Source organism: Acanthochromis polyacanthus, chromosome 7 (genome assembly GCF_021347895.1).
Source record: "Acanthochromis polyacanthus isolate Apoly-LR-REF ecotype Palm Island chromosome 7, KAUST_Apoly_ChrSc, whole genome shotgun sequence".
NCBI classification, from domain to species: Eukaryota; Metazoa; Chordata; class Actinopteri; family Pomacentridae; genus Acanthochromis; species Acanthochromis polyacanthus.
Genome location: NC_067119.1, coordinates 32,446,289 through 32,518,377, shown reverse-complemented (window position 1 = coordinate 32,518,377; position 72,089 = coordinate 32,446,289). Strand labels below are relative to the sequence as shown.

The 72,089-nt window shown below is 39.9% G+C and overlaps 2 protein-coding genes across 2 annotated transcripts; one reads left to right on the top strand and one right to left on the bottom strand.

The window, feature by feature from the left end:
- Nucleotides 1-912: 912 nt before the first annotated feature.
- figla (folliculogenesis specific bHLH transcription factor) lies at nucleotides 913-3,333 on the bottom strand. Its single transcript, XM_051951140.1, has 3 exons — nucleotides 2,541-3,333; nucleotides 1,164-1,310; nucleotides 913-1,050 (listed from the first exon to the last, which is right to left on the bottom strand). The coding sequence occupies exons 1-3, from the start codon at nucleotides 2,724-2,726 to the stop codon at nucleotides 913-915; spliced, it is 471 nt and encodes a 156-aa protein (XP_051807100.1). The 5' UTR covers nucleotides 2,727-3,333.
- Nucleotides 3,334-12,960: 9,627 nt separating this feature from the next.
- Nucleotides 12,961-54,548, top strand: hk2 (hexokinase 2). Its single transcript, XM_022218950.2, has 18 exons — nucleotides 12,961-13,254; nucleotides 20,236-20,398; nucleotides 21,266-21,414; nucleotides 24,820-24,939; nucleotides 27,806-27,901; nucleotides 29,401-29,500; nucleotides 30,826-31,009; nucleotides 32,661-32,822; nucleotides 36,089-36,322; nucleotides 37,307-37,611; nucleotides 37,716-37,864; nucleotides 38,945-39,064; nucleotides 40,585-40,680; nucleotides 41,491-41,590; nucleotides 41,754-41,937; nucleotides 44,921-45,076; nucleotides 49,384-49,620; nucleotides 53,683-54,548. The coding sequence occupies exons 1-18, from the start codon at nucleotides 13,192-13,194 to the stop codon at nucleotides 53,825-53,827; spliced, it is 2,763 nt and encodes a 920-aa protein (XP_022074642.1). The 5' UTR covers nucleotides 12,961-13,191; the 3' UTR covers nucleotides 53,828-54,548.
- The last annotated feature ends 17,541 nt before the right edge of the window (nucleotides 54,549-72,089 follow it).

Below are 72,089 nucleotides of genomic sequence, written 5' to 3'. Positions count from 1 at the left end.
CTAGACAACCCACGGCAATGAATTTTATTCTCTGCCAGGGTCGACAACAAACACGACAACAGTCGTTGAGCTCCATTCGCACCGACTCTGAATAATCTTTCTGTTAACATGTCTGCAATATACTTGAGCTTCACCCATTGACTGTATAAATAAGGCTTCACCGAACTCCCGCATCCTCTGATCCTCTGATCCGGCACTCTAGGAACTACGTCAGCCTATTCGTTGCGCGGATTGGTTGTATACCTACCCAATTGCTGCAGAGTGATTTGAAAGACAACCTTTTAGCCCGCCTCCCTCCCTGTCGAGAGTTCCTAGACCCTTGCGTCTTCCAGAACTGGGTCTAGCGCGGCTAGGCTAAAACTACACAGCAATATAAAAGGGTAAAATTGATTTAGTGGAACTAAATGAGCGTCATCATCATAGTAGAAACATTAAAAGACTTAATTTTCCAGGGGTAAAAGTATTTGCATAACCTCTTAAGAAGAACTATCAACATGAGATTCGGCACAGTTCATTATCAAAAACAGTGCCCAAATACTGTTAGCTCTGCACTTGGCGAAGTTCAGTGTCAGCACCTTTAGTAACAGCTGGCATTGGGCTTTGCGGTAACTTGCTGAAATCGATAATCAAGTCTTTCATTTTTTACATATTTATATGGAGAAAAGATTAATCACACCCAGCCACAATGTCATTCACCACTGGCTCATAATCTAGTCCCACTCCTTAGCGGAGACTGACAATAATAGAATCATCAGTAAACTTTAGGATATCCGTTTCCCACAGCTGCTGCAACACTCATTAGTGTATATGATGTAAAGAAGTGGTTTAAGTGCTCCACATGAGATCCCTGTCAGCACACTTGAATTGGGTCAATGTATCAGTACATTTCAAGCTTACATAACCAAACCTGTCTCAATCTACCTGCCCTAACTGCACAATGGAAACAAACAAAACACTCACATCATCCACTCTCCACAAGTCATGACCCAGGCCTTCAGTCTGACCATAAGTGATTGCATTCTTTAGGAAATCAGTGCCGCTGCCATCATCCTAAGATGAAGAAAATAACACTAATCAGCATTTCAAAACAAGCGGCAGTGTTACCTTTGGAAAACAACGGAGGACACATCATTTGATGGAGCCCCTCTGAATGCAGCACTTACACTGTCAGCGTCCCGCAAAACTGCCACAAGCAATCGAATGTATTCCGTCGCAGCTTTAAGTGTGTCCACTTTACTGGGCTTACGGTCTGGTCGCATTAGTGGCACCATGCGTTTCAAGCGTGAAAACATGGCATTCAGGTTCCTGATCTGCACAGAAAAGAGGCTGAAGTTAAAGATCAACTATGTGGCATTCATAGCATCATGAAATCTTTCTGACATTAGTCTATGTAACCATAATTCATGCCAAAATAATTAAAAGAAAACAACTGCCACAACAGTGAAGGGATCCTGTGGCTCTGCAGGCTGTGGGGGGAATTTTGTTGCATGATTTGGTTCCACTTGACTCATTGCAGGTAAGGGTCACTGCACATAAATACCATGCTGTTCAAAGTGATCAGCTTTGGCCCATGATGAAGCATTTCTATCCCAATGGGAGTGCTCTCTTCCAGGACGACAACGCCTCGATCCATAGGTCATGAGGGGTCGCTGACAGCTATGTTGATTATGAAAATGATATCAAACCGAACACTTACGAGAGACTTTGGACTGATGTGTTAAGATGATGCTCTCCCCCATCATTATCAAAACACCAAATGCAACAAATATCTTTTGAAGAATGGCGTTCATTCCTCCAAGAGAGACTTGTAAAACCAATGCCAAGGTGCTCTAAAGCTGGACATGTTGGTGCAACGCATTACCAAGACATTTCATGTTGTTTTTTTTGTTTGTTTGTTTTTGCCACCTGTCTATAGATTATGCTGATGATTTCTACTGGGCTGGACAGCAACACATGTCATCATTTCATAATTGCTGGCAGCAATTTAAGCTGTGTTTATTTTTTAAAAAAACAGTACATAATACAAGCAGAACAAATGGAGTGCTGGCATTTCCATGTTAACACTCTTTGATTAGAATGAACACCGTGTAGTTTTTAGCTCTGTAGATTGTAGCCTTTGCAATTCCAATGGACCAAATATCCTAGTGAATGTTGCATCAACTCTTACCCCAGTATTTACATATCATTTGCTGCAACAATAATTCATTCCATAGTCAGGCTTACTGCAGTGTGTGGCTACCACGTTGATTAAGAAAACATGACAACAATCCAAAGCTGTCCTACATATACATATATAATGTAGGATTTTATTTATTTTATTTTACTGCAGCTGGTGGAGATGCTGGGTGAAATGCCAAACACAACAAAGCTCTAAGTTTTACAGGGTTTACAGAAGGCTCCATTTTAAGACAGTTAGTGAAGCTACACGCTAGCTAATGTTAGCTGAAGAGTTTCGCTTCTCAGGTGAGCCGAGAAGGAGGAAACATGTCAGCAAACATTTATTAGTGGTTTGTATAATGTCATTTCCAATAAACACTCACTCTCAGTCGCTCCTTGGCGTTGACCAGTTCTCTTTTTTTCACAGTTTCGCTGAATTCCTCGGCAACGAAGTACAAGCCGTCTTTCCCTCGCTTGAACTTCTCGATGTTGCTGTAAACAGGCAGCGCGGACTCACCAGTTAACCTTTTCAGAATATCACTCATCGATTCCTCCTCTGGTACCTTCATTTTTAACGAGGAACTTATGCTAACAGCCCAGCCTGCTGTCTTCGGATTGTTTGTGTTTCTCTATTCCATCACCTCCTGACAGTAAAGGTGTTGGAAGAGCAGCTATGGAGGCGGACACGCACCTAAGACGTGTTTCTAATTAACGAGGAAGCCGGAAACAGTGGGAGCTTCTCCAGATAAACGCATAATTATTCATATACAGACCAAAATCTGATTTATTGCAAATTAGTATTTCACCAACGGATTTCTTCTGCCGGGAAATTATATAAATAAATGACTATAAGCAATGATTACTTTTGAAGCTTTCACTTTTTTGTGCTTGTTTTCCATTTTTATCAACCATGATATGTCCAAAAATCTGCATACCATTCTCAGTAATCAGTGTCAAAGCCTCTATTTCCCCCACATCAAAACAGGTCTTGTAATTGTTTGAGTAATATATAATTGAGGGACTTTTGAAGTCCATGGGATATATCTTGCATGCATTTCTATTAAAGTAAAAAAAAAAAAAAAAAAAAAAAGCAAATAGTGTTTTTATGTTCATTATGATCATGTCTTTACAAATTCCTTAATAATTTATTTTGGAAACAATCCTTTATTTATAAAAAATGACTGGACATCACTAAAATGTCAACTAAATTACCATTCGAATTTAATAACAACTACCTTCTAATTAGCTAAACAATAATACAAGGACTTTATTCAAAAATTTCTTTGATCATGTTCTTTTTACTAAGTTGAGATGATCATGACAGATGTTGCTTTTTGGCAATATATCAAATTTTACATAGAAAATAACAAATTTTATCTGTCCTGGGAATGACTTTCAAACCAGGGGCGGATTGAATGTTATTTCATTCGGTCGTTTGACCGAAGGCCCGGTCCACATCTGGGCCGGTGCGCTGGTATTTATTAAATCATTTTGTTTATTTATCCATGTGCCGCCGAATGGGATGAGTATGGAGTTAGAACAGTCTCATAATCCACAAATGCACACAGAAGAATTCACACATGTGAACTGGGGTTCACAAATGTAAACTGCAATCCACAAATAAATTAAGAAAGTTCACAAATGTATTTCTGCATTCACAAACTGCTTTTGCGTGTGAATCTTTTTTGAGACTGCTCTGCCGTCAGCTCGATCCACAAATGCCTTTTTTTCAACACGGAAGTTTCTGTAGCCAATCAGATGTCTCCCTCCTTTCAGCCAATCACAAAAACTCACCCCACGTGGGGGTGGGTGTACTGTTCAGCCAATCATATGAACGCGTCCGCACAGCGTTATACTTGACCGTGTCATTGGGCTGAAGAGTGAAGCTGCCCGTCGGAGAGACCATGGCGTCTGATGGGGACAATAGACCCTTTATTTGTTTACAAACATTGTGACATTTTTTGTGGCCGGGGCTTATGCTGGAGGCAAAAGCTGAGCGAGAAGTCAAGCGGGACTGGGAGTATATAGTTTGCGCTGGGAGTTTGCAGCGCAAACTCGAGCTTTTTTAACCCGTTAAACTTCAGTGTACCGCCGGCGGTACACTTACTAATTTGCATAGGAATTTAAAGAATGTCCGAAGGCTGCAAACGTGATTATATAAACATTATACGCCGATGGAAAGCTTAGATTCTCATGAATCCGCCGGTATAAACCACTTTCAGATGTGATTACCACAGCGGATAATATAAACACATTTGTCCGACAAACAATGAATATTCATCCATCCTTTCTCTGTACACGGCTTTAACGTACACAGCGCGACTCACATTTCCGGGTTCATTATTACACACAGATGAAAATATTCCACAAAAAACGGCCATAATCTAACCTTGGACATCCAGACGACACAAGCCAGTAAACTATTTTGTCCAAAACATGTCTTGAAGTCGGTATATAATCCACGAATCGGTCGTTTTCAAGGAAATACACCTCGCGATGCGCGTCCAATATGCTCTGTATTTCTCGTCATATTTAACGGGTTGTTTTTGATTGTATTTTTTTGTGTGTCTTGTTGTGTCCTTATGGTGTGTGTATTTGGACCCAGTGTCTGGAATAAAGCTGAACTGAATTGAATTGAATTTAATATTTTTTATTTAGAAATGCCACATCAGATTGGCCCCAAATTGAGTGGGGGTCTTCCTGGGGTGGTCTACTACAAGACTGAGGTGGAATGAGTCTGTGGAAACTAGGAGTTTTCCCGCAGTTCTATATTACCGTAATGTCAAGTATACACAGGCTCCCCTAAATGCGAGCGATTGCTCACTTCACACCTTTCTCGGCGGATGCCTGGAGCTTTTCTTCTCTTTTCTCTGAGCGCATCTTTGCAATGTGTTTCTTCTTGCGTGTATGTGTGCTGTATCGTGACGTGATGACTTTGACGAGGCCTTTGCTACCTCAACACGATTACTTTGGTGACTTCTTTGTGTAGTTAGTAATTAGCGTTGCAGTGATTACACTTCAGCAGTACACTGTATGTAATTATTAAATACAGTGTACAAGTTCAAAGGTTTGTTGTGTTATGTCATAATTTTTAGTGCCAACCAAGACTCTGTTGAAGAGGTCGGGGGGCCGAATTTGACTCCCAATCCGGCCCTGCTTTCAACTAAGTTACCCATTACAAAAACACCTCTCAAGAAAGTGTGTTAATTCCAGATCACATGACCTGCTCCAAATGATGTCATTTCCTCCTGAAGAAAATACTTAAAAGACTTCAAGGCTTTCTGTCTGGCCTGGAGCCTATCTCAGCTGACTTGGGCGAAGACAGGGATCACCTGGACAATCACACTTGCATTCATGCATTCACACCTAGGGGCAATTTAGAGTAATCACTTAACCTCAGCATATTTTTGGACTGTGGGAGGAAGCCGGAGTACCCGGAGAAAACCCACACATGCACAGGGAGAACATGCAGACTCCATGCAGAAAGATCCCGGGCCCAGGCTGGGATTTAAACCAGCGATCTTCTTGCTGCAAGGCGAAAGTGCTAACCGCTACGGCACTGTGCAGCCCTGATTTTGTCATGTTGATCAAAAAATATTATAATGGGTCTCTGTTGAATCGTCTCACCGACCACAACATTTAGCCATTAGTTCATCGTATACGTATTCACATGCAAAATGACTGAACAAGTTGTCCTAATATGTCAAGGATGTTTCTATACATTTTCATTAGACTTTTATTTATAAATCTGTCCTGAATTGATGAATTGCTCCCAGGTGAATCTTGACTTTCTCTAATGAAAGGAAATGTGTGAGAGTACAGTTTTTCTCAGTTGCTTTGGTACATTTCTCGAATCATCCTTGATATTTGCAAAACAGTAAGTGCATTTCTCAAAACAAATAGCAAAACACCATGGATTAACTGCATAAACCAGTCTCTTGCTCAAAATCCTTAATTCATCTTTCAAAAGTAAATATCTGTGTCAATGAACATGTCAGTGGCATCAAAATGACAAGTCCTATGGAAAACACAGTCAAATTGCTTGGTCATGTTGTCATTATAACAGTGTACTCTGGAGGGATGTTCTGATGTGAACTATGGCTAAAGTTTGGATAACAGCTATTGTAATTTACACCTTCGTGTATGTGGGAGATTGATTCCAAGAGACTGTATGAGAATCGCATTTACACTTTTACTGTTTGTACTGTTGACAGACCACATCATTGTGATACAGAAAGGAAAAGACAGCAATACGTATCACAAAGAAAAAAAGTAGATATGTAAACACAGGACAATCTCCTTAGCATCTACCTCCTCCTCAGTTTTGCCTCCCAATTCCTCCACCACGCAGCCTCTCTCCTCTTCTATTTCTTCTTCTCTCTGGCCGTTGGCCCCTTTCAATTCCTTGTCCTTCCACTGTCAGACATTATAACATTGTGTTGTGCTCCGGCTATATGTATATACTTGCCAGTTGATGGGTTATGAAATGCACCTTTGAGCGATTTCAGAAAACTCTAACCTTTCACACATTTTCCTTTGTTAGAGAAAGTCAAGGTTCACCTGGGAGCAATTTACCAATTCAGAACAAATTTAGAAAAATCCTTGACATATGACAACTTCTTCAACCATTTTGCATGTAAAGACTTGAAGAGTTCATTTGCAAAAACAGATAACTCCGTTTTGATAAATTTTAAGAAAACTTTTTTTATTGTTAACTTTACTTGATAATATCAATCAAACCGAAGTTGAGTGTATTTGACTCAGTAGTAAAATACATGACAAAATGGAGAAAAAATAAATTATTAGTGTTATTACTATTATCGCAAGTAAACAATAAAAAATGAGTTTTCTGAAAATGGAGTTACCTGTTTTTGCAAATGAACTCTTCACTTGTTGTTTGCAGTGAGACTATTCAACAGAGACCCATTATAATATTTTTTGATCAACATGATATAAGCAGTTGATAATGTAGGAAACAGCAGAGAATTGTACATAATCATTTGCATGGATGTACCAAAGCATTTACAACTCTTTTCAAGAAATGAGAAACTGCTTTTTTTGATGTGCACAAGTGGCACAATGATGTGAAGATTGAACAAGTCTTCTTCTTTCTTCTTTTCCTTTCGGCTTTTCCCTTCAGGGGTCGCCAGAGCGAATCAATTGCCTCCATCTAACCCTGTCTGCTGCATCCTCTTCTCTCACACCAACTACCATCATGTCCTCTTTAACCACATCCATAAACCTCCTCTTTGGTCTTCCTCTAGGCCTCCTGCCTGGCAGTGGGAAACTCAGCATCCTTCTACCAATATATTCACTATCTCTCCTCTGGACGTGTCCGAACCATCTCAGTCTGGCCTCTCTGACTTTATCTCCAAAGCCTCTAACATGTGCTGTCCCTCTGATGAACTCATTCCTGATCCTATCCATCCTGGTCACTCCCAAAGAGAACCTCAGCATCTTCAGTTCTGCTACCTCCAGCTCTGCCTCCTGTCTTTTCCTCGAGGACACTGTCTCCAGACCAAACAACATGGCTGGTCTCACCACAGTTTTGTAAACCTTTCCTTTCATTTTAGCTGAAACTCTTCTATCACACATCACACCCGACACTTTTCTCCAGCCGTTCCAGCCTGCCTGTGCACGCTTCTTCACCTCTTTTCCACACTCTCCATTGCTCTGTACTGTTGACCCTAAGTACTTTGAGAATTTCAATTCTGATCTGAGAAATGAACTAAAATGACTGAGAAAAACTGTAAAAAAAAAAAAAAAGATTAGGACAATACAATACAAAATAAAATTATACAGGTTAAGCTGTTTTTAATCCCAGAAGGAAAATTTGGTGTTGCAGCTGCACAAGAACAGACAAACCAGCCCATCTATTATCTATACACCGCTTAATCCTCACTAGGGTTGCAGGGGGCTGGAGTCTATCCCAGCTGACTCAAGGCGAAGGCAGGGGACACCCTGGACAGGTCACCAGTCTATCACAGGGCTACATATACAGACAAACAATCACACTCACATCCACACCTATGAACAATTTAGACTTACCAATTAACCTCAGCATGTTTTTGGACTGTGGGAGGAAGCCTGAGTACCCGGAGGAAACCCATGCATGCACATAAAGAACATGCAAACTCCATGCAGAAAGATCCTGGGATGGCGGGGACTGGAAGGCGAAAGTGCTAACCAATTCAATTCAATTCAATTCAGTTTTATTTATATAGCGTCAATTACAGTCAAATCGTCTCAAGACGCTTTACAGAACCCATATGCCTGACCCCCAGAGCAAGCCCAAAGGCGACAGTGGCAAGGAAAAACACCCTTTTAACAGGGAAGAAACCTCGAGCAGAACCCGGCTCTATATAGGGGGGACCCATCTGCCTGCTGGCCGGGCGGGTTGAGAAGGACAGAGGAGGGCAAGGGGGAGGGATGGGAGAAGAGGGAGGGGTGGGAAAGCAAGGAAAACACAACACACATTTGGATACATGCATGACAGGATATGTGACGCAGACAAAGTATAAGCTAACATTGAAAACTGACTCATAGTTTACTCTTATGATGTACGGCTCTTACATTAAACATACTCCATATATAGCTAGCAGTAAAATTCAAACAGTATGTAAGTTGGCATAACAAGTATAGTGAAGGCAATGCAGAGTTGACTGGTGGAAAAGGGGAGCTGGAAGCAGAGGCCTGGAGGAAGGTCAGCGGCAGCATCCCACAGTGGACATGATGGAGACTGGACCAGCTGGTGGAACATCGACCGCAGATCTGAAGCATCCAGCTCTGAGACCAGGGACACTCGGAGAAATAGCACAGGGGGAAACAGAGTGAATGTACTGCAATAACGGTATACATATTAAATGTAAAGGTAGATAGAGAAGGGCTCAGTGCGTCAAGAGAAGTCCCCCAGCAGCCTAGGCCTATAGCAGCATGACTAGAGGCAGAACGAAGGGACGTCCAAGAGGGAGTCAGCTGTGCAATGAAGACACAAGCCGAACCCCTGTGGGTCACCCAGTCAGCCCCAACTATAAGATTTGTCAAAAAGGAACGTTTTAAGCCTGGTCTTAAAAATAGAGAGGGTGTCTGCCTCCCGAACCCAAACTGGGAGCAGGTTCCACAGGAGAGGCGCCTGATAACTGAAGGCTCTGCCTCCCATTCTACTTTTAGAAATTCTAGGAACAACAAGTAAGCCTGCAGTTTGAGAGCGAAGAGTTCTACTAGGATAATAAGGTACTATCAGATCTTTAAGATATGATGGAGATTGGTTATTAAGAGCTTTATATGTCAGAAGAAGGATTTTAAATTCTATTCTGGATTTAACAGGAAGCCAGTGAAGAGAAGCAAGTATAGGGGAAATATGATCTCTTTTGCTAACTCCTGTCAGTACTCTCGCAGCAGCGTTTTGGATCAACTGTAGATGTTTGAGAGAGCTATTTGGACAACCCGATAATAAGGAATTGCAATAGTCAAGCCTGGAAGTAACAAAAGCATGAACTAATTTTTCTGCATCATTCTGAGACAGAATGTTCCTGATTTTTACAATATTACGCAGGTGAATAAAGGAAGTCCTACAGACTTGCTTTATGTGCGAGTTAAAGGACATGTCCTGGTCAAAAATAACTCCAAGATTCCTCACAGTAGTACTGGAGGCCAATGTGATGCCATTCAGAATAACTATTTGCTTTGAAAGTGAGTGTCTAAGATGTTTGGGGCCAAATGCAATGACTTCAGTTTTGTCTGAATTTAGCAGTAGGAAGTTAAAAGTCATCCAGGTTTTAATGTCCTTAAGACAATCTTGCAGTCTAGCTAACTGATCAGTTTCATCTGGCTTCATAGATAAATACAATTGTGTGTCATCTGCATAACAATGGAAGTTAATACAATGCTTCCTAATAATATTGCCTAAAGGAAGCATGTATAATGTGAAAAGTATAGGTCCTAAGACAGAACCCTGAGGAACTCCATGATTAACTTTAGTATGCTCAGAAGAGTTATTGTTGACATGCACAAACTGGAACCTATCTGATAAGTAGGATTTAAACCAGTCCAGTGCTGTCCCTTTAATGCCAATTGAATGTTCTAGACGCTGTAATAAGATTTTGTGGTCGATTGTGTCAAACGCTGCACTAAGATCTAACAAAACAAGTATAGAGACTAGTCCATTATCTGATGCTATGAGAAGGTCATTAGTAACTTTCACTAGAGCTGTTTCTGTGCTATGATGCACTCTGAAGCCTGACTGAAACATTTCAAACAAATTATTCCTTTGTAAGTGTTCACATAATTGATTTGCAACTGTTCTTTCCAGAATTTTAGAGAGAAATGGTAGGTTGGATATTGGTCTATAGTTAGCTAACACATCTGGATCTAAAGTGGGCTTTTTAAGCAAAGGTTTGATGACAGCAACCTTAAAAGCCTGTGGTACATAGCCTGTTACTAGAGAGAGATTAATTAGATCTAACATTGAAGAATTAATTAAAGGTAAAGGTAAAATCTCCTTAAAGAGTCTAGTTGGGACCACCAAGTCACTGTGCAGCCAGGCAAACAAATGTAAAGTGAAAATGGAATAGAAGTAAAAGGCAGGTAAAAACATAAAGAACCAATGGCCTTTGAGTTCATCTGAACAATGGATTATACTAGATATGCAATACAAGGGCTGCAGTTTGAGCCAGTGTGATATTCAGTCTGCTGAGACTTCAACAGCACAGCCAGAGCCACTAATACACGGAATGAACATATCAGAAAGCCTGGCTCGGTTCTGAGGATTAACTGAGGACCCCCGAAGGCCGAAGCTAGTTGCACCAAAGAGGAAGCTGAACATCTTGAACATAATAAGACATCTCCTTCCTGATGTGCTGCTCAAATAGTAGAGCAGATTCAGTAAGAAAAAAAATCTTATAACTACTGCTACTTGTATTAAATCTACAGGGAGTTGTGTGCAATATCCATATGCAATCCTGCACCTTACTGTACAGCTTTGGCTAGAAAATCTATCTTACATGCATGACTGTACAGTGCATCATCATATATTAATAATTGTTATACAGTAGAGAATAGAATAGAATGATATATATATATATGTATATATATATATATATATATATATATATATATATATATATATATATATATATATATATATATATATATGGTAGAATACAACATGTAATAGAAAATATAAAGTGAAATTATTCTAATAGGATATTGAATATAGTACAGGAAGGTAGTTTATTGGGTATGTCATAGTTAAAACAACAAATATATGCCATTATTTTAGTAGTAGTATCAGTTTTATTAGTACGTGTAACATTTCAAGTTTTATGTTGGAAAAAATGCTTCTGTGCATGAATGGAAGACAAACTTAGAAGCCATTCAGCATAATGAGCTGAAAGATCACATCCATCTCTGACTAAGCCTTATCTAATTTGGCACATATCTGCAACAAAACTTTAACTGAAATCATACTAAATTCAGGTGTTCTTGCCTCGTGCATTTTTTAAAAAATAACAAAGCAGAGAGTTTAATTTGTTTTAGTCTTGGTAATGCAAACCTTGATATTTTTACCATTACAAATGTAACATTGAATTGCGTCTGACATCAAATCGGTGTACAAATCTTAGTGTGTAAAAGGTTTTCAAGCCAATATTCAAAATCAAGTGTAATTTAAGAACTTTAAGTGTAGAACTGGGCTCGTGTGAGATCAATTTATATGGAGATAGATTGTTCCTGTTAAAATTACTTCAAATTTTTAAAAATTATTCTTCTCATTACTTTTTAACCAGAACCAGAGTTTTGCCCTTCAGAGGCACTCTTGAAATGTTGTACTTCACAACTCCTACAGGCAGTTAATCTTTCCATCTGACCTATGCAGTTCAGTCATCCTCTGGGCATATACCTGTTTTTATTTTTTTGTGAGCTACTGCCACCTCCTGTGGCTAAGCATAACTTTAAAGCTCAATCTATAAATAGCAATTCATCTGACACCTGAATTACTGTATGTCACCACAATGGGTGGTCTGCTGTGCTTTCAGAGTTTGTACATATGAGTTTGACAATCACAGATAGCCTATATGGATACTGTGTTACCAGGAACTAGTGAACAGTGTGGTCTCAAGCTGTCCCAGGTGCATTGTGCATGTTTGAGGAAGTAAATCTCGTTTATCAAGGGCAATGTCCTGCCTGTAATGCTGCGAGACTGGTTCTTCAGATTCTAAGACAAGCAGTTTCTAAAAGTAATGCAAGGATGCTTTCAAAAACAATACCAAGAACAGTATTACCTTCATAGAAAGTGAAGTAAACAACAATAATTTAGACAAATAGACAAAATGAAGTGACATAAATATTTGGCTTTAAAACAGCACCAATTCCCCTAGACACACTTGTACAGGAAGGGGATCGAGGTTGTTCCTCCTGTCTCTGAGAACTTGCCATTGTTCTGTGGATTTAGCCTGTTTTATTTGGCTCTTCATGCAATCCCAGACTGACACAAACCTATGACAATCAGATTTTTGATAGCAGTCTTGTACTGGATACAACTGTAAGCATTTCAAGTGTCTAAAACTATCTTTTGCACAGTGCTGTTATTTGTATGAAAAACAGATGAATCTGCAAAGTTACTAAAAACAGCTGCCAAACAAATACACCAAACAACATACAGTGGAATTGTGAATGTGAGTGAAAGTGGAATTGGTTTCAAGGTTGTAATTATTTGGGCCACACTCTTGTTGGATTATTTCCGTGGACATCAGTGAGGGGGGACAAAAGAGACGCCTTCTTAGCAGCCAATCAGCGCAGTCAATACAGAATGACGACAACGACCTACCAACACCAGGAAGCTGAAGTTCTTACAGGACGGATCCGTCTTTACCAAGTTGTAGTTCACGAGTTTCAGTCAAGAAACTTATCTCCGAGCGAAAGTAGTATTTTTTGTTTGTATTTTCAAACTAGCTGTTTTTGTAGATAAACTTTCTGTAAGTCAGTATAGCCCGAGGACGGACAGCACGTACAGTCGTCACACATCATTAAATAAAAATGTTAGCGTCGGGTCTGGTGGCTAACTACTGCACTGAACTCCATGATGACCAGGCACGCAAGGTGAGTACTGCTGGGAAACACTCGGTTGGGGTTGTTGTGGGGACGTGGTGTATCACGACGTGACATTTGAATGTGCTACACCCCTGCGAGGATGTAAAAAGTGGGTGAAAAGTGGGGTCAAACAGGTCGCAGACTGCTAGCATGAAGGAAGACCGTGAGGTTCAGGCGACACTTCTCACTCATCATTTGTGAACTCAGACAAGAGCCCGAAAACGTTAGATGGAAAATAACATAAAGTCTACATGGCATTACATAAGACGCCAACATTTTCACATGTATGAGAAGTAAAGTAACTGGGGCTGAATTCCATTTTGCTGCTTTGGGCTCAGAGTGGGCACATCTTACTGATATACAAAAGAACAGCTTGCAGGTTGGTGAAATGTGGGTTCTAACTGTAGATTTTACATTGATACGGTCAAAAATGTAGATTTAAAAATTATGATCCTGCCAGATGTCAAAAGAAACCAGTAACAGGTGAGGATTTGAACACATAAGCAGTAATTTAATTTGTGGTGTGAGGAGAACAAGTTGAAAGCAGGTCAAGTATCTTGTTGGGTGACAGATATTTTTATAAAATTATAAAATTATCCAACGTAAAGTTTGCTACTAGAAGCATCAATGCTTGTCGTACCAGACACCATTGCACAGGGATCAGTTGGTATTAGTCGTGTCTTTCAAGGAAGAGGTGGGAGAGCTGACAAACTTCAGTGTTAGCAAACAATAAAAGACATGTACAGCTTCAGTGTCTTCTTGAGTTGAATCTCTTACTGATCTGTAACTGTTCCTCTTGCCGGCAGCAGTAAAAGGAGGTGCTACTAATCTTGAAACTGTCTCACACGGTCCTGATTTAGCCATGCCATCCAGAAATCCACCATATCTCTGAGAAGATAATCCTCTTGTCAAAAATCAAAGTCACACAAGACCCTGCTTTGCATTACAGATGCAGCAGTGAATTCTATGGACCTACACAAAATACACTCGCGAATGAAAGCTAGCGTTATGACATGTTAAAATGTCTGGTGTGAAAACGCTCTCTTTTTTTTGATGAGTCACTTCCATAGAAAAATACCAATGTTGCATCAGTCATTTTAACATGCAACTCTAGATTTCCTCTACATTTAAGTGGGGACAGTAACAGCAACATTGTGCATCTCTTGATATTATGTTGTCCACATTCTAGGGTTCATTGTTAACACATTTCCTGGCTATGAAACTGTTAACCACAGATATTTTTTGGGGGATGAACTAATACATGACTTTATTTCTGTGTTATTAAAAATAAATAAAAATGTTATCACATACATCTGTGCTTCGGAGGTGTCTGGTTAATGGATGAGCTGGAAAACCCACCCTTCTAATTATCCAGAACACAATGGCTAGACACACATGATAAACATAAATAAAATAGATATTGCAAAAAAATTCTAAAGGTAAAAAGTATCTAGTGGAAATAGAGCCTAATTATTTATGCAATTTTCCTGTTAGGCATGTCAGTATTTTAAAAAATTTTTTTTTTTTAGTTTTATTTGGTTGTTTTCCGTGTAAATGCATAGAACGTTTGTGTAAGTGGTGCCGGACAATGAGTCTTCATGTTGGCCCTTTAACTTTTAGCAAACAAGTGAGCTGCCTGAACAGTCCACTCACTGTTTAGTTGAAATATATCATCACATCATGCAGGCAGAGGTAATATTTTGTCAGTAATTACAAAATGAACCAATGGTCAGATCAGCGCACAGAGTCTTTTTTTTTTTTTTTTTTACAGGTTTAGCCCTCACATAAATTTGGTCTTGAGATTGGCTACGAGAAAGCCAGAGCTAGCAAACCATCCTAAAACACTTCCATTAACTGCAGCAGGTCAATAACAATCATGTTGCTGTTTACTATAGTCTAGAGTCTCATAGGGTCTATTGTAGCCGGTTGTCATCTGTGTTTTGTCTTAACTTGAAAGAGCCTTTCTTTGCAAGTTGTAATATCTCCATTTACACATACTGGGATGCTTGCATCATGTCATTTGAATTGCAAGCCAATAGAGTGTTTTATTTTGCTTAATTTTTTTAAAAATAGAGAACTATTTTATGTGTACCACTTGAGCTTTTTTCTGTGATGACAAGTGATATTTATACTATAAAAAGGGCCTTTAGACACAGTTTAATTCTCTTATATTGGACTGAATATATTTGGCCTTGCCCTTTGTTTATTTACTGTGTAACATCTTATACTTTCTGATGGAAGTCTGAGGCGATTTGCTCAATCGAATCATTTGTCCTGTGTGGCGGTACAGAAATTGTTGGATCTAACCTGCTGCATTTTTTTGAGACACGGTTGAATGGAACTTATTTACTGCTTTGTCCTGCTGTTTTGTCCTGTTGTTACTCAGTGTTCCTTGCTTTTTGTTTTCTAACAATGAATGAAGGACATGTAATTTTGTGATGTTACCATTCAACCATGTAGCCTTGACTGCTGTTCATGTGTGGCTGATTCCTTGCACTCTGAAAAATAGCCTTGAGGTGAGCATTGACAATTGTTTCAGAAATACACATTCTGTTATACAAAGCAGCTCCTTCATGTGTACCATGTAAACATGCTTTTAAAATTTTCTGCTAAATTATTTGAAAATAGGAACCAAATTTTCTCATTTTACAGAACAGTATACACCCTTTAGTCCCTTTGGTAACCATGGAAATACTGAGGCTTCTTAGACTTGGGCTTTGTAAACCAGGATTTAGGGGTTCAAGTCTGCAGTTTGGCGCTATACTAAAAAGTGTGCAAAAGGTGAAGGTGGCTAAATATTGTCTGAAATGACTATATACACATTTTACGCAACAAATTGGTACAGGGCCAGTAAAGAACTGTTGTGGACAGTATACTGGAGAAGTCACAATCCCAGAAATTTTGTAGTCCATACCATTACCATTAAAATCTGATAGTTGATCAATAAATCCATGCATTTCAATGTAAACTAAAAAACTTACTGCACATATATTGTGTTACACATGATAGCCCACTAACACTATGAGCTGTGTCCAGCTGACAAGAATTATTATACTTTCTTCATGTCCTCAAATCTCCAGCACCTAGGGTGTGTACAGTAGTACATGAAAAAAGTACTGTCATGTTTACAGAATACTGGCATTTACTTGGTGCTCATACCAACTCTACAGTTTGCCTGTGCTTTGAATTTCTGGTTTTGTAATGCTGTCTGATCTCACTATTGTTGGTAGGTTTAGAAGTCTGTAATTCGGTAATTTTTAATAAAAAACTTATAATAATAATAATAATAATAATGAAAAAATACTAACTTAATTTATATAGCACTCTTAAGAACAGTGTTCACAAAGTGCTTTGACAGTTAAAACATGCAACACAGACAACAAACAAGATATAGGAGACAAGTTAGACCAGTCAATTAAAATGAATAGTAAAAATGAGAAGTTAAATGAATAATTAGCTCGATTAGCAAGCATAACAAATAAAGGACCTAGGCAGTTTAAAAATTAAAGAATAAGATTGAGGGTTAAAGTTAGAAATAAATTTAAAAAGTCAGAGAATTAAAAACTTAGAGGGACAACATCTTTTCAGAATCGGAATCGGTTTTATTACCAAGTAGATTTTTACACTTACAAGGCATTTTCTCTGGTGCTCTTGGTGCAAGTACAGATAAAATAGTAAGTAAAGAGATGTAAGAAATATGGATAAAATAGACAAGGTATGTACAGTTACTACACAGTAGTAATTAATATAGTCAACAGAGCTGATTTGTAGTGGCACGGGCAGTGTTTATCAGCCTTGCAGCAGAGGGGAAGAAGCTGTTCTTGTGGCGAGAGGTTTTAGTCCTGAGTGACCGCAGCCTCCTGCCTGAGGGAGGGGTTCAAAAAGATTGTGTCCAGGGTGAGAGGGGTCGGCCAAGGTCTTGGTTGCACGCCTTAAAGTCCTAGAGGTGTACAGATCCTGGAGAGATGGCAGGTTACATCCGATCACCTTCTCAGCAGAGCTGATGATGCGCTGCAGCCTGCTCTTGTCCCGAGCAGTGGCTGCTTTTGTTTTTATACATAACACGTATACGTACAAAAGCAAACAATGTTGAATGGAATTCAGTTACATTTGTGTTTCCCCTTTTTTCCAGCAGCATGCTATTTTGCATGTCTCTGTAAATTAGTGATGCTGGACCGGACGTATATTTACAGTGGGTACGGAAAGTATTCAGACCCCTTAAAATGTTTCACTCTCTGTGTCATTGCAGCCATTTGCCAAAATCAAAAAAGTTCATTTTATTTCTCATTAATGTACACTCAGCACCCCATCTTGACAGAAAAAACAGAAATGTAGAATTTTTTGCAAATTTATTAAAAAAGAAAAACTGAAATATCACAAGGTCAGAAGTATTCAGACCCTTTGCAGCGACATTCATATTTAACTCGCATGCTGTCCATTTCTTCTGATCTTCCTTGAGATGGTTCTGCTTCTTTATTGGAGTCCAGCTGTGTTTAATTAAACTGATTGGACTTGATTAGGAAAGGCGCACACCTGTCTATATAAGACCTTACAGCTCACAGTGCATGTTAGAGCAAATGAGAATCATGAGGTCGAAGGAACTGCCCAAGGAGCTCAGAGACAGAATTGTGGCAAGGCACAGATGGACTGGTAAATGGACTTGCTCTTATATAGCGCTTTTCTACTCATCAGAGTACTCAAAGAGCTTTTACAACAATTGCTCCCATTCACCCAGACATTAATGTGCAGGTTGCTAATCAACCTGCAACATCAGTCAGTATACATTCATACACCAGTGGAACAGTCACTGGTAGGCAATTCGGGGTTCAGAATCTTGCCCAAGGAAATTTCGGCATGCAGCACATGACTAGGCGAGAGCGAGAATCGAACCGCCGACCCTTCGATCATTGGACGACCCGCTCTACCACCTGATCCACAGCTGCCCCAGATCTGGCCAAGGTTACGGAAGAATTTCTGCAGCAGTCAAGGTTCTTAAGAGCACAGTGGCCTCCATAATCCTCAAATGGAAGAAGTTTGGGACGACCACAACTCTTCCTAGACCTGGCCATCCAGCCAAACTGAGCAATCGTGGGAGAAGAGCCTTGGTGAGAGAGGTAAAGAAGAACCCAAAGATCACTGTGGCTGAGCTCCAGACATGCAGTCGGGAGATAGGAGAAAGTTCCACAAAGTCAACTATCACTGCAGCCCTCCACCAGTCGGGGCTTTATGGCAGAGTGGCCCGACGGAAGCCTCTCCTCAGTGCAAGATGCATGAAAGCCCGCATAGAGTTTGCCAAAAAACACATGAAGGACTCCCAGACTATGAGAAATAAGATTCTCTGGTCTGATGAGACCAAGATTGAACTTTTTGGTGTTAATTCTAAGCGGTATGTGTGGAGAAAACCAGGCACTGCTCATCACCTGCCCAGTACAATCCCTACAGTGAAACATGGTGGGAGCATCATGTTGTGGGGGTGTTTTTCAGCTGCAGGGACAGGACGACTGGTTGCAATTGAAGGAAGGATGAATGTGGCCAAGTACAGAGATATCCTGGAGGAAAACCTCTTCCGGAGTGCTCAGGACCTCAGACTGGGCCGAAGGTTCACCTTTCAACAGGACAATGACCCTAAGCACACAGCTAAAATAACAAAGGAGTTGCTTCAGAACAACTCTGTGACCGTTCTTGACTGGCCCAGCCAGAGCCCTGACCTAAACCCAATTGAGCATCTCTGGAGAGACCTCAAAATGGCTGTCCACCAATGTTCACCATCCAACCTGACAGAACTGGAGAGGATCTGCAAGGAAGAATGGCAGAGGATCCCCACATCCAGGTGTGAAAAACTTGTTGCGTCATTCCCAAGAAGACTCATGGCTGTACTAGCTGAAAAGGGTGCTTCTGCTCAATACTGCGCACAGGGTCTGAATACTTATGAGCATGTGATATTTCAGTTTTTCTTTTTTAATAAATTTGCAAAAATTTCTACATTTCTGTTTTTTTATTTTTTGTCAAGATGGGGTGCTGAGTGTACATTAATGAGAAATAAAATGAACTTTTTTGATTTCGGCAAATGGCTGCAATGACACAGAGTGAAAAATTTCAAGGGGTCTGAATACTTTCCGTACCCACTGTATATATAGTCTGTATTTAATAGGATAATGCGTATCATAAAGTCTTATTTATGTCTTTAGTTAGCAAACTTGAGATCAATATATATATTTACAGCAAAGTCACAACTGCCAGAAGAGATGAAGAGCAGTAATGAGCAGAACTTTGGCCCTCACTCCAATTTAAATTCCATCTGTTCACATTCTTTCTATGTACAGTATGTACATAAATTAAGCTGTGTCCTAATTAATGTATAATTCAAGCATTTTAATGTTACAGAAATCAGTGTTTTCTGTTGGGGGGTCTGAATACTTTCTGTACCCACTATATATAATGATCACAAATAGTCTGACTCTGATGTTCCTCCATAACAACACACAGTGAGTTGCTATTATAGCCTGGGTCATGGTACAGTATTTTCTGACAGAGTAAAACTACGAGTAACATCATGACGGCTGCTAAAGACGGACAGATTAATCATGAAGATGGATTAATCCCGCGTCAATGCGTTCATTGTAGCAGCCCTAATTTTGACGGTATTAATGTTACTAGTACGTTGTCCTGCCCATTAGCATTAATGAGAGGGGCAAAATATAAAAACATACTTTTAGATGCAACTCTGTCTGTCTGACCTACCTGTCTCATTCACCTGATTTGAACGTAAATATGATCAACTTGAAGGTGAAAATCTGCACTTAAAGCACATCTTGTTTCATTTCAAATCCACTGTGGTGGTGTACAAAGCCCAAACACTGAAAATTGCATCATGTACAAATATTTATATATCTGACTGTAGGTTCTAGTTTTCAAAGCAGAGATGCCTAATTTTAATGTAAGTAGTTGGTTTTCTGAATTGAATGACTATGTATTTCTATATCTGTTTAGGTGGACACATTCCTGCACCGTTTCCAGCTGTCAGATGAGACTTTGATGGACGTGTCATTGAGATTCCGTCGAGAGATGGACAAAGGATTGTGCAGAGACACCAACCCCACAGCTGCTGTCAAGATGCTGCCCACATTTGTGCGATCCACTCCTGATGGAACAGGTAAAACCCTTTTCATTTCCTGTCAGTCCGTATGAATAAGGAGCCTCTCAAAATACTTACCATGAGAAAGGTTAATTGGGGTTTTTACTAGGGCTGGACCCGAATATCCGAATATTCGTTCGCTACGGCACTATCCGACATTAATTTTGGTATCCGAATATTGCCCCCCCCCCCCCCTTCTGAAGGCTCTCTGATCTTTGCACGTCTCATTCTACGCCTTCTTCTTCTGTGTCTAGCATACTCAACTGCCAACTGTAACAAATCTTGGTGATGTTGCAGCACAGCAACCTCCATCTCTGAACTGCTGGTACAAACTGATACAGATTTGGAAATGTGAAACTTTATATACCCCCCATACGCTGGAAATACGAATGTAATATGCATGGGATAAGTTGGCTGTACGCTCAGAACACGTTAGGCATAAGTTGAGTACGTTAGACTGTCGTTAGAACGCGAGGTTTCCTGACCCACTCAATTTCAACGTATGAGAAGCGTACTTGATGTATGGGTAACGTACCTTCAGCATACCTCTAGCGTACCTCTAGCGTGTTCAGCGTATGAGGAACGTAAAATTCATACGCTGAAAATTTTTTTGCATGTTCAAAAATTTTTTTGCCGTCGGCGTACCCCAGCGTACTAGAAACATATTCCAGCGTACCCCTAGCGTATGTCAGCGTATGCCCAAAAAGTCCATACGTTCCTCATACACTGGCTCTATATGCTAGAGTGTGACAGCGCCATTAGCAAAAATATAATAGCAATGATAATATAAAAAAATGCTTTTCTAATATTTTATGAGGAAGGAATTCTGGTTGTTTTCAATTTTTGCCGATTTGATGTTGTGTGTAAATATGTTTTTGTTCAAAGAACAAGGTGAATTTTTGGCCCTCGACCTTGGCGGAGCCAACTTCCGAGTTCTCCTGGTCAAAGTTATGGCTGATGGCGAGCGGAAGGTGGAGATGGAAAATCAGATTTATGCCATTCCTGAACACCTCATGAGAGGCAGCGGGTCTGAGGTAGGAAGCAGTTACACTTTCCATACACCACATAAGCGTGGTACACAACTAAACACGGACCATGTCGCCCGTCACCTCTCATGTGGGAAGTCATTGTTCCATTTATTTTATATATTCATATAATAATTTGCCAAAAGAATCAGAAAACACACTTTAATATGAATTTAAAATCTAATTTAATATGATATATTTGATATGATTTTTTTAAAATATTTTTTTCATTTTTATAGATTCTTTTTTATATCGATTGCAATTGTATTGTGAATTATTTTGACCACAATAGTCGTTTTAGTGAAACACACATACCTTGACAGTCCTGCTTCACACATCCTGGCAGCTCAGAATATAGAACCTATATCAGCTAAATTGAAGAAATTCCCTCAAGGCATGGGCGTTCCTGAAATATTCTTTAGATATCGTGTTCATTAAATGGGAACAGCTGTACATACAGGTTGACTGACATCCTGCCCTGGCCTTAGCTGTCATCAGCACAGAGGCATGAAAATATGATAAAAAATTGAATTTTCTATTTAGCTTAGTGGTGGGTTGTACAGCATTTGCAAACAGGCACCCTGAGGATGAGGTGTGAATGTGAAAATCAAGCCTCAAAAACTAATAATTCCCACTTGTACAATAAGCTAAACATGTCTAACAGACAGATGTGACTGACTCTAGAAGGACTTTTATCGACACAAGGCCCTGCTGAGTCCACTGCAGCTTCACATTCACAACACTTAAAGTGTGTTCTTCTTGGCCTCAACCACCAGTGTCTCCTTTCATGGCCTCAGCAAATGGTGAGGAAAATGAGAGTGCTTCAGTAAAAAGTACAGCAGTACTTCAACAGGAGTAGCTTTTAACTGTGTTGTTCATTTCAAAGAGAGAGGGAGAGCCCATTCTTTATCTACATTAGGCTGAAGAGAGGTCAGACTCCTCTGCATACCAAAGACAACCGGAATCGCGCCACTCAGCCGTGAAATCAAAACTGTAAACTGGTCATCAAAATCAAATTGTCACTCTGTATTTCCTGTAAGACGACTTAAGAATAATAATAATAAGAAGAATTAGTACTTGAAGTACTTCAAGTAATTGAAGTACGTTCATGAAAAATACAAAACAGGGTTGGTTTGGAAGTTTTAGTAATGTTGCAGTAAACAATTAAACCCATATCATTGTTTATTAGAGGCAGACAACAAACTGCCCTTATAAATTAGGCTTTGTTTTGCAATGCTTTTAGCACACTACTGAGCTGTAAAGTAAGGCATTATTTTATAGATCACTGAAACATGTTGAAGAATGTATTGTCATTCACTGCAGGATACCGTTTTCCAACTCACACCCCTGTGCATGGATTACTGCTGTGTAACCAGGTCACTTGTATTAGGTTACTCACACACACACATTGCTGTTTGCTCCTGGAGGGAAAGCTGCTACATTCTCCCACTTGTGCACAAACTCAACAAAGTGTCTTCTTATGACCAAATGACCTGCTAAGCTACAAAATGTATTATACCTAACTGTGCATATTTAATCCTTCAAGCCCATGCAGTTACAGTTTGCTTCTGTCACACAATTTTCAGCAGCATGCTCACTCACACTAACAAAACCAACCTCCTATGCATAACCACCAAAATATTCGATCTTGTCCCACCCTCGACCTCACAGAATTAAACAAGAAAAGCACTCAGAGAGCGTAATACTCTGCCAAGGCTGCTCAGTCGCTTCATGATTTCTGACGGATAAATCCCGATAAGTCCACAGTGGTTGATCTGTAGCAGTATGGCAATCAAGTGTTCGTTAGCAGGCAGCTGATGTAGTGTTCACTTGTTATAGTTGCAGTGACGCCGTGCTACTATCTCGAAGTGGCATAGAAATTTTTAACAAACCCGTGGATCCAGACTGTAAGCCACAAAACTGCCAAAATCTAATGAGGTGGTCCTTTTGTCATTTCTGACCATCTCTGAAAATTTCGTCCAAATCTGTTCGTCCGTTTTTGAGGAATGTTGCGCACAGACAGAACAACAGATTAACAGAAGGACAAACGTACGGCGATCATCACATAACTCTGCTGCGTTCCTTGGTGGAGTAAAAACACTCACATTACTCAAATTACAGTCGTACCAGAACAGGGCAAAACACACCCTCTGAACACAAACATCACCCCCTCCCCCTACCAAGATAGATACAGAACACTGAGATGCAGACAAGCACGAATCGGCAAATGTCTGATTCGATCTATCATATCTATCACGCTTAACAAAAGGCCAAGGTGATCTAGTCAGAATGAAAACAACACTTGTGCATAGAACAGTGTTTTTGTGGAATGTGTGTTTTTGTGCAGTCCTGTCGTTGTAAACTAAGCGGAATGTTGCTGTGGAAAAATAAATTCCACAAGGACAGTACAGTGTAATTCTCAGTCCAAGTGGACTAATTTTTCACTGATTTATAAATATCTGTACCTGTATTGAAGCAAAACAACATGACAAGAAGGAGAAAGAACTCAAATAGACAAAATGTGACAAAGTTGTCATGCTGGTTCTGTGGAGCGCAAGTTTTTTTCCTATAAAATTTGGTGCAAATGGTATATTTTTGACAAATTTTTAATAAGACCAGTAGACTACAGTTATTTTGATGAAATATTATTATTTTAGGCTTAGATTTCAGGAATTGTTCTGGCACAACTGCATGTCATGGATGAGTTGTTCAAGAAAGAACGGAGGAAAGCTAGAATACAGTTGATTCTTACTGTTCTACTGTTTCTGACGCATAAATTGTGTGATTTTTTTTTTTAAATTAAAAAAAAGATGACATGCATTCAAACCTGCTGGTTGATTTTGAGGTTCAGTGGGTTAAATATTATAATAAATAAACATTAAAAAATACCTGTACGTTGTGTTACGGCAGGGCAAAATTCATAAACACTCTCTATGTACACAGTACATTAGAAACGATTTAGTACAATATAATCTTTATACAATTGCAGAGAAATATTTTTGTGAAGGGATCCATCTAGAATGAGAACCAGTTTAATGGTGCAACAAAATGTTGGTCAGTGTGTTGAGCTTTTAATGTGCAGTTTCTGTCAGAAATCCTGTTGTTGAAAGCTAAAATGTGAAGGTGTAAGACTTCGCATTCCGTGTGTGTGAACTTATCTCAGAGGCATAAAAATTGAATGGATAATTCAAGGAGTTGTCACTGACCAGTTTTAGTAGTGTGGGGGTGTTTATTCTTAACCATTCTCAGAACGTTTTTCTCTGGGACTTAAAAAGCCGCACAGCTATACTATGCTAACAATGTGATGCTAAGGAGACTACAATAACAACTTTGATATGGAAGGCATCCACACACACACACACACACACACAATCAAAATTCCGTTAATTAAAACTGACCTTTTCTCTCCTGTAGTTCTTTGACCACATAGCTGACTGTCTGGCTAATTTTATGGAGAAGATGGGCATAAAGGATAAAAAGCTTCCTCTGGGCTTCACGTTCTCATTTCCCTGTCAGCAGACCAAGCTGGATGAGGTGAGTGACTCAGGTGTTGTTATTTTATCCATTTCAAGTAACAGTTGAATGCTAAGAGCGCTCCAGAGTGCGAACATAACTCAGCTAAGCATTTTCTTTTTTTCACTGGTGCGCCTGACGTTTGTGTGTGATTGTGTGCATAGGTGTGTGTGTACTGTAGTATTTTCATTTTCCACTCACCTTCTGTGTTGCATAGCAGATCGATGATGTTCTTCTCTGTAAGTTGCTGCAGTTCATTCTTCCGCTCCTCCTTTGCTGCTCTGTTTGTTGTGAACTCCTACTGGCTGCTCTTTATAACGACACTGTTGTGCCCCACTCTCGGACTCACAGTGTTACTGTATTATGTGGCTGCCCCATAATTTTGAGTAACTGCAGTCTGGTGTTTTAGTTTAACCTTATGATGTTAGTTTATAAGCTGAGTATTTTGTATATTGGTAATATTCGTCCATGTTGTAATTGTCGCTTTTTTGGGGACAGTAGTAAATTTCAAGCGCGTTCTGTAGATTATTATTTGGTCTTACTGCCTTCTAGAAACATTGTTAAATCAGTTATTAGCTAACTTGAGTGCAGTGCTCTGACTGTTTCCTGCTGTTTCACAGTAGTACCTCATAGAGGTATTGGTAGGCCAATACCTCTATGTAATTGTGAATGCTGCTAGTTTCACACCCATTTTTAACCCTGATGTAGCAGTGCATTGTGGGTGAGGAGCTGAAATGGACATCCCCTAAAGTAGTTTTTTAAAAATAATTTTTGGGGCTTTTGTTAGCTTTTTTTTTTCGATGGGTACAGTTGAGAGGTAGATAGGAAAGTAGGGAGAAGAATGAGGGGAAGACATGCAGTAAAAGGCCGTGAGCTGGACTGGAACAGGCATGCACTGGGGACTGTAGACCCTGTTTATGGGTCGCCTGCTCTACCAGTTGAGCTGTCTGGGTGCCCCATGGTGTTTTGTTTTTTTTAAATCATCTGTTATTGTCACAATTACAGAGACCTGGCATGGCATCCTCTTTACAACGACACAATCCAGAAACCCATCAGTTAATCTTACTATTGCAGGGAAAGATTTTGGGTGCACTTAAATGAATATGTTTGACAAACAATATAAATTAAGTTATATAATCTTTTACTTTTAGTATATTGCACTTAATAAATATTACCCTACACTGTGTGTCCCATCTGCACAGTGGGGTAGTGGTTAGCACTTTTGCTTTGCAGAAAGAAAATCCCCGGTTCAAATCCCGGCCTGGGATCTTTCTACATAGAGTTTGCATGTTCTCCCTGTGCATGCGTGGGTTTTCTCCGGGCACTCCGGCTTCCTCCCACAGTCCAAAAATATGCTGAGGTTAATTGGTAACTCTAAATTGCCCGTAGGTGTGAATGTGAGTGTGCTTGTTTGTCTGTATATGTAGCCCTGCGACAGACTGGCGACCTGTCCAGGGTGTCCCCTGCCTTCGCCCGAGTCAGCTGAGTAGGCTTCAGCACCCCCCGCGACCCTAGTGAGGATAAAGCGGTGTATAGAGAATGGATGGATGGATGTGTGTCCCATTGCGGTGTCCTTGGTTGGGAATAACCTTTCAAAGTACTGGGGCCAGAAATGCTCAAGTTGCACTCATTGCTGCCAGTCATCCTCTGAAATCACTTGCAGCAGACAGTAACCATTTCACCACATGCTGCCACTCCTAAGTTTTTATCCCCCGCCTCCACGAAGTGGAAAAGGGGTATATAGGTTTGGCCTCCGTCCATCCGTCCGTCCATGTGTCCGTCTGTCCGTCCATGCGTCCGTCTGTCCGTCCGACATGAAGGGGACAGCTTTTCTCGGAAACTGTTACAGCTAGGATTACGAAATTTAATGTGTAGCTTCACACCATGGACACCTTGATCAAGTTCGAAAATGAGGCCTGTGTGATAATATTTAACAGAGTTATGGCCCTTTATCACTATTTTGGATATAGACTCATAGACATCACATGTGGCGGGGGATATTGATGACCATGTCGTCTTGTTTTATCTTACATTATCTCTAACCCTCTTTGCTGTGCAAGAAATGTATAGTGCAGTCTGTAAATATTTGAATAGCTAGACATTTTTAGTATTCAAAGTCTGTGCTTTAACAGGTTAAAATTGCTTTTGAACCCTTGCAATGTGGACACTGTGTGTTTAAAGGGCTGTGTCTCACATAGTTATTTCTATGTTGATGTATGCCATCTCATATTAAGTCGGGGACTAATTACTTAAATAACAGTCATTGTTTTACTTCTGATTTATTCTACTAACCAAAAACAAAAATGTGTAACTGGCCAAATCCAGGCAGTCTAGTACTTCCATATTCTTTCATCTGTCCTTTGTAGAAGTGCTCTGGATTGTTTAAACTCCCTCCAGAATTGGACCTTCTCTATTGGAGACTGTGGAGCTTCCAGTTTGAAGTTAACATAGTCAGAAGATTCAGAGGTTTTGCCGTTAATATATAATGTAAGAATAGTACTGTAAAATGAGCAGCTTTCCAGATTTTACCGTTTACATGGATTCTGCTTTTCACAAACACACAGTCATGTCACCCTGCAGGTTTAAACTGTTTTAATGTTTCACTGCCATTTGTGTCATTTTGGGAAAAAAGAATTTTGATTTGAGACATCTGAATTTAAGGTCAATGGTATCCCACTCAAGGAATGTTGGAACCAGGGGTGGGTTGCAGTGCCTCATTTTGAACATCCAGCAAAATATTAAGTAATCTATTATCTACCTAGATTGAGTCACTGAATCATATTATTGTTGAAGATTTGTAACTATTCTCAACAGTGTGTCTTCCAGTATTTTTATGACTCTGTGTCGAATCCTGACTCTGTGGTCTGTGTGTTTTCTTTTTTTGCAGAGTGTTTTGCTGTCTTGGACTAAAGGCTTCAGGTCAAGTGGAGTAGAGGGAAAAGATGTGGTCAGCCTCCTGAGGAAATCTATAAAGAAACGAGGGGTAAATAAACAAATATTAGTTTCATGGTACATTATGTACCATTGCAAATATTTCCAAATGTGCAAATTTATGATCACATCATAAAGGCAATGCAAATTAATGTAGCAAAGCAAACAAAACACAAATTAACTATGCTATCTATCTCTGTAGGCCAAAATTCTGAATACATTATCGTAGCAGAAAAACACTTAGTTTTGGCCACAGAGGACAAACTCAGTTTGGAGATTTGCTTCTCTCAGCCTATCTAGTTTCTGCCTGAGAAAGCTTTTTAAACTGAGCTCAAAACACTGCTGACATGCAGAGTAAACCACCAGTCACCTGTCATGAACGTGATTGGTTGTGTTTCATTGGAGAATGGCTGAAATCCCACACACCAAGGAGAAACATGCACATCATGTTATTGATCACTTTCTACTCTGCCAGTGGTATTAATAAGCTGCCTGTTGTTTTGGACATAGTAAAAGCAAAAGAAGGGGATAGAAACAGACCGGCAGCCTGACTTGTTCTAGATCTAGGAGCCTGAGGGGTGTGGTCACAGAAGATGTCTGCCACCCTTTTCTCTGGGAGTGTGCTGTCAGCAACGTACAAATCGATTCAAACATGTATCTGTGCTAGCTGAAAATGTTTAAAATTGAATATTGCTTGTGTATTGGGGGTTCATGAACATGCCTAATATATTAAACCATTTTTTGTGTATTTTGTACACAGCAGTCACAGTGTGGCTGTTGGTAACTACTTTATAGCTAAAGTATGTAGACTGAGTGCCCATAAATGGTGGTTTAATACAAATAGCACATGATGAACATTTTCTTCACTTTCTCTCTGAACATGCCTTATTATTTATGTTGGTCTGGTAAATCTAGATCATTTTTAATAATGTAAACTCTCAGTCATAATATGTAATTAATCTTAACCAAAATATTGATTTCCATCAGGTAAATTTGTATTTCATGTAATATTGTATTGTCTTAAGTGTGATATTTACATTACTTAGGTAGCTTTACATGATAAATAATACCGTGGGGTCTTAGCTCAAATATTTAAACTTGTTAGGAAATTTCAGAAGAGCAGATTTTTCTGCCAGAAAAGGATTTTGGCTCAACAACTGTTAGTTTAAATGTTTTTCACAAATAATGGTGGCTTAAGTATGCTGCAGAAAAGGCAGCAATGGTTATTCCAGCAACAGATTTGGGAGAAAATCCACAATGGCCCAACAAATGTAGCAGAACCCCATGTCAGACTCAGGAAACATCAGTTTAAGAAATCTGTTTGTAGTCCTTACAAAACAAAATGTTTTCACTTTAGTTAGGAACAATATAAGGTAAGATTCAAAACTATATTTTTTTCATCTGAAATAAATCTTTTACATCAAGAACAAGGCCAGAATTTTATAATTTATACTTTTTAGGTTTTATTTTTTTACATACTTTAATGAAAATACGAGTGAATTCAGTAAAGCCAGGTCTTGTTTTAATGTGTTGCATCGTGTCTCATCGCAGGACTTTGACATTGACATTATGGCAGTGATCAATGACACAGTGGGAACCATGATGACTTGTGGCTATGATGATCATCTCTGTGAAATAGGTCTCATTGTAGGTAAGTCAAATTTAACCAAATATAAATCAAATGATTGTGAGGGTAGGCAGGTGTACGCTCACATGACAGTAAAAGTACTTTGTAGACTGCCTGTCATTTTCCCAGCATATATGTGTACTTTTGTTGGGTCAAAAATATCATTGTTGAAGCTGTGAATGCCACGGCAGATGGTACCTTTTCTCAACACAGGTATTCAGCTTTTTTTTCATTTATGTGCAGCTAAAACACTGTTTGTTGGTTGACATAATCCCTAATGTGGGAACAGGTACAACTGCTTCAGAAATAATAAATATAAATAAAAAATAATAAAAAGTAGCCTGAATATTTATTCAGGCCACCTTGTAGATTTAATGTTGAATAGATTCTTTTGGTATTCATGATGAGAATGTAAAAACAAGTTTATAAAAATCTTTTTAATTAAGTAAAAAAATCCAGTTTTCAATCCTCTACCAAAATTGCTTTTGTTGTGGTCCTAAACATGTAGTCCTGTTTGTTCTGTTTGCTATGATTATTTCCCTATGGCAAACTGAATGGACTGGACATAGTCTAGAAAGGGACATGCGTACAAACGTTCCACAATCTCCACTGCATGTTAGGACAAAAACACTGAAATTCAAACACCAAGAACTGCGAGTAAGACATTTCACTTTTGTTTTAATTGTAAATTAATTTGTAAAAACGTCTTAGCACATGTTTTCACTTTGAAATTTCTAGTTACTGAGTGTAGACTGACTGGAAAATGCTTATTTAATTCATTTCAAATGAAAGCTACAGAGTTTTCTCTTTCTCTGGTGCGACTGCGTGAATGTGACGTACTAACAGCCCACTTGTCAACAGTGACAGTTAGTTGTCGTGGGACACCCATCCAGAAATACGTTTTGTTGGAGAAGGAGTTAACGTCTGCTTACACATTTTATGTTGCATCACACTGCACTAAAATGCCACACAGAAATCTTTTGTATAATGTGTAAAAACTAGTAATGTGCTAGTGTGGTTATAGTTTGAACTGGGGCTAATGTCAGTGTTTTTGCTGTTCTAGGCTACCTCATATATTTATAATGGATCATATCAGGGTTCATTATGTGTCATCTTGTACTCAGAAACTTGCCTGATTGTGATGTTGTACGAAGTACTTGAGTGCTGGTCATGCCACTAAGTAACATGTTACCATGAGATTAGCAAGAATTGGATGATTGAAATTTAAATTTTCATTGTGTTGAAGCAGGTTAAAACTTGTCGTTGGATGAAGTGAGCGTTGATTGGACATGGTGACCTGGGTCCTGGGGACAAGAAGTAATTTTCCTGCTATTGTTTCTTCCTTTAAGGAACGGGGACCAACGCCTGCTACATGGAGCAGATGAGGAACCTGGAGGTGCTGGATGGTGATGAGGGGCGGATGTGTGTTAATACGGAGTGGGGTGCATTTGGAGACGATGGTGCCTTGGAGGACCTACGCAACGACATCGACCGGGAAATTGATGCAGGCTCACTAAATCCTGGCAAGCAGCTGTGAGTGTCTTTAAGCATATCTGACCTGGTATTACATAAAACATTTTCCAGCAGTGATTTCTTTAACATGACTGCAGACAGGCTTGAAAGAGTTTTGACTTTATTTCGGTATATTACACGTATTTCATTAAAAGCCTCCCTTTGTCAGACCTGCTTCTGATTTAATGGGCTCTTCTGTTATTGCATAATGCATACCTTTGGTGCTGATTATTTTAGTGTAATGTACATTGCCACAAAATTCTTTTCATCAGAGACAGCATTTTCCTGTCATACAACTATTTCTCTTTACATCAGACATTGTGTTCTTATATTGGATAGTAAATAATAGCTGCTAAACTCTGTGTTGTTCTGTAGAAAAGTGGACATGGAGTGCCCAGTTGTGTTTGTATTATTCATCAAAGAGTCAGTCTGGTGTGTTTATTTTCCTTTTTCAAGATTTAAGAATTAAGGAACAATTCACCACAGTCAGTTAAATTTGTTGAAGGTTTGTCGTCGTTCTTGCTGATTTCTTATCCTCCACAGTTCTTCATAATGTGTTTATTTTTCCTGCAAACAGTTTGTGTGCTTATCTCTGTTCTTTTTGTGCTTGTAGACTTTGTAGATTATATTTGTATCAAAGTGTGAGTTAACTAAAGTAAGTGACAGTAAGAGTAGTATCTTTAATATGTATCTCTAGCATTGTATTTTGAATTGCTTTGTGAGGCCCCAGTTTATTTACATGTACACACTGAGCTGAAAAAATAGAAACATATGTGAGGTAATTCTAAGTGTCAACTCTTTACCTACTGTCTTGCCTTTGCTGTAGGACTTTGGTGGTCAAAAAGAGTGTGTTTGTATGTGCATCCACAGAGGAACTGTATTTAGCCTCATCCTTTGAGTTCAGTGGGAGTTTTCAGGGACCTTGATATCAGTGGGCTTTAAAACTACGTTCACGTGCTCCTCTGAGGTTGCAGTTTGCACAAACTTCTTTGTTTGTTGCTAGCACACATCTCTTAACAATAAAAAAATCTCTGAGAAGAAGACAAAACAAGGATGTGAAAATCCCTTTTCCAGTTGAATTTAAACCAATCTGATACCGCTCCCTTAGGACAGGTTTACTGTTTTGAAGTGTTGTCAGGTAGTTGTAGAACCTAATGACATATACTAAGGGAAATATAAACTGCTGCACTCCAGTAAATAGTGTAGAGTGCTGTAATGCAGTTGCTCAGCATCAATTACGAACTGAACAATTTTACTGACATGCATTGCTAGTTTCTTCTGTCAATACTTGGACTTCACATGAGAATTTGTTTTTGTTAGCTTTATGATAAGTGACTGAGTGCATAAGAGAGATATCAGGGTATGTTTGGGGCTGGATGTTGTAGTTCCGTTGTTGACCACTGTCAGTTGGTACAAACAGATGGGGAGAACAGGTACACCCACACCAAATAGCTTGAATAAATATTATTATATAAACTGTTACAGGTTGAGTCAGTGTATAATTCTATTCATTTTGTGCCTTTTCAAAGCCATAAATTAAGTTCTAGTGTGTTCAATTGCCTACTTGTGTTGTCCTTATGAGTGCATTAAGATACACTTGCAAATTGTGTTTAATTTTGGCTGGTGATGTTATTTGTTCCTGTTTTTTTTTTTTTTGCATGTTGACATGTAGGTTTGAAAAAATGATCAGTGGGATGTACATGGGGGAACTGGTACGTCTCATCCTGATTAAAATGGCCAAAGAGCAGCTGCTGTTCCAGGGAAAGACTACACCAGAGCTCCTCACCACTGGTCACTTCAACACCAGCTACATCTACAACATTGACACTGACAAGTGAGTCTCTGCCTCTCTCTATCTCTCTTTCTTTCTCTCTCTCTCCCCCAATATCATCAGTGTATATTTTCAAGTCAAGCTGGCTATCACTGACTAACCTAAATATTCAAAAACGTGCTCTCCTACAATTGTCTGCCCATTTACTGAACATTGGAACACAGTTTACACAGTACAAATACTGTTGTGTGTGCATTTAGACTTAGTATAACAAAAACTAGAAAAAAAAAGTCAGTAATTGTTGCCTAGAGCAGAGTGCAAGTGTATATATTTTTTGTAATTGGAAAAAAAAGACAGAAGAGAGAAGGAAGACTGGAGAAATAAAGAAAAATAGACATTTTTAATACACAGACACACAGTCTTAGCAGCAAAATTAAATCCACCTGTCTTAACATTTTGTGGGTCCCCTTCGTGCCGCTAAGCCACCCTGAGGCATGCACACACGACCTATGAGGGGTATCCCCTAAGTTTTTGTCTCTGGTATGTTACTAGTAGATGCTTTGGGTCCTGTGAGTTGAGATTTGGGGCCTCCATGGATCAGACTTGCTTCAGGACATCTAGTGAATGTTAGACTGCACTAGGGGAGTTTGTAGGCCTGGCCAACACCATGGACCTGTTGTCATGGTCCTTGATACGTTCTTGAGAAGTTTTTGCATTGCCATACTGGGGGAGGTCAGTGCGTTTAGGGAGGTCCATTGCAGTTAGGCAGGTGAATGTTTGCTCTGCAGTAATGTATAGGTAGGTGGTCAAAGTAACATCCACACAAAAGCTGGGACTGATCATTTTACAGAAAAATGCTGCATTGTGGCAAGATGATCAATGCTATTCACTTCACCTGCTGCTGGTTTGAATGTTGTGGCTGATCATATCACTGTATTCAGCTGCTGGGCCATTAGCAGTCTGAGTTATGTAAGGGATTAGATATGTGCTCTGAATGGCAAAATGCATCCAATTAGGGTTTCAATTCCAATTAGGACCCTGAGGGTCTCATACTATATCTTTGTACGTGCTATGTAGCTTAACTGTTCACAGATTGGAGCTACCTTGGTTACTGCTCTGTTGATTAACGCGAGCTGCCAAACCTGCCATCTTCCAGCCTTCACCATAGCCTGGAGCGTCGACCACCTTACCACACCACAGTGAGGTTTTTTTACATGGCTTAGTACACCAGCTAAGACCGTTTTGATCAATTAGAACACCAGCTAATTAACTTCGCCTCTTGTTCAGCAACCCAGCTAATCAAGATTGATGCCATGCTTCTCACACCAGAGGCGACACCCCAGGGTCTGACTCTGTGCCTGTGGCAACAAAATATCAAGCCACGACTCACAGCAGGTCTGCTGGGTTTGCCTTGGGCTGAAACATGCCCAACTGGCTATTGAAGCCCCTTCTTCATGCGCACACTGCTCCTACGTCACCATGAAGAGTCTTTGATAATACCTAGCACGCCAAGCTAGCTTGTCTGGCCAGAACTACTTGCTCCACCAGCGACTAAGTCCATCCATCCATCCATCCATCCATCCATCCTCTATACACCGCTTTATCCTCACTAGGGTCGCGGGGGGTGCTGGAACCTATCCCAGCTGACTCGGGCGAAGGCAGGGGACACCCTGGACAGGTCGCCAGTCTGCAGCGACTAAGTATTAAGTCTTATTCACTTCAATCTATTTCAGGTCCATCTGTTCCAGTACTTTTGCTCACCTGAAAATTTGGTGCTCTTCTGTTCTAAGTTGTGTATCAGATCCAGATGTAAATACCTGAAAATAAAAGCTGAAATGTTGATCTCTTGTCTCATATTCAAGTTTTGATGGCACACCCAAATGTTTTAAATCTACAGCAAAAAAAATATAGGAATTGGGTTCAGTGTTCCAATACTTTTGGAGGGGAGTGCATATCAGCTCCTGTCAGGACAGCCATGGCAGCTTATCCCCCGAAATGATATGATATATTGAGGAGTGCTGTGAGAGGAGAGGACACATCTGCTTTCATTGCCCTGTTGGTGTAGTTGTGTCATTTCTAGTGTTGTCCTTGTACACTCAGTTTGCTTCTGGGCACGCTAGGGTGTCGCTGAAACCCCGCCTTGCTTTCATGCCAAGGAGGTTGGTTCATGTTCTCCCATTGTTGTTACAACATTTTCTCCACCGGCATGTTCTGCTGAAGAAGCACAGCGTGTGCACATGCTGTGTCTAGTCCGTGCCCTGCGGATTTATATGAACAGGACAAAGAGATTTCAGAGGAGTGGCCAGCTCTTTGTGTTCTGGGCATATTCCCCACAGGGGCAGGCCCATCACAAAACAGCAGCTGATCTTCACCTCTCACTTTTGTCCACTTTCATGAGCTGGACATCTCTGCGCTTGTCTCATGCAATTCTGAGTGCTGAGCCCCGTTACAGTTTCTTGAGTGCTGGTGGTGGTTTTGAGACAAGCATGTCTGGCAGTGTGGTAGTTTCCATAACTCGTAGTGAGACATTGAAACGAATGCTAGAAATGGGAACTATAGGCTACTTATGTAACCCCGGTTCTTAAAGTAGCATGAGGGAGATGTCTCACCAGACAGCCCTTCTTGCTGGGCGAAGTGAGAAGAGGTGCTTATTTTGAGTGATGCTGTGTGGTAGCGCAGGCTGCTTAAGGGTAGGTGGCTACACCTGACGTAGGTGTCATGGTCACCAGCCAGTCAGGATTGGCATAATGAGATAAATGCTTCTAAGGCATACAGAGGAGGGCATATCCCATAGTGAGATGTTTCACTCATGCTACTCTGAGAAACAGGTTTATGCAAGTAACCTATAGTTTAGCCAGAGCACTAAAACTTTTTTAAAAAATTATCAAAAATAACCAAAATGTCAAGGACACTAGGCGACCACTAGTCAGTTATAAAATCTATGTCTCTGCATTTAAAAATATAAAAAAATATATTTTTGAAAAACCATTGCAAGCAATATCTTTGTAATATTTTGTTCCATCTACCTTATACATGTTCTGGAACATTAGCAGCCTTAGGTAAAAAATATAGTGATTGAATTTGACCGTGCATTTAAGGCATCACTCCTAATGCAAATTGCCAGACTGTTGGTTGTGAAAACTGTTATTTTCATTTGCCAAATTTGCTTTAAGTGTTGGCCCAACACCATGAGTCTGGGACTTCAAGAATTTTGTAAATGTAAACCACAGTTATTTTGCCTAAACCTTTCTGTATTGAGGTCATTTAAAAGTAAATTACCAAGGAGTTAGAGTTGTAGCAGATGTGTTTATTTTCTGTCTTACCTGCAGGGATGAAGAAGGTGTGGCGTTTGCTGAGAACGTACTCCGCGGCCTGGGTCTGGACCCGTCGGTGGAGGACTGCATAGCTACTCAGAGGGTGTGTCAGATAGTATCCACACGAGCCGCACACTTGTGTGCTGCTACTCTCGCAGCAGTGCTGCGACAGATCCGGGACAATAAAGCAGCTGAGAAATTGCGTACCACTATCGCAGCTGATGGCTCTGTTTACAAGAATCATACAGAGTAAGTAATCTGGCAGAGCATCACATCTATCTTGGTGGTTGTTACAAACACACTCATACATTTACGCTGTAAAGCTTAGTTTATGAAGTAAATTTTGATACTTGTATGCATTGTCCATGTTTTTACTGTTCATTGTGTATTTGCATGTCCCTGAATGTGTTTGGACTGAGGATTGAAAGAATAATGAGACACAGATGAATTTTATATGATCACAAGGAGATCATGCAATCCCTACATGTTTATTTTATTAACTCCTATACTTGATTTAAAGTTGTTTAAAGAGTTTATAGACTAAATGGACCCAGACAGCTTATACACAGCATGAAGGAGTGGTGCAAATTCCTGATCACATCCACCTTGATTCAGAGTTACAGAAACAGGATAAAGCTTAAAAATCCATTCAAATTTTATAGACCTATTAGTTTAACGGAAAATATTGTTTTGTAAATTGCATAGTTACTATCACTTTTTAACAATTTCAAATTTTCTTGCATCTCTTTTTAAATGTTCCTTGTATTGGATGTCCTGTTTGCATCAAACTAAATTAACAGCCTTTAATTTTGTGTATTCTGTCCCAGTACATGTTTGTGTCCTGTCACAAAAGAGGTTAGTCATAGATGGTTATGGAAATATTGGAGAGTGAAAAAGGACAGATAGACATACGTTCCAGTGGTAACACTGACTCAAAGCAAAATCAACAGCTGTCTTCCCCTTTTGACTGTGAAAGTGCACAATGCATATGTACAGATCATTTAACATCAGGTCTGCTCCTTCGCAGAGTTCTTAAACATGACTGTCAAGATAACTCCAAGTGTCTGGAGAAGTTAAAAGGCTACACAGTGTTAGTGCCTATAGTGAAAAGTATTTGCCCAAGAAAATGTTAAAATTTACAGAGTTTTCATGTTCTTGTTATTTTTCAGTAGAAAGAGGATACCAGAAAACGGAGACAACACAGATTTAACGGAATGTGCCTCCTTTCTATAGGTTTTCCAGGAGGCTCCACAAAATGGTCGGACGACTTGTACCGGACTGTGATGTGCGATTTTTGCAGTCACAATGTGGCAGTGGGAAGGGGGCAGCTATGGTAACAGCAGTAGCCTACCGTCTTGCTGCTCAACATGCTGAGCGTCAGAGTATCCTTGACACGCTGCGTCTGAGTCGTGAACAGCTGATGGAGGTAAAAGAGCGAATGAGTGAGCAGATGGTGCGAGGCCTGTCAACGCAAACCCATGAGCAGGCAAGCATCAAGATGCTTCCCACCTATGTCAGATCCATTCCAGATGGAACAGGTAGTTCTAAATGAAAAAGTGATGCCCCACTACCTTGTTATTGAGTCAAACTTTCTGTAATGTATTCATGCATGTGCTTAGCATTATCTTTTTGTCCTGATCAGAGAATGGCGACTTCTTGGCTTTGGACCTTGGCGGCTCCACCTTTCGGGTGCTACTGGTGCGAGTACGAGGTGGAAAGAAACACACTGTGGAAATGCACAACAAAATCTACAGCATCCCACAGGAGACCATGCAAGGCACAGGGGAAGAGGTAATGCATAACATCATGTATGTCTCAATGAATGATGGCAGGCCAGTTGTGGTTAAAATCTAAATTTAAACTCACTGTTATTTATTAAAGACTCCATTTTAAATGGGAAGAGTTTTGTCTTGTAATGCATAACAGTAAAACATAGGTAATTGTTCTTAACACCAATTTGAGTTTTTCATGGGATTCTGAATTAATTCTGCTTTAAAAGACACTGAACTGTGGTATAAAATAGTAAAATGTTGTCAATTCAATTTTCAATTCAATTTTATTTATATGGCTCCAATTACAGTCAAATTGTCTCAAGATGCTTTACAGAATCCATATGCCTGAACCCCCAGAGCTAGCCCTAAGGCGACAGTGGCAAGGAAAAACTCTCCTTTAACAGGAAGAATCCTTGAACAGAACTCGGCTCTTTATATAAAGGAATCCATCTGCTGCTGGTCGGCAGGTTGAGGGTGACAGAAGAGGTAGAGGGGGTGGGGTAGGGGGAGGGATGGAAGGAAAGGAGGGTGGGGAACAGGGAGCATGTAACACACAGTTGGATACATGCATGGTAAGGTAGATGATACATACAAAGTGCAAGCTAATACTGAAACCGATTCATAAGTTTACTGTTATGGTGTAAGGCTCTGGCATTAAATATACTACATATATAGCTGGTAGTAAAATTCAGACAGCATGTAGATGAGCATATCAAGTATAGTGAGGGTGATGCAGAGTAGATTAGTGGAAATGGGCAGCTGGAAACAGTGGACGTGAAGGAGACGAATGTCCTTGTGCATGAGGGGGATGTGTATTGTAGTTGTTATGTCAGGCAGCAGGTCGTTCACAATACAGTGCTTGATATGATGGCTGGATAATTCCAGCTGCTGCCTGACACAGAATGTGATGTTTGCGTTTTGCTTCATGCTCAAAGCTCTCTGAGCACTCCACAGAAAATTGTCAGATGTGTACCTACCAGTGGTCACAAAATTTGGATAACACAGATCCATTTGCCCCATATAAAACCGCTAAACCTGATAGAGAAGGACCGTTGTTTATCACTTGTTCATGTTTCTGTAAATCTGGTCTGTGTCCCAGCTGTTCGACCATATTGTGGACTGCATTGGCGACTTCCTGGAGTACATGGGCATGAAGGGTGCAACCTTACCTCTGGGATTTACATTCTCCTTCCCTTGTCATCAAAGCAAACTGGATCAGGTAATGCTTGTATTCAGTATTGATTGCACATGTTAGACTACCTATGATGGATAATGTCAGATTGAATCTACCTGCATTTCCACACGTTTTCATGCACTGTGAGTGTGAATCACATTAAGTTAGCAGGTGCCTTCATTCACTTTTTTCCTCCTCTCTGACTGGTTTTCTCAAAGTAGTTAAGGGATTATAATTTATTTGCAGTAAAGAAACACCTGTGGTTTTCATCAGCATGAGCTTACAAAAAAGGGACACTCGTTTTGTTTTTGTCTCCAGGCACAAACAGCTTTGTCAAAAGAGTTAAATCCAGCAAAATCTATGTAATTAAATGCAGTGTTTTTCACTTCATTAAGACACACTGTTGTCCTGCAGTAAACTGTGAACGCCGTGGTTCTACTGCTAAATACTTATGACACCATATCTTTCATATTCACGTGTTCCTATATATTCTGACAGTATGCTTGCTCTGTATGGTTCTTCAGCTTTCACAAGAATATTAATTAGAGAAACCAGTATGTACTGTACTGTTTCATGAACCTGTCTGTATCCTATGGTGAGGAGCAGACCAATCCAGCCTTAATCTTGCAAGCGTAGCATTCACAATAATAGGATCACCTAAACAGCAAATACTGACAATCAAATGTGAGTAGCAACTGGAATTCTGACAATGAGTGAACTATGGGGAGGGTTGTTTAGTTCATTGCCTTCATAAGAAGCTCTGTGCAGTGAATTTCAGTTCTGAATCAGAGCCTGTGAGGAGGAAATTTGAACGTATACAGCCTTGTTCCTAAGAACAGTTATACCGTCAATCAATATTTTGAGTTTTTGTTTGTCTGGAACAAGACCACATACTAATTCTCTGTGTGCAGCTGTTACTGTACCTGAATGCTTAGTGTTCAGAAGGGAAAGCGCTGCAGATAGATTCTTTTAACTCTTGCAAAAGCTGTAATTTTGATAACAGGTCAACTGGGACAACAAGACAAACGGGGAGCTCTTAAAACCTCTTGCGCATACACTTGATTTGTTGCAGCTGGTAAATAAAGGGACCAGCAATAGTTCCTTCCTCAAGTCAAACAAAAATGGATCTTGGGGAAAAAATAATGACTCAACCACACTGTATTAATGGAACTCATTAGTATTGGTTGGACACTGACAGATCTAAAGTGCAATTTCCATGCCACTGATAAAGACCATTAAAAAAATGATTTTTATATTTATAAACAGTGTCTCGAATGCTTTGTTTACTGAAAGATAATGCTTTGATTACTAAAGAAACAGCACTGTCTTTGTTTTTTTAAATCTATAATTGACTGCTGGCCCTATCCTTAGAGAGCATTTGATTTTGCTTATATTGTTGTCCTTCCAGCACACGTGTGCCAGGATCTGAGAAGGAATGCGCTTCAGCAAATACATACCTTTTGTATATATAGTTTTTATTATAGTATATAGTTCAGTGCAGTTATTTTTTGTTTGCACACAGAGTTCCACAATTTCTTACCGATAATTTTTTTTCATCTGTTCAGGGCATTCTGCTGAAGTGGACAAAGGGTTTCAAAGCCAGCGGCTGTGAGGGCCAAGATGTTGTTACACTGATTAAAGAGGCTGTCCATCGCAAGCGGGTCTGTACGCTTACTTCAAATGCAATCTCAGAAATTCTTTGGAAAGTTGCGACGTGAATGTTGACTCAGAAAATGTAATAAAAAAGGACAATAATAGATTTGAGACAGCTTATACAGTTTCTATCATGTATCAGCCAGGAGAGTAGCCACCTGCTGTGTCAACTACAGGTTAAGCTGCCTTGAAGGTACAATAGAACTAACGCAGAGTTCTGAAAAAAAGACTATACAGTTCTACACTATTCTCAACAGATATCTAATCAGACAGAATTTATGAAGTGCCAACAGCATTTATGAACACCAAGTCTTCAATAGCACTGTTAGTACTACTTTGAAAACATGGTCCTTGGAATGACTAGACAAAATGCAAAATCAAGAACATAAAATTAGAACGTTCTCTGGGGTCTGCTGCAGCTCCTGCTTAAACATGTAAAGCAATGGATGAGCTGACAGTTTGAGAGATCTTTGGAGTGAATTCCAAGGATTCCACAGCAAAGCGAAAGGAATTCCAGCCAAAGACAGTGAGACTTTCTCCAGGGACTGAAATGCAAGATGATGTACAAAAGCAACATGGCTCTCAGAGCATATTACATGGAGCTACTTAAATCTACGCTGTATTCTGTAACTCTGCCCTTTGTTAGGAGTCCAGTGTTAATGCTGAAGTGTGAGTGTAAACAGTGAGGCAGCCAATGTTTGTTTCTATTCATACACAACATTTCCATGTACAATAGTTGTTTACTACTTCACTGTATTTTAGTTGGATATCTTAATGCTTTAAGTCTATTGTGAAAGAATTTTTATCTCTGCTTCCAGGAATTTGACCTGAACTTTGTGGCAGTAGTTAATGACACAGTGGGAACCATGATGACTTGCAGCTATGAGGACCCCAGATGTGAAGTGGGACTCATCGTAGGTACGTCTTTCTGCTACCAACCTTACTTGCCTAGTCTGTTTGAACCATTTTTAAATATTACACTGTATTCACTGTGAGCCTGTTTTCCTGTGAAGCTGTTCAAAAATAAAATGATTTTTTTTCTTCAGGAATAGTACTAGTAATACCTCTGTTTTTAATTCAGGCACAGGGACCAATGCCTGCTACATGGAGGAAATGCAGAACATCGAGCTGGTGGAGGGCAACAACGGTCGTATGTGTGTCAACGTGGAGTGGGGAGCGTTTGGTGACAATGGAGAGTTAGACGACTTTTGCACCCCATTTGATCACGCTGTCGATGATTGCTCTAACAACCCTGGAAAACAGAGGTATTGAATGGGGAATTTATGATTTAGTGAATGGGATGCGTCATATTTCATAAAGAACCAAGAAGTTCCAACACATCAGACAGCATCAAATGTGATTCACAGTGTTAACTATTAAGACAGAATATGCAAAATAAAGACAGAGTGAAGGGCCAGTAGCCTAGCCGTGCTAGACAACCCAAGTGTCGACAGAGGCGCAACGATTCTGACAGAAACAACCGGCGCACAATAAACAGTTATCTTTCGACTCGGCTTTGGCCACAACCCTTAAAGATTTGAAGCTAAAATTCAACTTGAAAGATAAACAAAGGACGGCACTGAAGTGTTTCATTGAGAAGAAAGACATATTTGGACTTATGCCAACGGGATATGGCAAATCCTTAATATACCAGTTGGCTCCGCTGGTTGGGAAGCTAATGGGACTTAGCCGCAATCCGCCGGCGTCAGCCTATTCGTTGCACTGATTGGTTGTATACCTACCCAATTGCTGCAGAGGGATTTGATAGACAACCTTTTAGCCCGCCTCCCTCCCTGTCGAGCGGTCCTAGACCCTTGCGTCTTCAGAACATGGGTCTAGCGCGGCTAGGCTAAAGGGCCAGGGCTTTTTCACAAAATGTTCATATAAAAGGAATTATTGTGCCAATAAAAAGATGTGTGCATAGTGTACTGTACATGGAAAGTCTATTCAGCTTTACAATTCAACACTTGAATGGAGAATCTGACAGCGTGACTCATTGTTACCTTTGTCGTAAAGCGCTTTCAAATTGATATGTTCAGAGACCTAAGTTGAACTGAGCACAGTAAACTTTAGAGAATTAGCTTTTCATAGTGTTTCCCTCTGACCTTCCATCCTGCTCTTATTCACTGTATATAAAGATGGACGAACTCTCAGTGACATCACTTGTAGGTTTCTGTAACCATCTTGGTACTGCTTGACTCCTCTTAAGTCCTGGCCAATCCAAAAGTGAACACAGAGGTAGAGCATTGCTGGAGCTGTGGCGGGTCATGGACTGTCCTATGATGGCACCAACCTGTCAATTAAAATGGCCACATCATTAATCGTACATAATTTATAAGCCTTAATACAATCAGTTTCTGAAAATTCACCTCCTGTGCACTTAGCTGTAGAGACAAAAACTGTTTTTCTCACAAGGTTGTAAACATCTCCAGGCCTCTGCTTCCAGCTCCCCTTTTCCACCAGTCAACTCTGCATTGCCTTCACTATACTTGTTATGCTAACTTACATACTGTTTGAATTTTACTGCTAGCTATATATGGAGTATGTTTAATATCAGAGCCGTACATCATAAGAGTAAACTATGAGTCAGTTTTCAATGTTAGCTTATACTTTGTCTGTGTCACATATCCTGTCATACATGTATCCAAATGTGTGTTGTACTTTCCTTGCTTTCCCATCCCTCCCTCTCCTCCCATCCCTCCCCCTTGCCCTCCTCTGTCCCTCTCAACCCGCCCGGCCAGCAGGCAGATGGGTCCCCCCTATATAGAGCCGGGTTCTGCTCGAGGTTTCTTCCCTGTTAAAAGGGTGTTTTTCCTTGCCACTGTCGCCTTTGGGCTTGCTCTGGGGTTCAGGCATATGGGTTCTTTAAAGCGTCTTGAGACAATTTGACTGTAATTGACGCTATATAAATAAAATTGAATTGAATTGAATTGAAACATACAGTCAGGTCCATAAATACTTGGACACTGACACAATTTCATCATTTTCGGCTCTGTATACCACCACAGTGGATTTGAAATGAAACAACCAAGATATGCTTTAAGTGCAGACCTTCAGCTTTAATTTGAGAGTGTTCAGGTGAACAGTGTAGGAATGCCAACACATTTTACACTACCAATCAAAAGTTTGGAGCCACTTTCTTATTCAGTGGTTTTTATTTAGTTATTTTCTACATTGTAGATTAATACTGAAGACATCAAAACTGTAAAAGAACGCATATGGAATGATGTTGTGAACAGAAAAGTGTTGATCTTCAATATTAATCTACAATGTAGAAAATAACACAAATATATAAAAAGCACTGAATGGGAAGGTGTGTCCAAACTTTTGACTGGTATTGTACATCTGCCCTCCACCTTTTTAAGGTAGCAAAAGTGAATAGACAAGCTAACATAATCATAAATCAAACTCTCACTTTTAATGTTTGAAATCTAAAACAGATTATCACATCTTAATTTTCCACAGTCATTTAATTTGAGCTTTGCCTTTTCTCCACAAGAAGATCCCTCTCCATCTGGGATCTCATCACGCCGTTGTAGAAGATTAGCTTCTTTGGATTAAACCAGTTTGTAGCTTTTTGTTTTGAGACAGCATGCTATCAACCAGACAAGGGGATGGAAGGGAATTACTTTTATTGAGTCACAAACAGACCAGACAAAGATACTGGTTTCCTCTTGGGGGAACCAATTTTCCCTAATGAGATGATATTAAGCCAAAACAGAGTATATTTGTGAGAGGTTCTGAACACTGGACAATATTGCAGTGTTTAATCATTTATTCTGTATGAACCTGCTTTCATGTGGCTATACAGTGTATCTTTTGTTTGCTATCCTCGCATTCACTGGTAAAAATAAGAACTGCAATATGAAATTGTTGAGTAATAAAATGACAGGTAAGGGAGTACATGTCTGTGCATGGTGAGCTGATAATATTGTGCAGAACTGATTCCAGCCCCTGTCACACCTAAAAATGTACTCCATTTAAAACTCAGTAACAGCTGAGATGCAAAGAAATCTCAGTTTCCTCTTTGAATTTTCCTTAGTAGAACAAATGAATTGGAGCTACTGTGATTTTTCTGAAAATTCATACTGGATGAAATGTTTTTGTTCGGAAAAAGAAGACAAGGTGGTGACACTACGGTACAATAAGTAGTGATTAAGATGATCTAAATTGTAAATAGCACTGTTCATGTAATTTCATCATTGAGGGCAAGTAGAAAGTTTTCTGTTTGTGTGTTATTTCTTGAAGGTATGAGAAGATGATCAGTGGGATGTACCTGGGGGAGATAGTGAGAAATGTGCTACTGGATTTTACTGCCAAGGGCCTGCTGTTCAGAGGCAAAGTGTCTGAGCGACTCAAAACCCGCGGCATCTTTGAGACAAAGTTCCTGTCACAGATTGAAACGTGAGTATTACAAACCGCTCCAGTCTCAACACGCCTCCTCAGCTCACCTCTGCCCATCTTGGTAATAACGTTGTAAGAATAGCAAAGACATGATAATCAATCAAGATCAAACAAAGCCACAGTGGACATGTCAGAGAAATCAAGTTATATCACATTTGTCAAATGTTCACAGTAATTGGCTCTTACTTGTGAAAATCAGGCACTTAATTATCGCATGTTGAATGAGAACTGAAGAGCAAGGACAGACGAGAGGCAGAAGGGAAGATGAGTAACACCAAGACACATGATTGCATACAATTACATCTATTGTATCTGGTGATGTTCAAGCCTGATCAAATATTTATTGTTGCTACATAATTTGGTCTCTCAGTGCAAACTGAGGTTGTCTTTCTGCCCCTATCCTCCATGATTTGTTTTTCCATTGATTTAAATCCTTTTCTGTGTATTTCAGCCAACAGTTACACTGAATTGATCTGCATCTGTCCTTCCAATGGTACCGTTTCACATTCAGTTTACTGAAATACAGCGTCAGACTTGTAAATAAATCAGCATGCACAGAAGAATAAGCCAAGTGTTCCTACATGGAGATACCAAATGCAGTGAGCAACTTGGTGTTCCAGGTGGCTAATTTCTGTTTATTTTCAGTCGGACGTGAAGCAAACATTCAAAATGAGTCATGTAACAATCAAAGTTTTTGGAAAACTTCACCATGTGATTTTTTTTTTTTTTGCGTCAATATATGATGTTTGCACGCTGTTTTGTGCAATTCCTTTCTTTCCTGAGACTGTAAAGTTTGCACGACTCAAAGTCACAGAAAGTGTTCCTGGCACAAGAACTGCGGAGGAGGAATGTAACGCAGACAATCAGTACCAGGTGTAATGCAGAAGGATTCACAGCTAGTCTGTTCCTCTAGCTGCCAAGGCAAACGGATAACTCTTGGAAGGCTGTGGATGTTGCGTTTCTCCTTGTGAAAATAATACAGATGATTGTGGAGCCATCAACAATTTGGTCACATGATTGACCAACCAGTGGAGAATGGAGCCTCTGTCATTATATAAATCCTTAGATTTACAGTAATTCAGCCTTCAACAGTCAGTGTTGTCATTATGCCAAAATAATAGACACAGAGTTAATATTGAACGAAATTCGTCCAGCTCATTCTCAATTTTGTCACTGTCCAGTGTTCGCTTTAACAAGTGCAGCGTGTGAACTCTGTTCTCAAACACATTTAAACCACAGCGGTAAATGTGAGTTTTATGTTGGTACCACATTGCCGTTATATAAGGTGTAGCTATCAAAGCAGCACAGCAGTCCACTCATGAAGATCAACAGATGTGCCAGCGTACTGTATGTGGTGGGAAAGGTGTCAACAGAGGATTGAATTGAGTCAGGGGACATATAAGGAGAGCTGCAAAAAGGAGCACTTGTTCAGTGAGGTAGTGAACAAGATGTATATTTTGAGTTTCATTTCTAGAAAAGATTCTAGTCCCCTTTAGAATATTATTTTATTGAATGAATAATTAGTTTTACAGGATAATGGTGTAATAACTTACATACTAACATATTGAGTTTAGTATTTGATTGTATACAAGTCTGTGAAACACAAGTTTAGGTACTTACTAGGGGTGTAACAAAATTTCGTGCCACGAAATTTCTTGAAATAAAAAATGATGAAATAAAATTCAAAGAGGCACAAAATAAATAAACGTGAAGGGGCACCACTGAGACTGATGATTTTTGACCCTCCTCACCTACCGTAGCAAAACACTTGCTTTGAAATAGAGGAAGACGAGGTTGAGGAATTAGGTGACACTCCTTCGCCAAATAAATCGGTGATTGATTTGTACTGATTGAGCATTATTTTTTGTATGTCTGCATAAGGAAGAAAATAAAGAAAATTAGATTTTTGCATAACTTCCTACTGTTGAGGATTTTCTTTAACCTTTATTTCATATCCTGAGTATTTTATATCGTGAGCCCTGTTTCGTATTTCGTATCGTTTCGTGAGTTGACCATTTCATTACACCCCTAGTAGTTACACTTGCTAAATTCTAAATTAAGTTTTGAACTCTGCATACGTCAATGTGACGAAGATAATTCAGGTGACTGGTGCTTTAATTTATAAATCTAGACATTTAATTTTTAGTGAATTACCTGGATTTATATCACTTTTTGCCAGTGAGAAGATGCCTTTTTCTGCACTTAGTACATTTAATTATTTGATTCTGTGTAGGGGCTGTAAACAGCATGCCATACCAATTGAAGGAAGAACTCTTGCTGCAGGAAGTCTTACTGCAAAGAAATAGGAACTGTATTTTAAACTGTAACTTTAACCTTTTCGGGCGGCTGTGGCTCAGGTGGTAGAGCGGGTCACCCAATGATCAAAGGGTCGGCGGTTCAATTCCTGCTCTCACCTTGTCATGTGCTGTTGTGTCCTTGGGCAAGACACTTTACCCGCCTTGCCTCCAGTGCTGCTCTCACACTGGAGTATGAATGCATGTGAATGTTGGTGGTGGGCCGTGGGCGCGGATTGGCAGCAACGCTTCCGTCAGTCTGTCACAGCTGCTGTGGCTACAAATGTAGCTTACCACCACCAGAGTGGGAATGAATGAATTATGGATCCATTGTGAAGTGCTTGAAAAGCGCTATATAAATCTAATCCATTATTATTATTATTATTATTAAGGCTCGGTCACTAGTCTGTACTTGGATAGCTTAAAAGTTCGATTCAAAGCAGGCTCATCTTATCACTCTGACCGAGTCTTCGGGCTTCACTAAGCTGATTATTAACTGTGAAGTTAGTACCTTGCTACAGCACACTCACATGAATGAGCCAGAGTTTGTTACTGCAGATCTAACAAAAAAATATTGAGAGTCCAGAGATCAGATACACTTGTTGATAAGTTGTTAAAATATAGAAACAAAGGTAAAAAGTAACCACCACTGCAAAAGATTCAAACACAGCTATGTAAGTACAAACATAAATTGTGCAAAATAAAACCAATATACTTAAACCAATGTTTTCCTTCATCGGAGTAAAGTGGTGTGTGTAAAATTTATTTTGCTTATTGTCTGTTCCGTTTGTTTTAAAGGTGAAGGGTGAATATTCAGTATTCATGAAAGTGTTGAGATAAATTCACTTGTTGCAGAATCAGTTAAAATTGAATAAAACTGATTTATTCTCATCAGTCTATTAAATATCACATAATGACAAAGTGGAAACCAGTTTTTAGAGATTTTTGCAAATAAATTAAAAATCAAAAACTGGAATCTCTGGCCGTGGCTCTAAATTGTGATCAGGTGCATCCTGTTAGCTTTAATTACCTCAGAGATCTGTCTGGAGACAACAGGTAGCAAAATGAATCGATTTGACATAATATAGAAACCACATGTGTCTGAGGTCCAGCAATTCACATTATATATTAGACAAAGGCCAAACTATGACATTCAAAACACCTCTGTGATAAAATTGTGACAAGGCGTACTGCAGACTAGGGGAAAGGTAGAAAACCAGTTCTAAAGCTTCTACAGGCTTTTATGGAGTGTGGTGGTGTCAAAACTTTCAAATGACTGAAATGTGTAACCAGCAGGACTCTTCCTGGAGTCACACTAACAGAGCTTCAGAAGTCCTCTGCAGAGATGAGTGAACCTGCTGCAAGGATGAAGGACCTCAGCAGCAACATCATTCAGGCCTTCACAGTAGAGCAGCTGGACAGAAGCCAGTCGAGTGAAAAACACACAATAGTCAGCTTGAAGTCTGAAAAGACTCTGACAGCACAAGGAAAGCGCTTTTGGTTTAATGAGACAAAACTGAACTATTTGAGCTGAACACAGTATGTGTAAAGAATAAAAGACATTGATCCTCACCTGTTTATATCATTCCTATGGAGCATCAGAGAGGAGTTGAAGAAAACCAGCTTCAGAGTACATACAACCTGAGTCTGATGTGATGGTGCACCTTTCAAGGTGACCCAAAGCACATAGCTGACACCCAGAACAGTGGGTGACCCAGTCAAAGTATAGACTTAAGCTTTCTGTGTGGAGACATGAACATGGTAGAGACACTTCTCATTCAGTCTGATAGACCTTCAGAGGATCTACCATGAAAAGCGGAATAAGCAGTATTTTGTCTATATTTAGCAACAGTGCCCTTCAACCTACAATAATTTCCATACCTTTGTAATTTAAGTCATCTAGCTGCTTTCACAGAGAAGCCTCTCACCCTTAGGTGTTTCTGTCACAGTATATGCTCCACATGTGCTGAAAGCAGCTCAGCTTTATGTGTGTAATTTTCTCTTATCCCATAGTGACCGTCTGGCCATGCGTCAGATTCGTTCAATCCTGCAGCACCTGGGTCTCACCACATCCACATGTGACGACAGCGTTCTGGTGAAGGAGGTGTGTAGTGTGGTTGCCCGCCGTGCAGCTCAGCTGTGTGGGGCCGGTTTAGCCGCTGTGGTTGACAAGATGCGACAGAACCGCAACCTCAACCAGCTCAATGTCACCGTGGGAGTGGATGGCACACTTTATAAGACGCACCCTCAGTAAGAACCAATTCCTAACATGTTTTTTGGTATCAGAAGAACAGATAATATTGATTATTTTCGTAATCGAGTATTCAATCGATTATTCTGCCGAGTAATCGGATTCTGCACTTGGCATGCATGTTACAGCATCAAAAGCGGAAGTGAGCTCGCTGTGCAACAGAAATAACCGTCCTGGTGGAACACGGTTAGTTATATTGTGCATATATAGTGTAGTGTACATATTTAGTATAGTACAGGTATATTGTACATATATAGTATAGTACAGGTGCATTGTACATATATAGTACAGGTGTATTGTACGTGTATAGTATAGTACAGGTGTATTGTACGTGTATAGTATAGTACATGTGTATTGTACATATATACTATGGTACAGGTGTATTGAACAAGTATAGTATAGTACAAGGATATTCAACTAAAATTTAAAGCCATGGGAGCCTGACATGTAGTTAGTTGGTGATGCACAAATCACATTAATATGTTTTTATGTTTGGTCCATTTAAACTGCTGGTGCTGCCGCTGATGGAACACAAATAAGAAACTGATCAGTTTATTAGCATTGATTACAGTATTATTCTGTCAGTGACATTAGTTTCACTTTGATTTGGCCACAGATTAAAGTGATTTCCTTCAAAGACAGTGTCAGACCGACATGCACTTCAATACAATATCATGTTTGAATTATATGAAGTTTGACAGTTTTATTGTGCAGCTGTCTGTTAAAAAATAATCAGCGGCATCAATCGATTATATTATTACATTCCGTTCATTTAACAGTTTTCTATCAGTATCCTGGTCTTACATAATTTACAGTTGCAGCTTTTTACCGTCATTTATGTTCTTCATTGTTCTCCATTAAAACAACCTGCTTGCAATTGGTTCATTTTGTGTGGAAACAAGTCAAATGATGCGTTAACGCTCCTGTGGTGTGGAACAGAAAGTCTAAGTTAAAGTTGAAAACTTCCTTCATACCTGTTAACTCTGAGGTTTTGGTTTTGTCGATCCGATTTCCACAAAAGAAAAGTCTGACTATGTTAAACTGCCTTCGTAGTTCAGCTCTCTGATCTGCTAATTTCTGTACAGCACTGGAAAATCTGCAGCGGTTAAAATAGAAGTGATTTTAGGTCGAGGTCATATAGGATGAAATCTGGGTGTGGACTCAAACCGCAATCTGCCAATTAGTGACCTGGAGTCTAGTACATAGATTATTATAAAAAGCCTCGAGTCAGGGAATTTTTTAAAGAATTTTAGTAATTCATTGAATTACTTTAGTTAAATGAAGACTTGGATTAGGGCTGCACAATTAATCAAACGTTGATCACGATTTTGGCTGCCACAATTAAATTAACCTGATTGTTGGCGATATTTATATTTAAAATGCGGGCTCTGGTGCATATCTTATCAAGCGCCTTGTCAACCAGTAGTCAGCCAACCACCAGGAGGCGAACACATGGTTAAGGCTTCATTAAGCTGCCTAAATAACAAGCGAGCACACTCTGCAGCGGCAGCCTCAAATCACTGTGGACTGGGCTGATGAGAGCGAGTCATGTCGAGAGAAGAAAGTACAGCAGCATTTGGAGATGAGGAGCATCATGGTGAGGAGCTGGTGCCTCAAAACGGATCAGCATCCATCGTCTGGTCTTGTTTCGGATTCAGGGCAAGTGACGTTAAACAAGAGCAAGTCATATGTAGAGAGTGTTGCAGAGTTGTGTCTGCCCCGCACAGTAACACAACTAATCTCTTTAACCATCTGAAAAAACATCACAAACGCAAATACGAGGAATGCATGAAGGCTAAAGTTAACGTTGATTCACAAAATCCCCGTCCTTGTCCAGCGGCAACCCAGACAACCATTACAGCGACCCTGCATTGGGCAACACCGTATCCAGCTACTTGAACTTTTCAACCTTTTGCCACATTTCAGGCTTCAAACATAAAGATATAAAATTGTAATTTTTTGTCAAGAATCGACAACAAGTGGGACACAATCGTGAAGTAGAATGAAATTTATTGGATATTTTAAACTTTTTTAACAAATAAAAACCTGAAAAGTGGGGCGTGCAATATTATTCGGCCCCCTTGCATTAATACTTTGTAGCGCCACCTTTTGCTGCAATTACAGCTGCAAGTCGCTTGGGGTGTCTCTCTATCAGTTTTGCACATCGAGAGACTGAAATTCTTGCCCATTCTTCCTTGCAAAACAGCTCCAGCTCAGTGAGGTTGGATGGAGAGCGTTTGTGAACAGCAGTCTTCAGCTCTGCCCACAGATTCTCCATTGGATTCAGGTCTGGACTTTGACTTGGCCATTCTAACACCTGGATACGTTTATTTGTGAACCATTCCATTGTAGATTTGGCTTTATGTTTTGGATCATTGTCCTGTTGGAAGATAAATCTCCGTCCCAGTCTCAGGTCTTTTGCAGACTCCAACAGGTTTTCTTCCAGAATGGTCCTGTATTTGGCTCCATTCATCTTCCCATCAATTTTAACCATCTTCCCTGTCCCTGCTGAAGAAAAGCAGGCCCAAACCATGAGGCTGCCACCACCATGTTTGACAGTGGGGATGGTGTGTTCAGGGTGATGAGCTGTGTTGCTTTTACGCCAAATATATCGTTTTGCATTGTGGCCAAAAAGTTCCATTTTGGTTTCATCTGACCAGAGCACCTTCTTCCACATGTTTGGTGTGTCTCCCAGGTGGCTTGTGGCAAACTTCAAACCAGACTTTTTATGGATATCTTTGAGAAATGGCTTTCTTCTTGCCACTCTTCCATAAAGGCCAGATTTGTGCAGTGTACGACTGATTGCTGTCCTATGGACAGACTCTCCCACCTCAGCTGTAGATCTCTGCAGTTCATCCAGAGTGATCATGGGCCTCTTGGCTGCATCTCTGATCAGTCTTCTCCTTGTTGGAGGTGAAAGTTTAGAGGGACGGCCGGGTCTTGGTAGATTTGCAGTGGTCTGATACTCCTTCCATTTCAATATGATTGCTTGCACAGTGCTCCTTGAGATGTTTAAAGCTTGGGAAATCTTTTTGTATCCAAATCCGGCTTTAAACTTCTCCACAACAGTATCTCAGACCTGCCTGGTGTGTTCCTTGGTCTTCATGATGCTCTCTGCACTTTAAACAGAACCCTGAGACTATCACAGAGCAGGTGCATTTATACGGAGACTTGATTACACACAGGTGGATTCTATTTATCATCATCAGTCATTTAGGACAACATTGGATCATTCAGAGATCCTCACTGAACTTCTGGAGTGAGTTTGCTGCACTGAAAGTAAAGGGGCCGAATAATATTGCACACCCCACTTTTCAGTTTTTTATTTGTTAAAAAAGTATAAAATATCCAATAAATTTCATTCCACTTCACGATTGTGTCCCACTTGTTGTTGATTCTTGACAAAAAATAAAAATTTTATATCTTTATGTTTGAAGCCTGAAATGTGGCGAAAGGTTGAAAAGTTCAAGGGGGCCGAATACTTTCACAAGGCACTGTATGTGATCCCCTCGCACAATTATTTCTCCAAAGTGTAATTGTTTCCATTGAGTTGCACTTTGTGATTGCACTCTGAATAGCACATTTTTTTTCAGTTAGCACTTGGTAAATTTTAAATTCTTGGGCAAATTTTATTTTTACTATTATTTATCATTTATTCTTATTTAAAGTCTCATTTTGCACTGAAAACGCTTCTTATATTGTTCGCTTAAAAGTAGTGCAATAAAAATACAGATATTTTCTGAAACATGATAAACAACCGTGATTAATAATCGTGATTACAATATTGATCAAAATAATCATGATTATCATTTTGCCCATAATCGTGCAGCCCTAACTTGGATTGAAGGGTACAAAGCAGCAGCATAGACTTTCATACCTAATGCTGTCATATTTACTTGCTGTCGATTTGTAGCTACAGTGTACTATGGCTGCTTTCCTTTGCTCTTTACGTCACTACACATTAACTAAACAGGAGAATGAAAGAGTAGAGATGGAAATTGTCATTCATCTTTTGTACCACACTGAACTTTATTTGCTTTTCCTCCTCGCTTCCCTTGAAGTTTCTCCAGCATCATGCAAGAAACACTGCAGGATTTAGCACCACAGTGTCAAGTGACTTTCCACAAGTCAGAGGATGGAAGTGGGAAAGGAGCAGCACTGATCACAGCTGTGGCCTGGAGGATCAAGTGTGAAGGACAGCACTGAGGTGGGCTTGTACAACCGGAGCTGCGACGACTGATTTTCTGTAATAGGTCTCTACGACTAGTTGCGTACACACTGACATGAGCTTCATTTTGTACTTCTAATGGTTAGTATGACTTCTTTTGTGTGTGTTGTCATGTATGTGATTGTGTGTTACCAGCCTCTTTTTAATATATGTTTATTTTTATCTCATGTTGACACTGATTGACAAATCAGGTTCGGAAATGTTGGACCTTCAAGTTGCACTTTCATGAAATGTGACTGTTAGGAGAAGTAGGGTTCTTCTTTTTCTTGTTCTCAACACTCCATTTTTATTGTGCACCATTCCCCCATGTTTCCTCCCAGGTTACTGATTTTTAAATGAAGTTTGCCATTTGTATCGAGTTTCCTCACATTTTCACATTTCTGCACAATTAAGGTCAAGTTTTGAAAACTTCTGTATACAGAACATTTAATGTCAAATGTCAAACAGTGCCTCAATAAAACAAATGAAAGCAAAACACAGTGGACAAGGACTTGACAGGAGTTGGGTTACAACAAAACAAGAGATCATATGCTTACAAAAAATTAGTTTATTTTGGAAATTATCTAAGAAAAAAGTCGGCAGGTTGCATATTTTTTGTATTTAGAATGCATATTTAAGCCTCATCTCTATTTAAACCTGAATAATATGTCAGATTGTGCTTTAAATGTATGAATGAATAAAACAAACTTTAAAAATGAATTCTCAGCAGTGTCCTGGGAACTGCCTGACATCCAGAGTTTGCATTTAACTTATTCATGGTTCTTTTGTAGAGTGTCACCTGAAGAAGGAAGACCCTTGCTTTTAGACTGACTAATGAACTGTCTGGGCCAGTTCTGGGCAGTGACGTGGGGGAGATAGAGAGGGATTCTGTCATAATATTACATAAATCAGGACTTTATTTCTTTTGTTTTAGGGCAGTAGATGTGATACATAACATATGGATAGCTGTTACATTAAACGTTGGTTCATCCGGAAAAGCGAAGCCGACCCAGAAGTAAAACCTACATCATTTCTGATGGCCTTCAGGGGCGACTCCTGCGGTTGCAAAATCAAGTCTGATTGTATTTTTAAAAGATTATCCTACTTCTACTGATTATTACCTCCGCAATCATTTTCTTAACGGGTTTATGGTCTCAGTCTCTAGTTTCATGATTTTTTGAATACAACACAGTATTCAATTTGTAAAAATGAATCTTATTCAGAATAAAATGAACAATAAAGCTGAGTATGGTATAAAGAGGCTATACTTCGGATTGACAGGTATCATATGAGCATACACAGTGTCTTTGAGTTGTCATGTCCATTTTCAAAAGATGTCAATGGCCAAATTGTATACTTGACGTGTTAGAACAATGGTTCATAAACAATGGGGGACATCACAGCTCCTATGTCTGTTATGTAGATGCAGTCTATGTAACAAGAAAAGCACTCAGAAAGCGCAGTACTCTGCCAAGGCTGCTCAGTCGAATCATTTCTGATGGATGAAATCTTTAATTAAAAAGGACCTTACACTAGCTAGTGAATAGAAATGTAGTACACAGTTAAGATTGCTATTTCAAGATTTTATATTTTGTTCTTTAGACTGCTGACGTGCCTTGAACTTTTTTTTTTGCTTTTACGAGTAAGATACTAAGGTTTAATTTGGTTTCATTGTGTCTTAGAGCTGCTTCAACTTTGGGGCTGATATCTTCCTGAAAATAAGTTACAGAGCAGCAGATTGGTGGCTTTCCACCAATCTTGCCTTAAGAAAAATTCATAAGGTAACAGCGCCGCAAAGAGTGAGCTGTGCTTAGTTTCCTATTGTCAAACTGTGACAGAAAGTCCTCTTTTAATATAAATAACGAAAAAAAACACAAATATTTCCCTCATACTCGCACCAGAACTGTCACAAGAGTCTCTAAAAACCGAGGAGACACATACAGCACATAGCATAGCCTGCATACATACAAATATACATATATGCACATACAGATGTCTGTGTAGGTTCTCATTCATCCAGGTCATGGTTATCCAAAGTACACTGCTCAAAAAATTAAAGGAACACTTTTTAATCTAAGTATTGCATCAAATCAGTGAAACGTGGGATACTGATCTGGTCAAGAAAGTAACTGAGGGGCTTTTTAGTCAGTTTCAGCTGCTTTGGTGTTCATAAAATTAACAACAGATACACTAGAGGGGTAACAATGAGACAACCCCCAAAACAGGAATGAGTTTACAGGTGAAGGCCACTGACATTTTTTTCCTTCCTAATATTGTCTGACTGTTTTTCACTAGTTTTGCATTTGGCTAGGGTAAGTGTCACTTCTGGTAGCATGAGGCGATACCTGGACCCTACAGAGGTTGCACAGACAGTCCAACTCCATGAAACATCAGTGTGTGCCATTGCCGTTTGCTGTGTCTCCCAGCACATTCTCAAGCGCGTGGAGGAGATTCCAGGAGACAGGCAGTTAGTCTGGGAGAGCTTGACAGGGCTGTAGAAGGTCCTCAACCGATCAGCAGGACAGGTATCTGCTCCTTTGTGGAAGGAGGAACAGGATGAGCACTGCAATAGCTCTACAAAATGACCTCCAGTAGACCACTGGTGTGAATGTCTCTGATCAAACAATCAGAAAGAGATTTAATGAGAGTGGTCTGAGGGCCCAGCGTCCTCTAGTGCCCGCTGTGCTCGCTGTACCACCTCTCGTACCCCCATCTCCAACTCCAAACCCAGTTAAATGCTTATTAGCTTTTGAGCCAGACCCACTAGTTGTCCTATTTCAGTATCTTGTATAGTTACTTATTTTTGCAGCTGAAGCCAGCCTTATTTCTAGGGCTGGATCCGAATATCCCAAATATCTGAATATTCATTCGCTACGGCACTATCCGGATATTAATTTGGTATCCGAATATTGAATTTCTAGAAAATTAGTGTCAACATTATGTGTTTGGTCAGAACCACAGACTGTCTAAGAAAAATGGATGTAGCTACGTGACATCAGACACTGGTTTCTGCACTGAGATAATGAAGCCAGGATTTTGCTACTTCCTACTTGCTCTCCTTGATTTTGGAGCTAGAGATGGGAAAAAAAATTCTCAGAGGGCGGAGCCGGAAAGCAGTGATTGGTCAGACTGACTGAGAGTGGAGGACTTTCTGCCTGCCCACATTTACTGGCTTCTGCTGTGTACCAACACTGGGGCTAACAACATTATTATTCCAAAAGTGAAGATAGACTCTACAGGTAAGTGTTAAAGTTATCTTAGTAACTAGTTGTACTCTTCTCCACAACTGGACAGTATCACATATAAAGCAGTGACGTATGTTACTGTAGCTGAAGTTACTGCAAGTTAACATCAGACTGTAACGTCTGATAATAAACATGTTCTAAAATTGTGTTTTAAAGTCGTTCTGTAAATCTCGGGTTACGTTTCCTGACTTGGTGTTAACACTGATGCTAAATCAGGTTTTACAGAATCACGAATTAGTTGACTGTTAGCTGTTGCTAACAGTCCTGCATGGCACAGCTAATCAGTCATAACGGGTCAGTAACATTATTGCAGTCTTTTAATTTCTGCTGATGTTCATTAATGATCAGCAGATAGAAATGAATCTAAGTTAATGTTAAATCATAGAGCATTGTTACTGATGAATGTTGATCTCTCGGTTCAACAAATGAATAGTTCAGTTCTGTGGTTTAATATCTGTTCTTTGGTTCAGACTGTTGACTGTTTTAACAGCTTCTGTTCATTTTGCTGAGAAGACCTTCTGTAACGATGATTCTTTCTCTTTTTTTATTCTAATGCATCATAATGTTGTGTGGTTTACATTAACTAGCAGCAAAGTTCCACTCACCTCTGTGGTTCAGTGTGATGCTTGTGTCATAGTGAATAGACCTCAGGAATGTTACTGACAAACGTATTCAGTGCTACTGAAAATGTAGAACATAATGTTACTGTTTCAATCATAGTTAGGCTTTCTAAACATTAAATTAATGTGATTCAGCATTGGCTGCACAGTGGCTTGCGGTTAGCACTTCTCACCTTGCAGCTAGAAGATCCCTGGTTCACATCTCAGCCTTCCTGGGATCTTTCTGCATGGAGTTTGCATGTTGTCCTTGTGCATGCATGACTTTTCTCCATGTTCTCCGGCTTTCTCCCACAGTCCAAAAACATGCCAGGGATCTTCTAGCTGCAGGGCGACGCTGCTAACCACCAAGCTGCTGTGTAACCCCAGTCCAAAAACTTACAGAACACATACAGAAAACACGTAAGTCTAAGGCGTACGTAATCTACGTAACTAGGCCTGAGCCGGAAAATGTTTGATTGACAGGAAAGGGAGCAAACCAAACACCTCGGTCCGAGCGCATTGATTGGCTGATGTTTTTCAGGTCCTGCCATGTCCAGTTATTTTATTTTTTTTAATTCTCTTAGAGACCATACATACAAGTCCACTAAAGGTCAGTATGTTAATTTTATGTGAATCAGACAAATTAAACAAACAAAAAAAATCTTCCATAATACCTTTAAGAAAAGACTTAAAAACAAGCTTTTCACTGAACATCTTTGCACTCGACAGATTACAACAAAAAATAAAAATTCCTATTACACTACTGTTCAGTTTGGGATCACTTAGAAATGTCCTTATTTTTGAAAGAAAAGGATTTTTCGTCAATGAAGATAACATTCATAAATCCAGTCTAGACATTGTTAATGTGGTAAATGACTATTCTAGCTGAAAAGGGCTGATTTTTAATGGAATATCTACATAGGGGTACAGAGGAACATTTCCAGCAACCATCACTCCTGTGTTCTGATACTACATTTGCTAGCTAATCATATTGTAAGGCTAATTGATGATTAGAAAACCCTTTGTTCAGTTATGCTAGCACATGAATAAAAGTGCAAATTTTCATGGAAAACATGAAAATGTCTGGACGACCCCAAACCTTTAAACGCTAGTATATGTATACACTGCCTGTAAACACCACTGTCCTATTATCACACTTAACCTTGTTTTATGGCACTTATCCAGGTTGTTTTCTCCTAGCTAGATCCTTGCTTGTGTTGTATCTACTCTCAGATATATGTCACTTTGGGTTAAGGTGTCTGTTAAATGAAACTGTAGAACTGTTTTATGAACAGTAACCTGTAGAAAACGATGATGTGGAGAAAGCTTCATGAAATGTGAAGCAAGTGGGTCAGGGGCCGGACAAGGTACGTTTTATCCGTTTGTTTCCTGGCTATAAAAGACACAAGCAGAAACAAAAAATCAAGCCGTTTTTTCGTTTTGAGCAAAAAACAAAAAAACAGGAAACGGTTCGTTTTTTCCTTTTTTCGTTTTGAACAAAAAATAAAAAAAAACAGGAAACGGTTCGTTATTTCGTTTTTTCGTTTTCACCCCCAAAATGAAAATACGACTCCATATTCCGTTTCATTGGTGGGCGGGGCTTCGGAGCCTGCCAGTGCACAGTAAAGCTCCTGCCCATCACAATAAAGCTCTTGCGCTGGCATTCATAGACAGACTGACTTTCATTGTATTGCTTGCCCCCACTGCACTTCCCCTAACTCTAAATCAAAGCAAGTCGTGTACACAGTAATGACAGTCATAACCAGTGGTGTAGTCTAGTTTTTTCTACTGGGTATACTCCAACCTCATAAACCAAAGCCAGGTCAGGTTCTCATATATGTGCGCGTGCACTCACATGTCCACGCGCGCAAGCGCGCGCACACACACACACACACACACACACACACACACACACACACACACACACACACACACACGCAGCAGCAGCAGCTCCTTTATTTCAAACTACCAATTAGATACTTATAGACATTATAGCGTCAGCAGCTCCTCCTCCTGCCATCAGGTAGAGCTGATGTTTCCTCTTCATCAGGTAGAGCTGATGTTTCCTCTTCATCAGGTAGACCTGATGTTTCCTCTTCATCAGGTAGAGCTGATGTTTCCTCTTCATCAGGCTCCCTTTCCTAAACGTTAACCTTATCTCCAGCTGTAGTGTTCCCTAAAGTGGCAGTATTCACAGGACAAGCAACAGGCTTATTAAAACACTGAAATAGTTTCATTTAGCTTTGCTTTCTTTTTCTTATTTTTTCTCCACTGACTGATGTTGGGTCATTAGAAGTTCTAGACTCATGTCCCTCTTCTTCTAAGCCAGGGGTATTCAGCTAAAATTCAGAGAGGTCCAGTCAGCAAAGGTCCAGAACATCATAATGTCTAACTTGAGTTACTGTGATATATGCTGATGTAACCTGGTAGTTTTATTAGAGTCTGCCTGTAATCAAAAACTGACCGTCAAATAAATTCAGTACGGTTCAAAAACATTTTGACATTTATTAATAAATAACTTATATGTAACTGTATATCTTAGAATAAAGTGCAGAACTTAAAAAAGCATGACTGAACAACCTGAATCAACTTCTATACATCTTTAACAATACATAAATCTCATAAATGTAAACATTTGAACACTTTTACATTTTTGTCTGTCTCATATCACTCCCCTAATATCTCTGCAGCTTAATGGGAGAACTGAGCTGCTGCTTGTTTGAGCCGTTCTCAAAACATATTTTGATTATGTTCATAGTTGAGAAAGCTGCCTTACAGCTGTTTGCTGAGCCAAACATGGTCAGCATGTGACCACAGTCTGTCCTCTAGAGATGTATAAGGCACAAAAGATACGACTCTCAGAGCCGATGCTTTGTAGTGAATCTGAAGAGCCGACTCCTAACGTATTTAATGGAGTATGGAGTTTAACACTGTCCTAGCAGAAAACATGTTACTGGATCCTCGATTAAAGAAGCTTGCCTTCAGTGGCAACAGAGCTGTTGATGAGAAACTTCAGAGAATAAGAGCAGCAGCAGCAGCCTGACACCTCCACCATTAGAGGACCAAGAGGAGGAGGAACCTCAAACTTCTGCTGTGTGGAGGCTCTTTGATGGAAGAGCTACAGGAGATGATTCAGGAGAAATCCTACAGCTGATGTGGTAATGGAGGATCATATCTAGAGGAACCCCTCATCCAACCAGCAGACGACCCACTGAGCTGGAGCAGGACAAGGCCTCAGTCTGCCCCACCTGGTGAAGGTGATGGAGGAGAGACAACTTCTTCCATCTGAGAGAATCTTCTCAAAAACACGGCAGATATTCACTGAAAGAAGAAATGTATCAGCCCATCCAAGCTCAGCCATCTGATTTTTCTGAATGTCAGCCTGCTCTGAGGACATTTATACTGTTTGAATACTGAGTCTGGTTCTGGTTCTGTTCTGGTTCTGTGGGTTCATGTGCAGAGTTTTGTTCATTTATTTTTTGTGCAAAAAAGTTTCGTTGAAATAATCAAAAGCAAGAATACCTGTTTTTGTAACAGAGCAAATGTACAAAATGAGTCAATTATAAGGCTTCTCATAAAAACACTGAATGAAAAAGAGTTTGTCAAAACACAAATGATTCATATTTGCCTGGTTAGGCAAAAACATGAGGCTACAAAGAATAATAAATTAGGAGCCATTTGGGAGCCAAAAGAACCGGCTTTTCTTTGGAAGCAGTGCCAAAAGCTCTCTGAAAAGAGCTGAACTTCCATCACTACTGTCCTCTCTGTCCCTCATCTCTCAGCTGCTTTTTGAAGGCAGAGCTGCGATGCGATTCAGCGACGTCATTGGCTGAGTAGTGGGATGCCTGAACTCGTACATAATTGGTCTGTGCGTTTCTGAGCCGAGAGACCAATGATAAACACTGGAAAGCTGCACCGGTAAAATACAAGCGACCTGTCAAATTTACACCCGTATAGACGGCGTCTGGGTCCGGATCCGGACCGCGGGCGGCCTTTAGTGAGCCCTGTTCTCAGTCGGACACCTTCCCCCGTCCCATACAACTTCACCGCTTCCTGACACAGAGAAAAATGAACGTTATGTCAAAAAAACATACTAATACATGTGTTTGCGCATTTTTAAGTGGTTATATGGAAATTCGGACCGTATCTTTTGTGCCTTATACATCTCTAGAGGACAGACTGTGGTCACATGCTGACCATGTTTGGCTCAGCAAACAGCTGTAAGGCAGCTTTCTCAACTATGAACATAATCAAAATATGTTTTGAGAACGGCTCAAACAAGCAGCAGCTCAGTTCTCCCATTAAGCTGCAGAGATATTAGGGGAGTGATATGAGACAGACAAAAATGTAAAAGTGTTCAAATGTTTACATTTATGAGATTTAGGTATTGTAAAAGATGTATAGAAGTTGATTCAGGTTGTTCAGTCATGCTTTTTAAGTTCTGCACTTTATTCTAAGATATACAGTTACATATAAGTTATTTATTAATAAATGTCAAAATGTTTTTGAACCGTACTGAATTTATTTGACGGTCAGTTTTTGATTACAGGCAGACTCTAATAAAACTACCAGGTTACATCAGCATATATCACAGTAACTCAGGTTAGACATTATGATGTTCTGGACCTTTGCTGACTGGACCTCTCTGAATTTTAGCTGAATACCCCTGGCTTAGAAGAAGAGGGACATGAGTCTAGAACTTCTAATGACCCAACATCAGTCAGTGGAGAAAAAATAAGAAAAAGAAAGCAAAGCTAAATGAAATTATTTCAGTGTTTTAATAAGCCTGTTGCTTGTCCTGTGAATACTGCCACTTTAGGGAACACTACAGCTGGAGATAAGGTTAAAGTTTAGGAAAGGGAGCCTGATGAAGAGGAAACATCAGCTCTACCTGATGAAGAGGAAACATCAGGTCTACCTGATGAAGAGGAAACATCAGCTCTACCTGATGAAGAGGAAACATCAGCTCTACCTGATGAAGAGGAAACATCAGCTCTACCTGATGGCAGGAGGAGGAGCTGCTGACGCTATAATGTCTATAGTTTGAAAATAAAGGAGCTGCTGCGTGTGTGTGTGTGTGTGTGTGTGTGTGTGTGTGTGTGTGTGTGTGTGGGTGTGTGTGTGTGCGCGCGCGCGCGCTTGCGCGCGTGGACATGTGAGTGCACGCGCACATATATGAGAACCTGACCTGGCTTTGATTTATGAGGTTGGAGTATACCCAGTAGAAAAAACTAGACTACACCACTGGTTATGACTGTCATTACTGTGTACACGACTTGCTTTGATTTAGAGTTAGGGGAAGTGCAGTGGGGGCAGGCAATACAATGAAAGTCAGTCTGTCTATGAATGCCAGCGCAAGAGCTTTATTGTGATGGGCAGGAGCTTTATTGTGCACCGGCAGGCTCCGAAGCCCCGCCCACCAATGAAACGGAATATGGAGTCGTATTTTCATTTTGGGGGTGAACATGAAAAAACGAAAAAACGAACCGTTTCCTGTTTTGTTTGTTTGTTTGTTCAAAACGAAAAAAGGAAAAAACGAACCGTTTCCTGTTTTTTTGTTTTTTTGTTCAAAACGATAAAACGAACCGTTTCTTGTTTTTTTGTTTTTTGCTCAAAACGAAAAAATGAAAAAACGGCTTGATTTTTTGTTTCTGCTTGTGTCTTTTATAGTCAGGAAACAAACGGATAAAACGTACCTTGTCCGTCACCCTAATGAGCACGTGATTCACTTATCTGGATACTGACATCATTTTTAATTAACTACTCTGCAACATTGCAGCTGGATTCCTAAAAATCAGTTTTGTCTCCTGGTCTCTGTGTGTCACCCCACCTGTTGGCAGCTCCTGGAGCCGCCCCTGACTCAGCCTCCCTGAGCCGCTCTCTCCTGCCCCACAGAGCGGAGTCTGTCCGTGGCAGCGGACCATCACTCTCCTACTACAATTTCTCTTCTGAACTTCTGAAAATAAATATATAAATTCTGAATATTGTTGAGGCTCCTTTTAGAACTGTGAGGGGACTGTGAGGAACAGAGGAGCCGTCTGTGAACAGGGTGGACTTGTGGAGGAGACGCCGACAGCACGGAGGTAGGTTATGTCTGCGTTCAGCATCGTTTTTGTCCGCTGTCATTGTGCTGTAAATGACGTTAATGCTTCTCAAACACTTTTTTCCGACAGCAAACTAACGACTACAGAATAAGGACTAGCTTAAACTTTAATTAGCTTTCCAGAAGCGTTTTGTTCAGCCGCTGAACACCGTTTAAAAACAAAACAAAAAGGTGAAAAAAAGAGAAAAAGAAAAGCGACGGTAATGACGCAAACTTTAAAAAAAATCACATACAGCTGTGTTATTTCTGTATTTATTTAGTTTTTTTTTTAAAAAAAATACAAAGTCAAGCGGCTTTAGTGGAAAAACACAGTCCTTAAAACAACAGAAAAGAACTGAAGTGGTTTTATTTATCGGGTTGTTTTCTACAATTCTACAATTTCATTTAGCAGACGCTTTTGTCCAAAGCGATGTACACCACAAGCAAGAATTCAGACATAAGGAAAAACCTGTAGTAAGTGCAAAAAGTGCTTCAAGTGCGATTGGTCAAAGGTGTTGCCATCAAGTTGCAGAAGAATTGCCCCCCCCCCCCCTTTTTTTTTAACTTTGTTAGCGCTAAATAAGTGCTGGGTTTTGGACCACCTGACTTATTCTACCCCATCATTTTTGTCCAGCCCTATTTCATTAGTTTGTTTTTTTAAATAATTATGTTAATCAACAATTCAAAAGTGATGGCTGATTTTGATTATTTAATTTTCAATAAATTTTTATTTATTGTTACTTTTGTGAGTTTCAAGTGATTTCAGTGAGAATTGTGGGTTTTTCCTTCTTTAACTGAGGGGTACCAACAATTTTGTCCACGTGTGTAGCATGCAATTAAGCAGTCAGTGGACTCCCAGTGAGGTCCGTGAGTTTGAGTTTATTTTTGCTCCTTTAGTTCTTTGTTTCCCAGCGTTAGGTTATGGATGTGAACAACACTAAACAGTAATTTTGTAGGAGTAGTGGACTGTAGCCCTTTTTCTGTGAAGCAGCAGTGTCTGTGTTGGCCAGGGTGAGTGGCTCTGTGGAGGTTGTGCTACCTGCAGTGTCTTTTTTTGGTGATTTGAAAATATTAAGTATGACATGAATACTAGGGCTGCTCAGGGACAAATACGTCTATTGTAAATCTTTATTTTACAGATGTCAAGAGATATTGTGCTTTGATGTATTTTTTATAGGAAACCATAATTCTAATTGATTTTTAATGTCGACTTCATATTTATATCGAATTATCTCCTCAAAATATAAAAAGAGTAAGGAGAGATTAATTGAAGTAATCATGCTTAAATAATTTCTTTTTCGTGGGAAAAACATACGTAAGTCATTTACCCACAAGGAAAAAGAAATCCCTGCGCTTTGATTCACTGGGGGAGTTGAAGGAAGCCATCAAAAAAATGTTTGGCCACAACAGGTGAGGATAGCTGTTTGAAAGTGTAGTAATAACAATAGGCATGTCAACTATTGCTAGAAAACTGGCGCACATTTATGTAATGTCAATGCAAATAGTGTAAATAGGTAACATTAAATCATGGAGGCGAATAACTACAGATGTGATGATACCTTAAATTTGGTTCCAATAACATTCAAATTCAGCTATTCTTGAAAATTAATCTAAATAAAATTACATACTGGAATGTAAATATGTATTGTTCATTTAAGTTGCTCCACATACAGTAATTTTTTTTTGACAGATTGAAAAGCAATGATGTCCGTCTAATAAATGACATGAACAGCACCCAGCTCCTGATGTCAGTTATTGCTGCATTAGCCAAAACAAATCACATTGTGAACATTGTGTGTGGAGCATTGCTGCATCAGAGGCAGCTGTCAAAAACAACAACAGTTACATAAATGTAAATATGCTGATCAGACCTGTCAGGGCTTAGACATGGTATCTCTGTCCAAGGTTGTCCTGCATACTTAAAACTATAAACTAAAGTAAGAAATAAAAAAAAACAAAACCATACAGCAGTTACTGACACTGATGTTTGGCACAACAAATGCTACATCAATTTTAAGTCATAGAAGTATAGGGCTCTTTAGCCTCTGGTTTATAACAGATAAAACCTGGTCCTAGTGCAGGAATCTTCATGTTATATACTTCATATATACAGTGGGTACGGAAAGTATTCAGACCCCTGGAAATGTTTCACTCTCTGTGTAATTGCAGCCATTTGCCAAAATCAAAAAATTTCATTTTATTTCTCATTAATGTACACTCAGCACCCCATCCTGACAGAAAAAAAACAAAAATGTAGAAATTTTTGCAAATTTATTAAAAAAGAAAAACTGAAATATCACAAGGTCAGAAGTATTCAGACCCTTTGCCGCGACATTCATATTTAACTCACATGCTGTCCATTTCTTCTGATCCTCCTCGAGATGGTTCTGCTTCTTTACTGGAGTCCAGCTGTGTTTAATTAAACTGATTAGACTTGATTAGGAAAGGCGCACACCTGTCTATATAAGACCTTACAGCTCACAGTGCATGTCAGAGCAAATGAGAATCATGAGGTGGAAGGAACTGCCAAAGGAGCTCAGAGACAGAATTGTGGCAAGGCACAGATCTGGCCAAGGTTACAAAAGAATTTCTGCAGCACTCAAGGTTCCTAAGAGCACAGCGGCCTCCATAATCCTCAAATGGAAGAAGTTTGGGACGACCACAACTCTTCCTAGACCTGGCCATCCAGCCAAACTGAGCAATGGTGGGAGAAGATCCTTGGTGAGAGAGGTAAAGAAGAACCCAAAGATCACTGTGGCTGAGCTCCAGAGATGCAGTCGGGAGATAGGAGAAAGTTCCACAAAGTCAACTATCACTGCAGCCCTCCACCAGTCGGGACTTTATGGCAGAGTGGCCCGACGGAAGCCTCTCCTCAGTGCAAGACACGTGAAAGCCCGCATAGAGTTTGCCAAAAAAACACATGAAGGACTCCCGGACTATGAGAAATAAGATTCTCTGGTCTGATGAGACCAAGATTGAACTTTTTGGTGTTAATTCTAAGCGGTATGTGTGGAGAAAACCAGGCACTGCTCATCACCTGCCCAATACAATCCCTACAGTGAAACATGGTGGGAGCATCATGTTGTGGGGGTGTTTTTCAGCTGCAGGGACAGGACAACTGGTTGCAATTGAAGGAAGGATGAATGCGGCCAAGTACAGAGATATCCTGGAGGAAAACCTCTTCCGGAGTGCTCAGGACCTCAGACTGGGCCAAAGGTTCACCTTTCAACAGGACAATGACCCTAAGCACACAGCTAAAATAACAAAGGAGTTGCTTCAGAACAACTCTGTGACCGTTCTTGACTGGCCCAGCCAGAGCCCTGACCTAAACCCAATTGAGCATCTCTGGAGAGACCTCAAAATGGCTGTCCACCAACGGTCGACAGCCATTTTGCCGAGCCTGCTTGCTTGTTTGTCTGGCGCCGCGGAGTCACATGACGGTCAACATCCAAACACAAGAGGAGGATTAGCAGCTGCTCCTCAGATCTGACAGGCAGATCACCTGTTCATTGAAGCCGCATCAGTTCAAACATACTCTACGGAAATTGAAACTAATGAATCGATATCGCAGCACTGGTATTCAATATCGATACCCTGACAGAACTGGAGAGGATCTGCAAGGAAGAATGGCAGAGGATCCCCACATCCAGGTGTGAAAAACTTGTTGCGTCATTCCCTAGAAGACTCATGGTTGTACTAGCTGAAAAGGGTGCTTCTACTCAATATTGCGCAAAGGGTCTGAATACTTATGAGCATGTGATATTTCAGTTTTTCTTTTTTAATAAATTTGCAAAAATTTCTACATTTCTGTTTTTTTCTGTCAAGATGGGGTGCCGAGTGTACATTAATGAGAAATAAAATGAACTTTTTAGATTTTGGCAAATGGCTGCAATGACTCAGAGTGAAAAATTTCAAGGGGTCTGAATACTTTCCGTACCCACTGTATATATAGTCTGTATTTAATAGGATAATGCGTATCATAAAGTCTTATTTATGTCTTTAGTTAGCAAACTTGAGATCAATATATATATTTACAGCAAAGTCACAACTGCCAGAAGAGATGAAGAGCAGTAATGAGCAGAACTTTGGCCCTCACTCCAATTTAAATTCCATCTGTTCACATTCTTTCTATGTACAGTATGTACATAAATTAAGCTGTGTCCTAATTAATGTATAATTCAAGTATTTTAATGTTACAGAAATCAGTGTTTTCTGTTGAACTGGAGTGGATCAATATATAATTGAGGGACTTTTGAAGTCCATGAGCTATATCTTGCACACATTTTTATTAGAAGTAAAAAAAAAAGGACTGTTTTTATGTCCATTATGATTATGTTTTTACAAATTTCTAAATGATTTATTATGTAAACCATCACTTATTAATAAAAATGACTGGGTATCACTAAAATGCCAACTAAATAACCGTCCGAATTTAATAACAGCCACCTTCTACTTAACTAAATAATAATTAAATGAGCTTATTTAAGAATTGTTTTGATTGTATTCTCTTTATTAAGTTGAGATCATCATGACAGATTTTTTTTGACAATATATGAAATTTTATATGGGAAATAGCAAATTGTATCTGTGTCTGAGAAATCACTTTCAACTAAGTTACCCATTACAAAACGAACAAAAAGTCCTGCAATTACATCTTGTCCCATGTAATTTTTAGTCTCAGGCGCCGTCGATGGTGTGATTCAGCTTTTGAGAATCAATCAATCAATCAATCAGAGTTTATTTGTATAGCACTTTTCATACAAAAGTAGCACAAAGTGCTTAACAATTTAAAAACAAACAATAAAAAACAATAAAAAGACAATGGCCCACATCCCTCCCAAACCCAGCCCCACAGCATACTTCCTAAGAACACACAGACATACACACGCAGACAGTCAGACACACACGCACACGCACACTATTGTAAAAGAAATAATAGTGTGTATTGGCTGAGAGCAGAAGCACCAGAAAGAGGAAACACCATCAATGAGAGTCGCCTGCACCCGGGGCAGCAGCAGGCCCCATCAGGGCCAACAGGCCACCTAGCTCCAGGGCCACTTGGCCCTGGCCCCGCCAAAGCCCCAGATGCAGACGGCTCCCCACTGAGGAAACACTGGAATCTAAAATAGGCGTGTTAAAAATAACACGTAAAAACTAAAAATTGAAGAATAAAATAGCTACTAAAAGATAAAGAATAGTAAAATAGTAAATAAATAGTAAAATAAATGGTAAAATAGTAAAATAACCTATAATAAAAGTTCAGTCTCTTTCATTGTTCTGTTTTTTTTTTACCACTGTTCCTTCTTCAGAAATACATGTTTAACCAGACCAACCACAGTTACAAACTCAAGGCTAAAGAGAATCTTTCTGATTTGCTGTGGGAACGGAGGGTGTTGCACATATAGTCACTGCTTCGAGTTGGTCAGTAGATTTTAGAGGAAGTACTTGTGTTTTTCTCCTTGACCAACAAAGAAGCTCCACTGCTAGCCTCTTTATTTATTGTATTTAGAAAATGTTCTTTCAAATGTGTTGAAGTTCAGTAGATTTAATTAAAATATACATGTGAATAGCAAGGGCTGCAGAGTGGCGTAGTGGTTAGTAGGGATGGGTCGATACCACTTTTTTTGGATTTGATACGATATCGATACTTTTTGGTCAAAAATCAAAAAGTTCGATATTGATATCGATTTCGATACTTTTCTAATATTTTAAAAATACGTTGTAATATTTACCAATGTTCCCTGAACGCCTCACAGCACAGACTACGGTACATGCTGCTCAGTGGCTGAGTGATCAGACAAGTGTGAGAGCAAAATTTACTTAAATTTACTTATTTAAAAGAGTAAGATAAAGTGTCCTCATTTCAGATTAGTCCAAACAGCAGAGAGAAAATAAAGATAAAACAGCACACATAAGTGCACTATGTCTTTTAAGAGGGGAGCGCATTTTTTAATTGTAAAGGCCGCGGTCAGTTGTTTTCTTATAGTGGTTAGAAGCTAAAAATCACGATTGTGATGAATGATTTTTTTTTTTTACAGCATTAGTCTTTGTCTCTGGTTTAGTATCTTCCTGCCTGCAGTCTGATCTGTCAGGGTCGCTGCAGATGATCTGTATGAATGAGATGAGTTGCAGGACGTGGCCGCGCTCCGCGGATCGCCGTGAGCGCTGGCGCGTTCCTCCCTCTGCTGCCGCCCCTCCGGGAGCCTGCCTCCCCCCGTCCCTCTCTGGTTGTGAGTTTCTGGCCAGTGATGGCATTATAGTAACTTGGTATTAATTCTGTGAATAAAACCTGTTTAATTTCGACCTGTCTGCCGCCTGCTCAGCGTAGCTCTCATTTTGGGTTCAGTTCCACCGTACCGTAACATGATCATCAGCTGTGTCTCAGTCTGTCTCCTTCTCTGCCTCCTCTTTCCTCAGTGTTGGTTGGGGAACATAGAACAGCTAAACAGCTCATTCTACACATTAGACAGGAACAGACTGACAGAGCCACAGAAGAAATTAAAGTTATACTTTCCACCATTATGATTTATGATGTAGCCGAGCCTGCTTGCTTGTTTGTCTGGCGCCGCGGAGTCACATGACGGTCAACATCCAAACACAAGAGGAGGATTAGCAGCTGCTCCTCAGATCTGACAGGCAGATCACCTGTTCATTGAAGCCGCATCAGTTCAAACATACTCTACGGAAATTGAAACTAATGAATCGATATCGCAGCACTGGTATTCAATATCGATACCCATGTTGGGATCGATCCGCCCATCTCTAGTGGTTAGCACTCTAGCCTTGCAGCAAGAAGGTCCCTGGTTCAAATCCCGGGTTGGGCCTGGGATCTTTCTGCATGGAGTTTGCATGTTCTCCTTATGCATGCGTGGGTTTTCTCCGGGTACTCCGGCTGTGCTGAGGTTTATTGATAACTCTAAATAGGTGTGAATGTGAGCAAGGGCGTCAGTTTGTTTTTAAAAGTGGGGGGGATGCACACCCTGGGTGGCGTGCTGGGTAATCGGGAACACCGGGGATATCCCCGGTTGGCCGCTTTATTGTTGGGCAGCTCCAGTCATAATAACAATAATAACAATAATAATAATAATAATAATGCTTTAAATCATGGGTCTCAAATTCGCGGGCCAGCTGCGGCCCGTGGGACGATATTTTGTGGCCCTCTACTTGAGATCAAAGTTTAGCATTGGTGCGGCACGTCTGCTTTTCTCATATGCTTCCGTGTCGTTGGTAAGACAGCACTTTGAGAAAATGTCGAAGAACGGCGGCAAAATGCCACAAGCTGGGCTCAAACTCACAACCACAGTACCAAAGGCGGAGGCTCAACCTGTTGAGCTATCGGTACATGTGGGTAGAGGGGTCTGTGGGCCGCTATGGGAGACGCCAGCGTATCGTCATTTGCTATGGTCACGTGGTACAAGACTGCTACTGGTTGGCAAGAACCGGCAGTAACATAACAGCTTGCTACGAGAACGGTATCGGGTTTGAAACAAATACGTAAAGTTATCGCTTTTCATGAATGAAATTACACATGTATTTACCACAATGGTAATAGCATGTGTAGTTGTTGGTTGTACGAAGCGTTTTGAGAAGGGATCAGGCTTGAAATTTCACCGAATACCGATTTCAGGAGAGAGAAGATGGCGGTGGCTTCAGCCATCAACAGGAAAAATTGTACCCCAGTAAGCAGCAGAGATTGTGTTTGTGGCTCCCACTTTTCTTCAGGTAAACTATTCAACAGTTTAGCATGTTTAGTATGTCCAACTTTGAGCTTATTTACCAAAAGATATTGATTTAGTGTCGCATCCTTCGCATGATGCAATCTCTATACTTTCGGTTTGGTTCAGTGTTGTCATGTGTTACCGATCGCTTTTTAGGCGATGAAAGTATACTAAAGTCGAATGAAACGTATTCAATAGCATCTCCTTAAGCCAGCAGCCTCCTATTTGTAATCATATTTGTTTCTGTATGTGTCTAGCGATCGTTTTTTTAGAATTGTCCTATTTTCGATCACCAATGCTGTGGGTCTGTTAATGTTACATAGAAGCCATACTGCAGACAAAAAATACAGCAACTTCTTGACGTTTCTTTGACATCTTGTTGAAGATTAACAGAAGATATATTATTTTAATTCATAATTATATATTTTTGGGTGGGTGAACTGCCCAGCGGTGTCAATCAATTAAAAATAAATGTCGGTGAAGGAAATGTCCGGCCACAATGAAGGATCATCAACCCGCCCAGTCTTCAAATTGTAGGGATCTGGCAAGGTTTTACCGTTTCCCTGATATCTCAGCTTACTCAAGTATATTTGTCAGGCCTCAGGTGATAAGGATTG

Excerpts from the sequence above, each read along its gene's own strand:
- figla (XM_051951140.1), bottom strand. The coding sequence starts at position 2,726 with ATGAAGGTACCAGAGGAGGAATCGATGAGTGATATTCTGAAAAGGTTA. Across the intron at positions 1,311-2,540 it reads ACGCCAAGGAGCGACTGAGA|ATCAGGAACCTGAATGCCAT; the intron begins GTGAGTGTTTAT and ends TTTTCTGTGCAG. Across the intron at positions 1,051-1,163 it reads TTTTGCGGGACGCTGACAGT|GATGATGGCAGCGGCACTGA; the intron begins GTAAGTGCTGCA and ends TCTTCATCTTAG.
- hk2 (XM_022218950.2), top strand. The coding sequence starts at position 13,192 with ATGTTAGCGTCGGGTCTGGTGGCTAACTACTGCACTGAACTCCATGAT. Across the intron at positions 40,681-41,490 it reads AGGCTGTCCATCGCAAGCGG|GAATTTGACCTGAACTTTGT; the intron begins GTCTGTACGCTT and ends CTCTGCTTCCAG. Across the intron at positions 45,077-49,383 it reads TTCCTGTCACAGATTGAAAC|TGACCGTCTGGCCATGCGTC; the intron begins GTGAGTATTACA and ends CTTATCCCATAG.